This window comes from Carassius auratus, chromosome 23 (assembly GCF_003368295.1).
Source record: "Carassius auratus strain Wakin chromosome 23, ASM336829v1, whole genome shotgun sequence".
In the NCBI taxonomy this organism is placed as follows: Eukaryota; Metazoa; Chordata; class Actinopteri; order Cypriniformes; family Cyprinidae; genus Carassius; species Carassius auratus.
In genome coordinates, this window is record NC_039265.1 from 14,213,148 (window position 1) to 14,274,901 (window position 61,754).

Sequence of the window (61,754 nt, forward strand, 5' to 3'; positions counted from 1 at the left end):
CTTTTCTATAGCTGATTGATTTTTTTTATTACACCCTAAAATTAGGGTATTGTCTTTAATCAATCAAGGAGCGCCACTTCTATAGCCTACGGCGAAATTTATTGTTAGGATTATAAATAACCCACATTCATGCCTTTTTAGTAAACTACCGACCCGTTTATGTAACATCAATATAACCCCGCCCCTTCGAAAGGTTAATATCGTGCGTTCGCTATGATGTCTTCTTTCACAATAGGCTACTGCTTCTGTCAATCAAACATCGCCCCGCCCAACTTCGTTTGTTCTGCTTCCTTAACCCTCCAATCCTGTTTTTCCTCCCGTCCTGGCGAAATGTATCCGCCCTGTTGTCAGTCTTCCCAAACTGGTCGCTTGTTTTCTGTCCCAGCGGAGAAAGGAGCGATCCAGCTTTACATTATTGAAAGGTAACGCGATACACTCATAGTATACACCCTTCTAGGCAAGATCGACGTTATACTTCGTGTTATTTTGTGCCTTCTTGGATGTTTTGACGATATCAAACGGGTGGATGAGTAATATGCGGGTTTATTATTGGTCAATGCTCGCTGCTAGCAGCTAACGCGGGTCAAAACAGCTCAAGCCAAACACTCAGTGCCTTCCGCCCGCAGTAGATCTAGTTTGGAGATGCCGAGCGAGGCAGGTTATTCATAGTATCAGATATGTTTGTGTATCTAACGGGACATAACTTGAATGTCAGCTTGCCCTCATGCACTGATGGCTAGACGTTGCATGTGCTATGATTTGGCAGTGTACCTAGTCAGGAAGGGTGGATGTAGATTGTGTGCTGTGTTTATATGGTGCTGCATGAGATCATGTACTAAGCAGTGCATTCTGTCTTTTAAATGATGTACTGAATCAACTGATTATTTTGGCTGACACTCATTACACCTGTGCTAATGATGAAAGATGCTACTATGATCCATCTGTTAGTTGACAAGTAGTACTAATTCTGGGAAAGCATTTTGACTTGATTTGAGGAAAAACAAAAGTCTTATACAAAGATGTATTAAAATAAAAGATGACAGTAGATACATTTACAGATTTTTTTCCCAAATAAATGCTGTTCTGAACTTTCTGCTCATTCAAATATCCTGAAAAATATATCAGTGTTTCCACAAACATTAATCAGCATATATCAGCATATTAGAAAAGATCATGTGACACTGAAGACTGGAGTGATGGCTGCTGAAAATAACATTTTGCCATCATAGGAATAAATTACATTTTAAAATATAGTAAAAGAGAAACAATTATTTTAGATTTTACATACATTTTAAAATTTTATATTACTGTTTTGACTGTATTTTGATCAAATAAATGCAGCCTTAATTAGCTTAAGAGACTTCTTTCAGAAATCTTTCTGACCCCAAACTATACAAAGCTGCTTTATTGTCTGGTACAGTATTTTCTTCCAGGACAAGGTACCAGGAACTGTACCACTTTTTCTGAGAACCAGACACTTATGTGGTTATCTTAGTCACCGTTGATCTGTAGCACTGTCATTCTCCAGTCAGTTGTACGACTAGTTTTCTTTGTTTATTGTTGTTATAACAGCCCATCACAGCCAAAAGACATGCATCCAACCGTTCCCTTCAGCTGAAAGACTATAGGTTGTATTGTTTACCTGATTATTTGGAAATATTTGAAATATTTCCAAATAATCTAAAAAGTTTTTTTTTTTTTTTTTTTTTTTTTACATATATGATTAAATTATACTGTCACAGTCTGTTTTGGTAATGTATATAGTGTCATGATTTTTTTGTATATTGTGCAATGTTTGTGTTTATGTAAATGTAATTAGATGATATTATATAGAAATATTGTATTATTCACCAACATTTGTTTCATAACAAAGCAGAAACTTAAATAATACACTTTAAAGCTGTTTTTCAAAAACCAACATTTTAAAATGATCTTTGTTTTCTACAAATGGTCTGTCTTATGAACTGTATTCGTACAGTTTGGCTGCCTTGCTCCCTGTCCTTCACATTAAGAATCCAAGGTTTTCTTTGTTCCAGCCCAAAGTGTGCGGTCAGTCCCAGCCACCTCTAGTCTACATTAATTTCAGTTGTGCTTCCTTAGATTTGTGTGGTTGCAAAACGACCAGGGCTACGTGTTGCTGAGCCAGCCAAGACTTCCTCTCTTGGCAGTTTACCACATGGGTGTTTGAATATGTGATAGCTGTCAGCTTGTTAAGTGGCTGCTTTGCCTTTCTGAGTTCCAAATATTTTGCATGGTGCCCACCTCCGTTATATGGCTAATAGTTTTTAAAGCTGCTTTGCATTTGTGCCTGTCTCCGTTATATGGTCAATATTTAGTTAAACTGCTTTGCATTTTTGTTCATCCACTCCTATATAATTGACAGTCTGAACAAGAGTTTTTCCTTTTAGCTCCCTATTTCGGTTTCTGTTTGTGTGTGGATCAAAGACATGATGCTTGTTTATTTCCATTGTATTAATTTATTCAAGAATATATTACAATGCAATTCATACATTGAATACACCTTTGTAATAAGTAGTTTTTATATTATTAAATCAAATGTAAATTATTTTGATGATTTATTTGGGTGCATAAAGTAAAAAATGTCAACTTTCCTGATATGATTAGGAAGAAAAAAAAGCCTCACTAAAATAATTCATTTTTTTATGTGTGTAAAATAGTTTGGCATAATTGTTTACCATTACTGCTTGAAATATACATAAAAAAATGTGTTTTTCATGTGGTGTGATTAAAATCATGTGGAACGATAAAACCACCATGCAGAACAAAGGAAAATATTTGTAAGCAAATTTACAAATGTAAACTTTCTATTCAGCAAAACATCCAGAGAATTCTTTCCACAAAAAAATTAAGCAGCACAACTGTTTGCAACATTGATACTGATAGTAATGTAATGAGCAATTTTTTCATCACCCATTCAACAAATGCGATTTCTGAAAGATGATGTGAAACTATTTCAGCTCATTTAGCTCAAAAGGTCATTTTAAATTGAAATAATTGGCCTTGTAGTAATTTGACACTGCTTACTGACCCCAAACGTTTGAAGAGTAGTGTGTAAGATATATATTTGATTAAATGTATTGAATGTTCTTTTATTGAAAATGGCATTCAAAACCATATAATGACAACTTGAATACAAAAAGGATGTTCATAAAAATTCTAAGAACTCTTAATAAATGTGCTTTCATTTGAGTTTTTATTTTCTATATTATGCACACTCTTATATGTGCTACCAGGACATTTGCATCATAATTCCTGAATGGTATCCTTTCTTTAATTAAGCCAACACTGTGAATCGGTACAGTCAGTTGCAATAATGACAATCAGATGCTGACACGCTCTCTCTCTCTGCTATGAGCTGCCATTGACCATTAAAGAATTAGCTTGGTAGGACATTCTCATCAGATGGTTTTGCCAAGCACAGCTGTTTAAAGACTGCAGTGAGATGATTGGATTGTTGTGTGTGTTCAGTAAGGGAAAGGATATAGAGAGTAGGCCAGCAGTATACTGTCCAGTATGAAGTAGTCTACTTTACGTTAATGATTCATTTTTATTAGTCGGACTAATGACGTCCAGTTTTATGTCTTTTTAATTTTCAAACCTACAATATTGTTCTCTGGTTTGATCTACAGAACAAATTCAAGCTGTGAAACAATGCCTTCTGATTGACAACAGCAGCAGTAACTGTCCATCATGAACAGCGAGGAAGAGTTTTATGATGCTGAGACAGGTATGTGATGAAGTTTAGTACTGTACTTCACATTTTTATCACCTGTCACCCATAGCTATATCTCTCTCTTCTGTCTCAGGTTTAGAATCAGACGACTCGTGTGAAGTCAGCTTTAAAGATGCCTGTGTCTATGAGAGCAAGCAGACGGTGAATGGCAAGGTGCCATCTGAAAATGGAGCATGGGAGAGGCGGTAATGAAATAATATCCAGTGGCAGGAATCAAAATGTGGAGATGTTTATCCGTTGGACTGTGTCATGAATTTATGTGTGTGTCTGTGTGTTCAGGACTACTCTGCCAGCGCCCATGTTCTCCAGAAATGATTTTAGTGTATGGGGCTTTCTGAAGAAATGCATTGGAATGGTGAGCACGGGCCACTTTGACCAAACAACAGCTCAGTCAGAAGTTCTCCATTCAAACACAGCATGATATATGAAACTGTAAAAGACAGGCATGTTATCTAGATTGTGGTGTCATCATCCACATGCCAAGCTATTTCTATCTGGGAATACTTTATCATTGCAGGAGCTGTCCAAGATAACAATGCCTATTGTTTTCAACGAACCGCTGAGCTTCTTGCAGAGGATTACGGAGTACATGGAACATACATACCTCATCCATAAAGCTTGTACACTTTCTGATTCAATAGAGCGGATGCAGGTTAGTGCCTCAAGGCTCGAGAAGCCTTAATTTGCCCTTCCACAAATCAAGGCCTTCAAAAATTGCTCAGTATTTTGTCTTGTTTTCCAATGCAAATACCTAAAAAAAAAAGCCTTAAATTAGGTTAGATTTATGCTCTGTTTTCTGGGAACAAAATAAAGCAAGTTAATGCTTAAAAAAAGAGTGGGATATGAAAACTTGCAGATATTTGTTTTTGTTAACCATTAACTTTGTTTCTCAGTTTCTCAGAAAACAAGCCATCTTATCTTGCATTGGATCGTTTTAACAATCTTTAGACTTTTACACTGGAAAACAAGACATAAACACTGTCTATGAAGGAGCATCGCTTTTTTTTCGTACAATTAAAAAGTTATTTTCCAGTTAAACAATTATTATTATTATTTTTATTTTTTTGTAAAATGAATTAAAATGTTACGGAGATTTAATGGTAGTTGTATTTTCAGACTTTAAAGTGTTTCTCATAATTGTGTGCTCTCTAGATATGTCGATATATTTGGAACATATATATTGAACATTGATATTGTTCTCTTATAATTTATTCCTTACATTTTCTTTATTGGTTTTAAAAAGATCTTGAAAAAGTGCCTTCATAAAACCTGCAGAAACATTGCTGCCTTTATATTTAGTTCTCATACAGTATGTGTGCATGCATGGAATACTCCACAAATTCTTTTTACGCAATTGCATCTCGTTTGTCAGCTTGTTGCCACATTCGCCATTTCTGCTGTTGCGTCACAATGGGACAGAACTGGGAAACCTTTTAACCCTTTATTAGGAGAGACTTTTGAACTTACAAGGTAAATCTGAAGAACATTTGGACATAAACACTATACATCATCTACTTGCAAAGCTGAATATGTAAATCCAAATTAGCCTGCACCAGTAATTTGAATATCTGTGCTCAGGGATGAAGAGGGTTACCGCATGATCTCAGAACAGGTGAGCCACCATCCACCAATCAGCGCCTTCTACTCTGAGTCCCTCAATCAGGACTTCTCGTTTCACGGCTCCATCTACCCTAAACTCAAATTCTGGGGGAAGAGTGTGGAGGCAGAGCCTAAAGGCACTATGACACTTGAGCTTTCCAAGTGAGTTTTATTTATGGGACATCACTAAGTATAATATGAACACCTTTTTATTGGAGCTGGAAAGTCATTGAGATCCTCAAGTACAATTGGACCCTTGAGCAAGGCAGTTACCTTTCTATGCCCTTAGTGTACTGTAACTTGCTTTGAAAAGCATCATCTGCCAGATAAGAAACATGCTGGAATGTCCATTTATTATTTAGCATGTTTCATATGTGTATGTAAGAGATTTTGGGGGGTTTGTTTTGGCTGAGCTATTTTTTAACTCTCTCTCTCCATCTCAGACACAGAGAAGCTTACACATGGACGAACCCTATGTGCTGTGTGCATAACGTTATTCTGGGTAAACTGTGGATTGAGCAGTATGGGACAGTGGAGATTGTCAACCACAGGTACTTCATCGTTTTACTTTCTTACACTAAATATTCTTCTTGCATTTTCAACCTTTTTCAGCATTTAAATATTGTTTTCGTCAAGGCTGCATTGTGATCTTTCCATGTCACAGATGAATTAATGTTCACTTATTCCCTTATTTTTGACTGAGAAGTCTCTCTGTTTGTTTTAGCACTGGGGACAAGTGTGTGCTGAATTTTAAGCCATGCGGCATGTTTGGCAAAGAGCTGCATAGGGTAGAGGGACATATCCAGGACAAGAGGTGAGCAGTCATTCGTATCAAATGTCAGTGGGTATATCTGGCACCCAGCCTGTAGAGTTCACCCTGCACATCCACTTTGTGTCTGAAGCACTAAAGGGATCAGCAATGTATTTTACAACTGCATTGCAGATGTACTTTGGCATTTTTATGTACTTTTTTCTGGATTCGATGCTTGTGTTTGTGACTCATTTTGTCTGGGTCTATTTCAGTAAAAAGAAACGTCGGGTTATCTATGGGAAGTGGACTGAGTGCGTGTATAGCATTGAGCCAAAAGTCTACGAAGCCAACAAGAAAGCAGAGAAGAAAAGTGGAGGAGATTCCAAGAAACACAAGCAGGTAAAAAGTGTTAAGTCATTTATCTCTTACTGCAGAGATCTATTTTCTGTTCTGTTGTCACATGGAATTCCAAAAGTGTTCTCACGCATTCTCAAACAGAGGCTTCACCACTTACCACAATAGAGACTGTTTGCTAACTCTTAAGCCCTGTTCACACCGCTAGCACACAGCGAAAGAGCGACGTAATCCTATTCATTTTCAATGGAGAGCTGGCAACACGAGCGACAGTGATCATTGGTGAAGGAATGTGGGCATAAAAAGTGATGCGAGTCAAGCGACAAAAGTTCAGAATTCTTCAACTTTATGCGAACAGGCAGTGAATTTTGCTAGCGACAATTATTGGGAGTGAAGTCAGTGGAGATCATGTGGTTCTTCTGCTGTAGTGAAATGTGTTATGGGGTAACTAGGCAACCAGTAGTGGGAATGCCCAGTAGTGACCTCAGTTGCCAGGCAGAAGTAACAAGCAGTGAACTTTGTAACTTTTGTTACTATGCAAACAAACTCCATGTTCAGTGTTTTTTAAAAATGTACAGTTGCAAAAGTTCATTTATTTCAATAATTCAACTCAAATTGTGAAACTTGTGAGTTGTCTTTGGTTTTTTGATTTGTGATGATTTTGGCTCACATTTTATTAGAATAAATTATAATAATTCATAAGGCCAGTAAAAAAAACATTAAGTGAATTTGTTTGCCTTCTGGAAAGTATGTTCATTTATGGTACATATACTCAATACTTGGTGGGGATCCTTTTACTTGAATTACTGCTTCAATTCGGCGTGGAATGGAGGTGATCAGTTTGTGGCACTGCTGAAGTGATATGGAAGCCCAGGTTTCTTTGACAGTGGCCTTCAGCTCACCTGCATTTTTTGGTCTCTCGTTTCTCATTTTCCTCTTGACAATACCCCATAGATTCTCTCTGGGGTTCAGGTCTGGTGAGTTTCCTGGCAGTCAAGCACACCAACACCATGGTCATTTAACCAACTTTTAGTGCTTTTGGCAGTGTTGGCAGGTGCCAAATCCTGCTGGAAAATGAAATCAGCATCTTCAAAAAGCTGGTCAGCAGAAGAAAACATGAATCCGAAATTTCTTGGTAAATGACTTTGGTTTTTAAAAACACATTGGACCAACACCAGCAGATGACATTGGACCCCAAATCATCACAGACTGTGGAAAATTAACACTGGACTTCAAGCAATTATGAGCTTCGCACCCTTCCTCCGGACTCTAGGACCTTGGTTTCCAAATGAAATACAAAACTTGCTATCATCTGAAAAGAGGACTTTGAAGCAAAAGTAAGGTTCTTCTCCTTAGCCCAGGTAAGATGCCTCTGACATTGTCTGTGGTTCGGCAAATTCCTTGACACGTCTGTGTGTGGTGGCTCTTGATGTCTTGACCCCAGCCTCAGTCCATTCCTTGTGAAGTTCACTCAAATTCTTGAATCAATTTTGCTTGACAATCCTCATAAGGCGGAGGTTCTCTTGGTTGGTTGTGCATCTTTTTCTTTCACTCTTTTTCCTTCCACTCAATTTTCTGTTACCATACTTGGATACAGCACTCTGTGAACAGCCAGCTTCTTTGGGAATGAATGTTTGTGGCTTACCCCCCATGTGAAGGTTGTCAATGATGTCTTCTGGACAACTGTCAGATCAGCAGTGTTCCCCATGATTGTGTAGCCTAGTGAACCAAACTGAGAGAAACCTTTGCAGGTGTTTTGAGTTGATTAGCTGATTGGCATGTCACCATATTCTAATTTGTTGCGATAGTGAATTGGTGGGTTTTTGTTGAATGTGTGGCAAAATCATCACAATTAAAATAACCAAAGACTGAAACTACTTCAGTCTGTGTGCACTGAATTTATTTAATACACAAGTTTCACAATTTGAGTTGAATTACTGAAATAAATTAACTTTTCCATGAAATTCTAATTTATTAAAATGCACCAGTATTATTTCAGTTGTTTAGGGACTTTTTTTTTCTTTTTTTTTTTTTTTTCTTTTTTTATGATTTTGAATTTGAAAGTTATTTTTGTGGAAACCATGATATGTTGTTTTCAGGATTCTTTGATGAATGGAAAGTTAAAATGAACAGTGACATTATAAATGTCATTACTGTCACTTTTGATTAATTTACTCCACAAAAAAAAAAAAAAAACTTAAAAAAAAAAACTACTGTCCCCAAAATGAACAATAGTGTAATTGAAGTGTGTTTGCTGGAAATAATTTTTTGTTTCCCTTCTTTCTATTAACATGCAGTTTCAGTAAAAAAAGAGGTAAAAAGTGGGTTTTTATCAGTGTAGCTAGTAGCTACAGTAACTGAGCCATCATAAAAGTAGAGTTTGTAGTTCAATTAGTTTTTTCTAGTACATTTGCTTCCTGATCTGGCTTTGTCTGTAACATTTAATGGTTTTCATATGTATGTAAGGTATTATGGGTTATTAATGGAAGTGCTGTTTGCTTGTGATCAGGAGCAGAGTACAGCAGGTGATGATGCAGATGAAATGCCAGATGTTCAGGAGACGGTCACTATGATCCCAGGCAGTTTGCTGCTATGGAGAGTAGCCCCTCGACCGCCAAACTCGACAGAGGTAACCCCAAGCCCCCAATGACTCCAACATCTACCTTGGATGATTGCATGTTATCCTTAATCTCTTTACTTTTCTTTTTATAATGGATTCTGTTTAGATGTATAATTTTACCAACTTTGCCATGACACTAAATGAACTGGAGCCTGGCATGATTGGAGTCATTGCACCGACAGACTGTCGTTTGCGGCCTGACATCAGAGCTATGGAGAATGGGGATATCGGTATCTCTCTCGTATCTCTCTTTTGGCTCATTTTGTTACCATCTGTCCAGTAAGCTGTCTTCTGTATGTTCCTGTACTTATTTAACCCCTAAATGTAAAATCTATTCTTAAATCCTAGATACCGCAAGTCGAGAGAAAGAGAGATTGGAGGAGAAGCAGAGAGCTGCCAGAAGAGAGCGTGCTAAAGACGAGGAAGAATGGTCTACGAGGCGAGTATTTGAATTAAAAGCACAACCATCCACTTTTTTATACTGGCCTTGGTTCCTCATTTTGCATATTCTCTTTCATCTCATATTAACATTCTAAAACAGAAGCAGATACCATCATTTAAAACCCTTTTAGTATGTCCATCTTGAAATGTTAATATATTAGTAAAAAAAAATATTCTGTGAAGTTTTTGAATAGGCTTTTTTTTTTTTTTTATAACCTTCTTGGCCTCCCGTCTTTCAGATGGTTCCAGCAGGGCAAGAATCCGTACACTGGAGCTGCAGACTGGATATACAAGGCTGGTTACTTTGAAAGGAAATATCCTCACCTTCCAGACATCTACTGATTCGGTTTGGAAGACTGAAAGAGTCTTGAGATTCATCCTTTGCTCTCCATCACTCAATCCATATCATCTCATGTCCTTAAGCCCTTTTCATATTTTGTATTGCAATGTGAGATTCATATGAACAGTTTTTGAACAAATCCTCTCCTTGAGTTCTAATCTTCACTAGAATCTGGAAATTCAGTGTGAATGGATTTATTTATTTTAAAAGGTAGAGAATGCCTTAATTATTCACTGTTAAACATTCTGTGCAAACCTCAGTGTGTTTAGAAATCGCTAGTTTATGTACAGTGTGTGCTAATTTAGCTTTCCATGTGTCTTGCTAGTTACACTCAGGTGTTTATTTTATGGGTACAAGTGGTTAGTGATGGCATCGAGGCAGTGCCATCTGTGAAGATTTTTTTGTGTCATTTTTTGAAATGTGAGGCTGCTCAGAACCTATTAGGAGAGCATAATTTTGTGTTTTTTTGTTCAAACTAATGCTATTTTATCATCTCTATTATATGCTTTTTCCTTATCTCAAAAATATGACCTCTGTTTTCGGTATGCATGATGTGCAGGAACTTCACATTTAAAGATTCTGCCTGATTTTGAGTACCTGGAATGAAAACGTATCCCACTTTTCTTTTTTTATTTCTTTTTTTTTCCTCAGAAATTAGGGTTATAGCTCACTGATAGTCTCTTGGGCCATTTCTCAGCATCTCCATGGTACAGGGGAGTTTACTAAACCTAATGTTCTCATTCCTCACACAATTTAGATATATTTTAGATCTGTTTTGTTTTTGTTTGACAGACAAAAATGAAAGCTGCTCATGAAAAATGTTTACTGGTAAAAAAAAAAAAAAAAGAAAGGGATGTTTTTTAATTGTTAAAAAACTTATAACACGAATAACACAAAACCTATTACACCCTAGCATTGATGTTTTGAGTGTGTTTATGGTTGCCAAAGCGACTTTTCTCTTGTAGAAACTAAAGCCATATAACTCATCAGGACTGCATAGTTGAGTGATATAGTACATCCTGGTGAATGAAGTGGAGATGGGTGCTAATATTTTATTTAAATTTTTTTCTTCAGCACTTAATGGCTCACAAATGTCAAGGTGCTTCACCTTAGACCACACACACACAAACACACACACACACACACACACACACACACATATATATATATATATATATATATATATATATATATATATATATTCACATGTACCAAAAATGCTTAGAATGTGCTTCATTGTTCACATGCTTTTTGCCATACAGCAAATTTCATTCTGCAGCAACTCATTTTTTTCCAGAGAAACAAATTGTAGACAATGACCTCAGTGAATCATGAAAGTGATTTTTGAAAGTGAAATTTATTTCGAAACTTTAAAAAATACTGTGATTTTAACACTCACGAATCTCTGAAGCTATGCAAACATTAATGGGAATATCTGTATGTATGAATTGTACAATTTAATGTGTCAATAATCTCCACTGTTTATGTAAAATACTTTGGTTGACCTAGCGCAAAGGTGTCAAGCATGCTAGTACTTTTTCTGACTGTTTTTCAAACTATAATTGGCTGTTTTGCACAGCCTAAAGTTGTTAAGGTGGAGAGACCGGTGTATGTGACTGCAGTGATTAATAACACTGTTATATAGTTATTAGAATCGTTTATCTACGCTTAATGAGAGCTCATTATCTATTGTTCAGCACAAGAGTATTTATCTTTAATATGTTCCATGTAGTGCATACAATTCCAAATGCCAAGCTTCGGGCCATGGCATACTTTAAATGAAGAGTTAACTACAATTTATTTCCCTCTTTATTTTCTACACTATATTGTGGCATGTCTAAACATAAATTATTTAATCTCACTATCGATGCTTACTAGTTGTAAGAAATATGAGTATTTATTCCACCAGCTTCTAACGTCAAGTCTTTTAAAGCCCTTCAAATCATGAGACATTAAAAAACAACTTATCCCCAATTGTCTCATGATTTTGTGCCATGCTTATCAGCTATTCCTGTAGCAATCACATCAAGTTGATATACAAGTAAACCTGGTCACAGTGAATGCAACTATGTAAAGTAAACATACACTGAGATTTTTCAAGTCATTCTGTCGGTGTTCTTAAGTTGTTGATAATGGTCGTGACACTAGGGATTGATCGTTTCTGTTGTGAATTTCACAAATAGAAATCCATATTTATGTCACTATGGTGCTATGATGGCTTTACATAATTGTACATGATGTACTGTGACTTTTTACTACATTTGTATAGATCACATGAAATGCACTTAAACTGTCTTATGAATCTGCTTATTTGTAAACTAGCAATATTATTAATATATGTGAGACCTCACTAATTAAAGAAATTTCATTTTGCTCTTTTGGGTTTGAAGGAAATCGACAAGTATCAGTTCAAAATTTCTGACAAAACATTTGTGAGATGCTTCAGCTTCAGGTATATGATGGTGACAATGTTTGTGAAATATTATCTGTTGTTTTGCATCAATTTGACCTAAAATGTGAACTGATCTACATCAAACTCAATGTCATTAAACGTATAACAGAAAAAAGTAATACAAATTATTTCTTTCCGTCTTTATTCACCAAGCTGGTATTGGTTTAGGAGTATAAGTATTTTGTTCACTTTTTTACACTTTCATTAGATTATTCAACAATTCATTTGACTAAGAATTGCTAATGCTCTAGAGACGAGCCTTTTTCAGGGTTATTTTCTTCCAAGTTCAGACAAATTGTGTTTAAAGGACATTAATTTACACTGTTACATGTACAGGTTAACTAACACAATACAAATGCATATATTTATACAGAATGTGACAGACAATTGCATAACAGCTGATATGGATTTCTTCCGACTTCAGTAGTCTTAACTACAACGAAAATACAAGACTTACTTGAAACCTAATAGAAACATGATTCACCACTCAACATCCCTGATATCAACTCACGTAAACGATTGAGTTGCTCATGCAAGACAGGACAAGCCAGGCAAAAAACGAATTTGCAAAGCAGCAAGTGAGTCGATCTAAAATGTTTTAACTGCTGAAAATGCAATTTAACACCTCTGAAAGCTTACACTTATCGCTCCAGTCTGTCTTTGACGGTCTTTGACAAACTAATAATTGTACAATTCAGCGTTATTGCTTATGTGGGCATATTGACAGGTGCAACGACCAATCAGAGCAAAGGATGCAGAAGCCTCCACCAATGGAACGTACGCCCCGCCCCTTTTGCTAATAGGTTTGGTCGACATCTGAAAAGTTAAATAATTCTTAGAATTTGACTAAAAAGATAGAGAAATCGTAAGTTTTTTGTTTGTTATATACTACAATCACCGCTCATATTCGTCAGTACTGCATTTATAGGTTTTTAATTTAGAAGCCAGTGTTTAAAAACTTGGACTTTTTTTGTTTTGGTTTCCTCGATCCCCGCTGCGTTAGCTTCGGATTTAGCCGCGGATCAGTTGCTGATGTTGCTCATAGATTAGTATCTAACTAATTTTATTCTCACTTTACATTCATGCTAACGTGTTATATGTCCGTATATTATAACTTTCCTGTACATTTACTACACTGAAACAGGCAGCAGACATATGCATCTCGGACAGTGATGCTCTAGATAAGGATGCTAATCTTTTGTGCATGCCAGACTAAAGTTTGTTTAATTGTTATCAATTCCCCCAATATTTGTCAGGATTTGTCTATCAGCCGTTACTATTATGATTTTTCTTAATGATTATTAGATTGAAAGATTGCATAATATATTATTATTAGTAATTTATTACTATTTACACGAGTAACCATAATTGTAACTTTGAAAATCTAGTTAACGTTAACTAATAACTATAGAGGCCTAAATATACCCCAATTGGAAAGTGAAGGATGTTAGTGGATGAATATATATATATATATATATATATATATATATATATATATATATATATATATATATATATATATATATATATATATATATATAACAGAAAATATACCTTACAAGAAATTGTGAGACTACTGTATTACAGTTTACGTTTGTTTCTAGTTCTGTTTATGTTTCTGTTAACAGCCAAATAATGAAAAGTACAGTATTGCAATTTAATATATTTTGAATATATTGTTCTACTTCTGTACATTATTTAGCTGCACAAACATTGCAATTTCCCTCCCTGGGATAAATTAGTCTTTGTTGCTACAGATGTCGTCTGGAGCTCTGTTCCCTAGCTTGGTGTCCGGATCCCGGGGCTCATCAAGCAAATACCTAGTAGAGTTCCGTGCTGGAAAAATGACCCTGAAGGGCAGCACTGTGACCCCGGATAAGCGCAAAGGACTTGTGTACATTCAGCAGACTGACGATTCGCTCATCCACTTCTGCTGGAAGGACAGATCCACAGGGAATGTGGAGGATGTTAGTTACACGCTCATATAAACAATATTTGAATATTCCAAATTACTTCGTAATGCTGATCATTGTTTCTTTTACAAGGATCTGATCATTTTTCCTGATGACTGTGAGTTCAAGAGGGTCAATCAGTGCACCACGGGCCGTGTTTTTGTGCTTAAGTTTAAAGCTGGCTCCAAAAGACTCTTCTTTTGGTTGCAGGTATGCCAGGATGAGAGCCTTTTGGCATCTAATACTGCTCATTTAAAATGTATTGTAAATATTACCTGAAATGCATCTCCTGCTATCACCCCTATTTGACCTTTCAGGAGCCTAAGACAGATAAAGATGAGGAGTACTGCAGGAAAGTGAATGAATACCTCAACAACCCACCAATACCTGGCACTCTGGGGAGTGGAGGCGGCAGCAGCCATGAGCTGTCTGCTCTTGGGGGTATTTCTGAAGTATTTTTGTCCAATGCACTGATACCCTTTCTAAACACTCATCTTAAAGCTGAAGTTTGTATTTTTGTGTAATAATATACTTGGCACATACTAGTGGTTTTGGAATTGATCATAGTGGAAAGCTTGAATGTTGTAAAGAAATTGATTGTGTTGAAAATTATGTCTTGCAACTGATACTTAAACAATATTCTCCAGGTGAAGGTGGCCTTCAGAGTCTTCTTGGTAATATGAGTCACAACCAACTAATGCAACTCATAGGACCAACTGGACTCGGTGGACTAGGTGAGTAATTATGCTGCTTTATTTTAGCTCTCTGTGACAGTATTGTTACTATTAACAAAACCTGTTAAAATTGTGTTTGGTAACTGAAATGAGGCTGAAGTAAAATGAAATAAAAAATATGTAAATATTAGATATTATCAGAAATATTAGATATTAGATGTTTTAAAAAAAGTCTAAAAAAAACTGAAATAAGTGTATTACTGAAATTAAAAAAAGTTAATAAATAAAAGATTACATTTTAAAACAATCAAAAACAAATAATATAACAAACTTTAAAAATTTCAAATTTAAACACAAAAATAAAAATGAAAACTGAAAAGAATAAAATATAAAAGCTAATTCAAAATATGAATACCTTAATAAATTACTATATTGTATAGTAAGATAATATTTCATAATGTAATATTTTCTAATAATATTTTGTAATTTAATTTAATTGTTTGCATTTTTGCCTTTATTGCAAAGGACAAAAGATGCTTAACAGGGCTTTGTGTCAGAGCACAGCCCATCGCTGTTGACTCCAATTATAATACATTTTTATGTCATCAGAATGCACGGACACTTTTGAATGACAGTCAACTATGCAAAAAAAGCATTTTTTTTTTCAACAGAAGCTAACAGAAGGGCCATTCTTACTAGCAAAACTTTGAACCCAGATGTATTTTTAAAAGGTTATCACTTCTCTGATGCCTGTCCTTGTAACATCATGAATTTTTGTTTGGTCTGCAGGGGGTCTGGGGGCTCTGACAGGACCAGGTCTGGCTAGTCTGCTAGGAAGTGGAGTTCCAGCTACTAGCAGCTCATCTTCCAGGTAACAACCAGTAATAGAACATTGGATATGGAAGATTGTACTTAATCCAGTGACAACTGAAATATTCTTCTTTCATCTTTAGCTCTCGTAGTCAGTCCACTGCCCCCACTCCATCATCCACCTCAGCCCCCACCCGCCTCGGCTCCTCCCAGGTTCCAAGCCCACCCATAGCTCCATCAGCAGCAGTCACAGCCTCACCCGCACCCACCCCCAGCACACCTGCAGGCCCTGCTCTCTCTGCTGGAGCCACCAGCCCATCTCAGCCCATCCAGCTGAGTGACCTGCAGAGCATCTTAGCTACAATGAACGTGCCTACAGCAGGTCAAGGAGGTGAGATCATGATGATAGTTCTCTGTAAGGTAAACCTTGGATTACATGCTGACATGGTAACTTTCTTTGTTCAGTGGACCTTGCAAGTGTTTTGACCCCGGAGGTCATGGCCCCAATTCTCACTAATGCAGAAGTGCAGCAGAGGCTCCTGCCGTACCTCCCATCTGGAGAATCCCTTCCCCAAAGTGCAGAAGAACTTCAAAACACTCTCACCTCGCCGCAGTTTCAGCAGGTTTGACTAATGCATAAAGTGATATATAGAATTTGTTATTTTTATTTTATCAAAACACCCAAAGTTTTAATGTAGACAAAAACTGAGCGTGAAAGTAAAGTTAAAAAAAGGGTAAATAAATTTGGTTAAATGGGTAATTGAATTGTTAATGTTGTTCTTTGGTGATAAACCAATTGTAGTAAAAAGTCTTCAGCAACAAATCACATTTTGAAATTTAATCTAAAAACAATTTACATAATGCTACTCTAGCATCATTTTTGGTCAAGTAAAGTGTGTCCTTACTGCTGATATGTTTAATAGACACTGACAGAGTCAAAACCATAGACTGTGTAAAAACCCGTAGAGTCCTGAAGAGTGTTTTTGAGGCTCAAAGTGGGTGGAGCGGGCCATCGCAATCTTGGCAGCGCGTCACCGTGCGTCACTCTTGGATAATTTAAAATGGGCAAAAGGGCAGGAGCTGGTTGCTGAAACCACACCCACCTAGCTTGACAGTGTTGACAGCAGCAGCAATCCACCTGTCACTCAAGTGGCCACGCCCTAATTATGCAAAACTTTAAGTCTTAATATAATTGAAATGGATGAGTTATAAAATAAATTGTGTACAAATTGTGTACACTTAGTAAATTAATTTAAACACAAGTTTATTAGCATAAATGCTCTTGGACCAGATAATTTTTTAGAATATATCTTCTAATATTCCTCTACACTCTTTCTGGGTTTTGTAGGCTATGAGTATGTTCAGTAGTGCCCTGGCATCAGGGCAGCTGGGGCCTTTGATGAATCAGTTTGGATTACCTACAGAAGCCGTAGAGGCGGCCAATAAAGGAGGTCAGTATATTTCAAATGTACACAAACTGATCTGGTTCATTCCATTTCTAAACACTTGTCTATACTTTCACACAATATATAAATATATACATTCCTCTCTCCCAGACATCCTTCTGATAAGTCTATGGTTTATACAGAATGTCCTTAGAAGGGCAAAACTGGATCCACACAATTGTTTTTGGCTAGATTTACATAAATCGTGTAATAAAAAACATGAGATTTTAAGAAAGAAAAGAACATTCCTAAAAATGATGGAATGGCCGTTTTCTTAATTTTTTTGTAGATGTGGAAGCATTTGCCAAGGCCATGGAAGGTGAAGGCAAGTCGAAAGAAGGAGGAGACAAGAAAGATGATGAGGAGGACATGAGTTTGGATTAGGCAATTTTCTACATTCATAAAAGTTCAAAAGTTGTACTTTTTTCCTTCACTGTAGAGCTTCCAGAGCATCATGTTGTCAAGTTAAATTTCTTGTTAAAGGTAATGTTTTCTTTTAAAGGCATAGTTCACACAAAAATAAAAATTCTGTCATTGAAAATGTAGATATTTTTGATGAAACCTGAGAGGTCTCGGTTACTCGATTGAAAATCTAGATAAAGTGATCATATCCCTTCTCAAGACCTGGATTGGATGTTTTATGTTTTGGTTACCTGGACTTGCTTTTCAAGCATTATTCAGAGTTTTATAGATTTGTTATGAAATGAGGGTGAATAAAAATAAGAATTATTTGGTGAAAAATTCCTTTAAACGCTTTTTTTTCTATATTGGGATGTACATTTTAAAAAAATAGCAAAATAGATAGGGTTAATTAGGGTGAAATTTGCCAAGTTTAATGTACTTTCAACATTTCTCTGTTTGAACGGCCTCACATAGCTACTTCTTGCTTTACTATTGGTATTGGGGTGTGACTACCTTTATGTCCGAACTATAGATATTTCACATTTCTATTTTAATCAGGAAGTCTTATACTGTTATTAAAACCCTTTTCCAAATAAAGAAACTTGCATCAACAGGTAAATTGTTTTTTGATGAGTATAAATTGACAAAAAAAAAAACTCCACAGGCAACTGAAACAATTAAAAACATCTTTATAAATGCAAATACAAAAAACCCCAAAGACACGGCATCTACACAGCACAGCATATAGGACTATCTGACCAGTTCAGTCCAAACTAAAGCCTAGCTCACACCGCCCAATAAACACCAACATACAGTGGTTTTTGGTTCAGTGTTAACCCCGTTGGCGTTTAATCAAGCAGTGCAAACTATCCTCACATTATTCAATGACATACTGCTAAAATAGACAATTTGAAAAATAAAGCTTTTGAAAGAATTTCATAGACACCATAAAACACAGTATTCTCATGCAGAAGGTCACAGGATTCCCTCACAGTGCTTGTACCGTTCCACATCCTCAAAGTTTGTATCACAGGAATCAATGTATTCACATACAGTAAGATTTCAATCAACACTTCACATGGTTTTCCAACCGGATCTACAGTCACATTTATAACAGGTCAAGGAGTGTGATTACTCGGTATCAAAAAGATTTAAAGAGACAAGATGTGTGAAAAACAATGTGGCAGCAGAACCATACTGACACGTGTAATAGAAAAGGCACTTCATTCTTCAACGCTCAGTGAAGATTAACACTTTGAAGAAACAGTTACGTATGATTACCCACAATTCTCTCCAATTCAATTACCCTCTCATAGTTTATCATTAGTCTTAGCAATGTGACCAGTCTGAATCCCTGAGGGAAGGAAGCAAATGCACAATACAGAGCCATCATGTTAAAAAAATACAAAATAAACACCACTAGATGGTGGCTATGTGCTTCTGCTTCTTATTCAAAAAAATAAATAAATAAAAACCAAATGGGCTACAGAAATCAAATTTAATCCGGATGTGATACGGTCCAGGTTCTAAAGGAAAGTGGCCACTCCTATGGTGTATAAACATTTCCAAAGAAGAATATCGGAAATGAAAGATAAGATGATATTTTATGAACACTAACCAAGAAGATTCAGAAAGGTTAGGTCATATTCAACACTGCACAACACAATACAGACTCACTCGGTCAAGGAGGAAACGCCACGTTCTCCTGTGACCAAATACACAACAGCTTAATACACAGATGTGGAGTTATTTTGTACAACCTACTGTACCATTTGAAACGTGCTCAATGTTGCACATAAGAAAAACAGGACACAGTAGGATGCTAAAAATTAAACATTTCATCACTGTAATTGTCACAGCTGTACATTGGAACTGAGAAAACCATTACAAAACACTGAAGTCAAGACATTCAAAAACACTTGCATCTATAAGAAAAAACAAGTGGTAAATAGTTCAGTTTCTTTGAACATTTGATTAACTGTTTAAAATGGCACTCACATATTCAAAAGACGTTTTTACATTCACGGTTACCTAAAATGCATTGTGGTGTGTCAAAGAACATCATATCACTGTTAAACCACAGTCTGGTTGGTAAATGTTAAATGACAAAAAAAATGTCATCGTTAAATGTCATCTCTAACATAGAGTGCCTGGCTGGAAACGCATCGGAATGCCACACATACCCCAAAACTCATCGAAAAGGGAAAAAAATATGTAAAAAAACACCTATGTAAAGAATCATAAAAAATATATTTAGTATTCATAAATTATGAACTCTAATAAAATTAAGGTCCATAAATAAAATATTGCATAAATAAAGGGGTGCATTAAGGAAAAAGCTTTGATAAATGGTGGTTAATGAGCATTTGTGGTATAAAAAAAAAAAAACTAAGAAATAATGGATAAAAATGATCAAAGTAAGCCTCTCCCTAAATGTGTTTGATTTATAAAATCAGTCCTATGAAGGACGTAAACAAATGAAGATGGAGTGCAGAGACCACTGGACATAGCTGAGAGAAAATACCACTGATCTATTTAATCAATAAATAACACAAATAACCTTCCAGAACTGCCATAAGACAAGAGCGTCATCTCTCTCTTATTCATGCATCTCTTAAAGGCACAGCTCACCCCAAAATGAGAATTCTGTCATCCTTTTCTCACCCTCATGTTGTTCCAAACCTATACGAATTACTTTGTTCTGTGAAACATACAGCAAAAGATATTAAGTCAAACAGGTTTTGCAACAATGTGAGTCAATGATGACAGAATTCAAAATATTTGGTGTACTATCCCTTTAAGGGCCCTCTCCATTTCAGCCCTGCTGCACCAGTCTGCGATAGTGAGGCATGACCTTGCTGTCTGGGAGGTAGAGAGCCATCTCTAAAGCAACCAGAACCGTGAACTCCAGGGAAATCAACTCCTTGCTATTTATTCGGAAACGCTCCTCCAACCTCTGTTCATGGTCAGGCAGAACGAAAAAGAGAAGAAATAGGTAGGACGGAAGAGAGAGAGTCAGTGCATGAATCATATTAACCAAGAAGCATACACATGAAGCATATAGCTATAACTATAACGAATGGTTAAGTCTCTGAATTAAATGAATCAGTAAGACACTTACATCAATCAGTTGCTTGACCTCCTGTTTCTTGAGGTCGCTGCTGATCTTGGCAGCTAATAAAACGCAAGCAGCAGACACCAGCTTTCGGTTGTGCTTGTTCAGCCTCCCTTGCAGAACCAGCTTTTCAAAGTAAACATAAGCCATAGCTATGGTAACCGGCTGTAGGCCACACTCCTCGCTCACTGAGCGCATTTCCCTTTTCAAACTGTGGTGGACATTAAAAAGAGGAGAAAAAGAAGTTTGCAAACTTAGAAACAAATGAACTCCAGGGAATTCAATTTACAACATGCCCCTTGTTGTGTTAATTCATTCAACCAAATCAAAAATTTGACTGCAATAGTGCTATGTGCTAAAGACCCTATAAAAATAGATATATAGCATATATAGCAATAGCCAAAAATACATTGTATGGGTCAAAATGATTTTTCTTTTATGCCCAAACAATTTTAAAGGTGATTTTCTTTAATATTTAGATTTTTTTGCACCCTCAAATTTTGTACAAAAGTTGTATCTCTACCAAATATTTTCCAATCCTAACAAACTATTTCTCAATGGAAAGCTTATTTATTCAATGTTCAGATGATGTATACATTTGGATTTCGAAAAGTTGACCTTTCTGACTGGTTTTGTGGTCCACGGTCACATATATTTACACACGTAATAAATATAACAGTACACACACATTATGTAAACAAAAACTTATTTTGGATGCGATTAATCATTTGACAGCACTAGAAGCAACACAACCGAGGTATTTAACCATTTTATTTTATATAAAAATGACTTTACCTTCTGATTTTGCTGAGTGTCAGCTTTATGTGAGGAAACTTTTCCTTGAATGTCTCGTTCATGTCTTTCTTCAGGTCAGATGGTTTCACGTACTCAATAACTGTTGCCTGGAGGGGACAAGGACAGTCTTCTTATAGTCGTCGTAAAAATAATGTATGGGGTTTTATGGCTACTAAAACACAACTGTGGCTGCCAGTATTTAGCTTTTATAGCTAAAGCCTAGTCAGCTGTGATACATAAGATAGCATACTTCATGCCTGTAGCTGTTAGACCATACTGAGCCCTTAGGGTTATCATATGACATGCTGGTGTGATCTGATATAGTTCATAAGCTTGGTTCAAGAATTATGAATCACTATCATGCTGTAGTGCAACTCAAATGTCCTTGCAAAGCATTTTCATTGGCATTATGCTAGAAGAGATTATTGAAACTGTGTTGGTTAAAATTTAACTTAAAACTTACCACATAAGATGCGAAAATTAAGACTCGCTTATGTTTCCCACAAGGCCACTGCGGGTCACTGAGTAAGTTGGGGTCATAGTCTGATAGCTCGTCCACACCTAGCAAGAGTTACAGCATTAAACATGTTTGTTTTTTTAAAGAAATTAATACTTATGCTCAGCAAGGATGCATTCATTATATTTATCAAAGGTGACGGTTAAGTCATTCAGAAATAATGTTACAAAAGATGCCCGTTTCAATTAAATGCTGTCCTACTGAACTTTCCATTCATCAAAGAATTCTGAAACAAAATGCAAAGTTTCCACTGTTTTTGACACTGATAACAATAATAATAATACGTTTCTTGAACAGCAAATCAACGTATTAGAATGATTTCTGAAGGTTTGTGGGAGACTAAAGACTGGAGTAATTGCCATCAAAGGAATACATTTCAATTAAAAAAATTGTAATTGTAATTTAATTATATTGTAATATTTCACAATATTATTGTTTTTACTGTACATAATGTACGTAACTGACCATGAAACACACCAGTATCCTGTCCAACTGTGCTGTTGATTCGTGAAGGAGTAAAGTTCTTCTGCCCATTAATACGGTTGCGAGACATTGGCATCTGAGCTGTACTGATGTCAGGTGGGCCGACGCTCTTCTGCCTGACCAAGGCATTCGTTGGAAGCAGGAAACGGGCATATGATACTGTCTGCAACACAAAACATTTCAATGCTATCAGCGAAAATACCGACATATACATTGTGCAAAACACACACCCATTGACCCGGTACTGCACCTTGCATAATAATGCTTTTAAACAGAAGGTTTCTAAGGCACATAATCATGCCTTTGCTCAATCTTCTTAGAGAAATACCTTTCCAAAGTCCACCTCCACTCCCTCCAGGCCAGGGACCATATCAACTGCACCACCAGAAGAGTGTCTCTGTCTCTGGGCTTCTAGTTTAGAGTCACTGCAAGGGGTTGATCAGATATTAACAGTCAGAGTTGAATAAGTTTTATTCAGATATTGAGATAAAGATCCTCTGTCTTATTGCTGTTTGTTTGGTGCAAAGACACTGTTAATATAGCAGCATCAGGCCTCAGTGGACTGCTTATAATCTGGTCCGTTTGTAAATACTGTACACCATTATTTTAAAGCTTAAAATGATACAGCAGCACATCTTTAAGAAGTGATAAAGCACATTCACTAAATTATATTAAAAAAATAAATAAAAATAAAGGTGTGATTGGATATATGACAGGTGGACAAATCACTGTGATCTCTGGACTACCAAAACCAAAATTTTAATCAATAACTTGGAGTCCTACACAAAGCTGAATGACACATTATGCATGTAATTTATGTACATCTAAATCTTACATTAACGGAGCCATATCATATTTTTTTTTCGTTTTATGTTTTCATGACAATTTTACAGCACATTTTGATCGCACGTGAGATGACACCATTAAAGAGAGTGAGGTAAACTGAAGATCATAAAATATTATGAATTTAAAAGTTTGGGGTCGGTAAGATTTCAATGCATTTATATGATCAAAAATACAGTAAAAGCTGTTGAAAAATATTAATACAATTTAAAATAACTGTTAATATATTTAGCAATTTATTCCTGTGATGCCAAGCTGAATTTTCAGCAGTCATTACTTCAGTCCTTGGTAGCATATGTTTCTTCAAACATCATTCTAATATATTAATTTAGATTATTATGTTGTGAACTCATGTAAATATTTTTGTGGAAACCTGGATTAGTGTTGTTGTTTTTTCCAAAAGAACAACATTTATATAAAACCGAATATAGAAATCTTTTATAAGCATCATTACGTCATTTTCAATCAATTTCATGCATTGTTGCTGAATAAAAGTATTGATTTCTTTAAAGAATATCTTACTGACCCCACATTTTTCAACAGCCGTGTACAGGACAATTATGTACTTAAAAACATCAGAGCAATTTCCACACTGACCATATGGCTCTGTGAAAAATTGCTCAAGATATTTTCTTCCATTACAAATTAACCATATATTTTGGAACATTATATTTCATCATCCAGCCTTAAAAAAAAGAAAAAGAAGAAAAGAACAGCTGATTTGTCCATCTCTCATGTATGGGTTTGCATGATATGTAATGAGTTGTTTGACTGACTGTGGTGGTACTATGGTGCTATGTACCTGATGTGATAACTCTCTCCATAGGGCAATACAGAGAAAGCAGCACACAGGGATCTCTTGGCACAAATCAGCACAATCCTGCAGGACACAGATGGCAAGTGCACACAGAACAGACAACATCAGTCACCTAAACATTAAACCATCACATACACCAGCCATGTTTACACCACAACAAGTGCATATGGGTCACAACAGCATGCAGCGCAATGCAGATGAGAGATCTTCTAGCCCTGGAATGACATTGGTGACAAAATTAGTCAAAAAAAAAAAAAAAAAAGTCAAACCATTCTTCAAGCACAAATCCAAATGTTAAAGCAGCATGTAGCTTTCTGTCGCAGTAGATTGGGTCAGCAGGAACAAATCTAATTACAGCAAACCCTGTCACATTTCCCAGGGGTCTGAACAGCATTGCAATTAACAGGACTGCAGTTTGTGACACAGGATGTGCTCAATGAGGTCCAGGGGACCATATGAGGCTGGAGTTGAATATGCATATGAGTGAAGGTGTGATTACATGGTTGATGATGTAATGCATGTTGAGTAAAAAAAAAAAAAAAAAAAAAAAAAGGAGTTAAGTTCAGCATAATATTCAAGATCATATCAGAAAATAACACCTGCACTATGTGTTTGTCTTTATTTCCTTAACCTGTGTAAATCAATCACCTATATATATATATATATATATATATATATATATAGATAGATAGATAGATAGATAGATAGATAGATAGATAGATAGATAGATAGATAGATAGATAGATAGATAGATAGATAGATAGATAGATAGATAGATAGATAGATAGATAGATAGATAGATAGATAGATAGATAGATAGATAGATAGATAGATAGATAGATAGATAGATAGATAGATAGATAGATAGATAGATAGTGTCATAGGTTGTATATAGGTCATAATCTTTTATAAAGCAATTTTAAATTTTTGTCCAAAGAGCCAGTTGGGTTTATGGCACTTTTTACCAGAAGAGCTAAGTTAATTAGAAAGAGAAAGAAAAGGAATCATGGAGGAATACACTTTTGGACGCTTTTGTCTTACGTAACTGAGTTTCATTACATTTGAATGGTTCTTGCCAAGGTGCAGTTCTACTTTCAGAAGATGCCATTGCTATATAAGGTATCCATTCCAGATGAATTAAATTCAGCCCAGTTGTTCCTCATGTAGGCAGACACATCTATCCCTCATTTCGTCTGTGTAAGAACCTAAGTGAGTTATCCCAGTGAGTTCTTATGCCAGCTATTAAGTTAGCTAAGGAATCACAGAGTCTGTCTCACTTAGCATAAGAGCACACTGCAGTTATATAACATAGAACTTTACTGCCTGAGGAAACAGTCCAGCATCCACTTCACCAGCAGCTTTTTTTTTATACATTCACCCTAAAAATACGCATTGAAAACGCATTCAACAAATAGAGATAGAAAGTGCTAATAAAGGATCAGCCTAAATCAGGGGCAGAGGAACAATTGTTTGAAATAAATAAAATAAAATAAAAAAGCATTCAAGTTAACTAAAATGAATAATTTAATTAATAAAATAATAAGTAAAGAAGCTACAAATCAAAGGTTTCATTGTCCCTTCAAAAAATTAATAAAAATGAATATGTATAATTTGACTTAATGATTACATAATAGTTCAATGCAAGAATCATAAAGTATGTAAAATTGTAATTACATTACTATGTTGCTACAGTATATGCATGTTATTATTGGTCAGGCTCAAAAAGCCAATCTGTTTTATTTGTGCTCTAAGTCTCCTTAGCTTGAAAAAGCTTGAAGACCCCTGGTCTAAACTGATCTTGCATATACAGACTATTTATCCAAAAAGAAAACTAATACAGCTCCTACTCACAGGGAAAATATTTCCCATCACACCCGCCAACTCACCTGCTCCCTCGAGTGTCATACTGTCTCATATTCTTGATGAAATGCACCTTCTTGGAAACCTTTGGCCCTGGAGACCCAGAGAGGTTACGTGTCCTGCAACAAGAATTAAATAAAATTTAGAGATAAATGCATGTGGCTTGCTTCAGTTTGTATATACTTAGAGAAAAACTTGGATGGATTAAAAGCAAAAGCTTAATCTTTTAGCTCTTGACTATAAATTAAGGTCACCTTACATAAAAAGGCAACAGAACAGGAGAGAGATGAAAGGCAAGCAACAAAAAGACAAACAGGAAATGATGTGCATGTGTACTGCAGTGATATCATGAGGCTCGCCGGGTCCCTACAGGGTTTGGAAAAGTGTGGAATTTGATTTAAGTAATTTCCAGCTCTGGAAAAAAGAAAGCAGAGTATGGAAAAATATTTGCATTTCCAGACTTTTACCCATATTTATTTATTATTATTTATTTTGTTATAATAGAAATTAAAAAATTTAATTGAAAATAAAGTTATCATACAAGTGGCGGCAGCTATTTAGTGATTCTTTACTGATTGTCAAACATGACTGCAGCACTTGGTGCAAGGTACACTTATTCATTTTGCATTATGGACTTCTTCTCACAATATTCTTAACAGCATATTAAATAGCCTAATGGACCTTTGCAAAAAGAAAAAAAATATACAGACATACTTTTATGTACGCAAGAGAAACCATTACACTTAGCACACAATGCATACTGAGCCACATATTGTGCCATCAGCCCATTTCGCGGTGTGGTTTTTTGGCCACCACAGAAAATGTATTAAAGAGACCTAGGGCCTTGAAAAATGACATACTGCCCTAAGCCACATTTTGAACACTTTTTTTATGAACCCTTGAACTTGGTAAATAGGGCAATGCACACAGCTATATTATGCCCATTATGCCCAGCTATATCAGCCCATTTCGTGTCATGGTTTTTCCACCACCGCAGAGGCTAAACTGGACATAAGGCCTTGACATCAGTGGTACTACTATAAGTAAAGCCAAATTCTGAGCAAGCAGATCTCTATTAATTCATGTGCAATGCATCCATGCTCTTGCTTTATTTATAGCAAGATGACAGTGATACACAAAGGAAATGGGTTATATAAAACTAGAAACTGTGTAAGCATGCAAAACAATTCCCATGCACATTTTCTCATTTCTCAAGGGCACAAAAAAAGTTTCTTGTGTGCATGCAAAAGTCTTTTTTATTTATTTATTAATATCAAGGTCGCTGTATATTCACTTCTATGTTTCTATCACTTCAAGAATATCAATGAAAAAAAAAATGAAAAAAAAAAATCTAATTTATGTTAAATATGGGCAAAAAATAAATCTGGAAATTTGAGTCTGGAAAAGTATGGAATTTTGAAATGGAAAATGATGTTGCATTGAAATGTTCACATGAGTAAAAGACAGGCCAGATAATGCTTGTTGTGATTGCTTGATGGCCTTAAGACTGACTCAGCAGCCCCTTTATCATCTAATCTGACAGCAGTGATATCCTATCATCATCATATACAAACCTTCCATCTGTCCTATGGGTTTTCCTAAACACTGTCTCTGTTCTCATAGTTACAAATGACTTTTATAGTCGGAGAGCTCACTCATTACACAGCATATAGGCTAACTGTCAAGCACTCCACTCATCCTTCATGTATAATTAATAATTTTATCCATCAGACAGTAGTACACACTTTATCACCGAGACATTTAATTTCGTCCAGAGGAGTCAGATTAATTTATGAATGACTCTTATAATTCGAATCAAGACACATGGCTCGGCCTGAGTAGTCCGAATCCCGACAGAATGACTCTTATGAGCAGGTTCTTTCAGTGAATCAAAAAACATACAGCGCGACCCCAGCACTCCGATTTCTGAATAAATGAGTCCTATCCGATTGCTAATTAAAAATATACCCGACTTACAGTAAATATCTACGATTTTGATTCCATTAAATGTCTGACTCACAAATGAATGAGTATTATGAGTGCAAACAACTGCCTCACTTTAGTGAATCAAAAACACTAACAGTTAATCAGTCAAATAAATTGCTGAATTATCTGACACACTTAATGAACTGCAAATTATTATTTTCCTTAAGTCAAAAATATACCTAGAAAAGATGGATTACTTGTCTCGTGAGATGCAAACCAATGCAAGTTAGCTGATATATAAAATAGTTATAGATACACATTATGGTTTTGGCTGTGTATTTTTCCCAAACATGTTTCATTTAAACCACTACACAAGAACTGCATCTATTAAGGATTCAAAACCAGAGATTCCCACCAAGAACTATTCGTCCTAACAGGTTATCAAATATTTACAAACAGTAGCCAAATATTTCGCAGAAATATTTCCTGTCAAATTCATGCCTTAAAAACAAGACCTCGCTTCAAAGATGAAAATGAAAGTTGTAGACAATAACGCGGAAGTCAGCAATTCCCCTTATAGATCTGTTTGTTTTGTTCTGTTTCTCGTGTTGTAACGTAGGCTACTGTTTGTAACACTGCTTCAAAACTCATAATCGAATGTAAACACTGGTAACAACAGGCCAGATGAATGTTCTAGCCACAAAATCAGAACCTTGATACGGTTTTGGAATAAACATATAGCTCTCATAAACCTAATATTTAGAATTGTTCATAACCTTTACAAAAGAAGGTTGCATCACACATTTAGGCTACTCAATATTTGTTATGAACGGTGTCATTTATGCATACAATACCAGCCAATGAATAAACGTCAAAACTCGTTTCACTGTTTGCTAACCTGCATGACAAAAACAAAACTCACCTTTGTCGGGGATCAGGCACAGGATTAGATCCAGGGAATTGGCCGGGCGATTTACTATATGCTAAAACCGGATTCACCGGTCCAGAGGTCGGTGAAAGCGGGGGTGCCTGGACTGACAAAGGATCTGTTCGTCCATCCTCCGTGAAAACGTCGCAGCTCCCTTGATTGAATGCTGGAGGAGCACTCAGAGGAGCAGGGTAAGTGTTAGTGCTCGGTAGAGGGGTCGCTGCTCCCCCGCTGATGGAGGATGACACTTGGGTGAATGTTCCGTAGCTGCTGGTAGTCGCCGGAGGGAGACCCGTCAGCGCCGTCGCGCCGACATCTACACACCGGCTCTCGGCTTCTCTGGGGCCAGCGATTCCATTGCTTAAGTTGTGAACCGGTCTTCCGTCCAAAGATATATTTGTGAGAAACAATAGTGCTGCTTGTCTGCGACGGGAATCCCGGATTTTTCGTAGGTGTTCTTTGTGTGGTCTGGCTGAATTAGTCTTCGGACAGCCGCGAGAACCGCAAGCTGCGGCCGCCATTCTACTGTGAGTAAGCTAAAAGCAGACAGACCTATTAGACCGACGGAGGAACTGGCCACTCCCCTTGGCACGCTATTGGTCCAAATCACGCAAACTTGCATATAAATTAGCCTTTGCCTCAGCGGATTGGACGAGAGTTCTTGGTTCACAAATTTGTACAATAATTTTGCTTCAAATGTACAGGAGGACATAAGAAATAAGACGGACATATTTTGCTGCTGTCTTTGATTAATAATAATAATAATAATAATAATAATAAATAAATAAAAAATATATATATACATATATATTTTTTCTTTTTTTTCTAACGAGAATGATACTTGAAATGAACAATTTAACATATTCGTATATTATTATTGTTTTAGTTTTTATTTATTTACTCGTATATTACTATTTTATTATTTGTAATTTTTGATAATTATATAATATAAAAGTATATATTAATTTCTATAGATTAATTATATTTAAAAAAAATCTTCATTAATTTCACCCTTAACTATCAGAAAACGCCCCACTGATCCTATCTAATTTCTTAGGGGAATATGTTTGCCTAAACAAATGTACAATAGCAACAAATCTTCACAGCAGCAACAAAAACAAAATAGTGTCTTTGTACTTCTGCAATCTCTTTATATATCAGCTTCACATGATGCTGTAAATTCAGTGCTGGCTAGTATAAGCCTTTGCTAAACTGTAAGTTTCAGAACAGCTCATTACAAGAGTTAAAGTATACGATTCATTCTGTTATGTAAATATGCAGTGTGATGTCTGCAACAGCTCGTGGGATAATATTTCCCGATTGTTCAGATAAACTGTTAGCAGCAGGAGCATTACTCGAAATTCTAAATAGAATAAAAGTCCTCAGACTTACTTCTATTACCATATATGTTGTTTAAAATCCAAATCCATAAAATGCATTTGTTTAAGACTGCCGAGGGAATAAATGGTTGAGACTATTATAAATGCTATGTTGCAATAAAGCTAATATTTCATTTATTTAGGCTATTTTGTTTTATTTTTTAACAGCTAAAAGCTCCAGACAAACGCATACCGTCTGAATTTAAAGGGTTAGTTCACCCAAAAATTTAATTACTCACCCTTGTGTTATTCCTGTAAAACCTTCTTTCATCACACAAATTAAGATATTTTTGATGAAATCTGAACTTTCTGTGTTCATCAAGGTTTTAAAACCCTTTATTTGTAAAGTTGTAGTTAAAACGTCTTCTAACTGACTTTAAAATCTAAATGGATTTAAAATGAACGTTTTTACCTTCCTCGTTGCTATTCAGCTGGTTTCCACTTGAGTGCAGTATACATCAAATAAAAATTATTGGGTGGGCCTTTTAGTGGCTGTAACTTTTTGGAATGAGCTTAAGATGATGAAAAAAACCCACTTCGCTACTATATCACAGTGTTCATTTCATTTAAGATAACAAGCAAAACAAAATACACTCTTTCAGTTGATGCTTTGGTCAGGTCAGTAAACACACAATTTTGCTTTTTTATTGTCTAAATAAAACACATGGCTGAAGATCGACATCCTTTTTAAAGTCGACAGCAACAGTCTTGCAGGTGCAGTGTAAGGCTTATAACATCTTGTAGTGTGTCTACAGTAAAAATCCAGCATTAACCAGAGTGAAAGAGTATGATCCACATTAATGAAGTTACAGCATGGATGGCTGTGTTGAGGTGTCCCAGCTAGCACCAACAAAATAACACAAATGGACATATGTCATGGTTATGCCAAAATGTGAAATATTTACAATGGGTTAATGGACTTAGCAATAACATGATATCTGTAAACACTGCACAAACCCAAGGATTATTCATCTTCTCTCTATTCAACAGCCCAGTAGCTAATCAATTCAACATACTATGTTCTTAGTCATTTGTACACAACAGGGTCACTGCTCTGTTTTAGAAAGAAAGAAAGAAAGAAAGAAAGACAAGATGGCTGCTGTTTTGATCAGTGAAAATATACATTCTCAATTGGTAGATGCTGTTAGATGATGTGACCATATGTATCATTACCTCAATTTAAATGTTAAATAAAAGAGACAGAAGATACTGTATGGATTTGTTCATATCCATCAAAATGTTCACTATCCAAACATTTATGAGTATTATTGCACCAAATTATGTCAATTACATGAAATGGCATAATTATAATGCTGTTAACTTTTCATGAATCCTAAAAAGATACCTATTTTTAAATGTCCCTTCAGCTGTAACACAAATACTTTAAAATGTGAACTTGTTATCTTTGATAGCTTAGACATATTTTAAATATTGTTTGTGGTATAACCATACGTTACAGGCATATAATAAACCAGTTTGAACAGGGTTCTTTGTCCTTGTGATTAACATTCATTCAATTCTTTTTATAGGTGCACTCAGCCATTTTTCAACATCAGACCCATTATTTCCTTCATGCTACAAATGTCCTTTGAGAACAACAACAAAAAAAAAAAATTCCCAAATTTTTCAGTGATAAGCATTTTTTCACTTGAAAGGTATGCAGAAATGTCTTGAAAAGAGACACTGATAACTGTGAACAGTTTCCTTTTTGAAACATAAAGAGTGTTCCTTGCAAAGTCTGATCCCTGTTCTTGAAGGCAACATATTCTGTGCTTAATAAAATGCCTAGATGTTATAGAAGCTCAACCCTTCAATTGTCTATCACACAAACTGTTTTCATATATTTGCTAATGTTTAAACAGGGTGAAATACACCTTTCAGATGCTAAATAGCCAAACACAAAAAAGTCTTAAGGCCTTTAACGAGACAACTTACACATTTTACTTGGACCTACTTACGACCAAGTGGATTCAGTATTTGTTGTTTACGGCAGCTGCCACGAGAGATTTAAAAACACCTGGGATGGTCTGAAATGGTGTTTTTAGATGTGTTTAAGCACAATTGCTGTTATTGTACCACACTGATATGTTGTTTTGCTCATTACAGATTTACCGTGGCATCAATGCTTTCTTTCATTCATTTGGCCAGACCTCTGCTTAACCTCCTAACCCAATAACCTGTAGTAATGTCTAGTGTCACCACAGGGTGGCGCTTTTCTAGACACTTGTACATCATGTGTTTTTCCTTTTCACCAAATAAAGCTGGACACAAACTGACTTTTCCGCACACTAACACATCTTTTATTTGGAGAAGGTAAAACTGTTGGAAAAACTGTTTCAGACTGTTGTCTCATATTCCATCACTTCCTTCGGTGTGCCTAGACAGCGGTACTGGATCCTTGGTGTGACTGGAGAAGCGGCTTCCAGCACCAGAATGGTCTTTCGTAGCCTGCGATCAATGAAGTGGGCGTCCCAGGCTGGGTACTGCTTCCTGGGAAGGTCGATGCGAATTACCGGCCCCTCTGTCCTTGGGGTGAGGCGAGGCACAGCGGTGCGCATGGCCTTCAGGGTCCGCATCTTAAACACTTCACCAACGTCTCCTCCTTGTACTAACTCTCCTCCTTTAGTCCTCTGCAGAGTCCGTGGCGGGCTGCTCACCGCATCCAGAGGAGGAGGAGCGGAGGTGGGTGATGAGACACACTGATCTGAAACAGCACCCATCTGGACGTCGCAACATCCAATATAGGCCCCAGACACAGAGCCGTCAGGGTGCAACAGGCAGTAGTAGACAAACATAAAAAATGTGCCTAGGGCGTAGCTACAGGCCACCACGCACACCACCACCACGGCGTAAAAGTCTGAAGAGCGCTGGCTCCGGTATATGTACCACACGGCAGTGAGGGCCACATTTTCACCCAGGATTATGAGGCTGTAAAGAAGCAGACGGCACCGTGTAGGGCCCTCACGGACGCTGAACCAGCAGAATATGTACACGATTCCCACCATCATGTTGTAGATGATCTCCTCCCACTTGGACATGCAAAAGTCTGTCTCACCTTGGATGATCCAGAAGGTCATGGCACACCAGTGGGCAACGATGAAAATGCCGAAGTAGAGCTGGAAAATGGAAACGAAGAGGGCGAAGGCCATGGCGCGGGCTCCCACTGTGAAGAGGTGCCACAGCATGTTCACCACCACTGCTTTGTACAACATTGGGAGCTTGTCGTCGCGAGAGTCCCGTAATGCCTTTTGATAAGAGGCCATCATCCAGCCCAGAGACACTAGAGAGGCAGACGCAGACAGACCTGGATCAAATGAATCACAATGAGAAAGAGTGACAGAGAGAAAATAGGTTGAGTTAGGACATCTAAGAAGCAAACTATAAATAATGAATTATATTAAAATAAGTTCTTAGACTTTTACTTTAAATATATAAATATAACAGATTTTGCTTTATTTCCAACTGTTAAAATGTAGGCTGCCAAAACGAATAAATAATTGTGATTCATTTTATAGCTATAGGCCCACAATTAGGCCATGCCAAAAAATTTAGAATTTCTTTCTTTTTTTAATTTCTTAAGGAATTTTGCAAGACACATTAGAGATAAAATGAATACTTTATCAATAAAATAAGCAAGGTTTATACTTAAGCAAAAAATATTTCCAAGTTTATTTCAAGTCAAAACCTATACCTATGTGAAACCATTCAGATGAGTCTGTACAGTATATGAAGAATGACAGTACACCTCACCATCCCTCTCAGGAAAAAAATGAAATTCTGTTTGAGTGCCGGTACGCTCTCGAGAAGCTTTCATGAATATTTAATCAGGTTCCTGTCTGGCCATTCATCAGCTCACCCATTTAGTCAAGAGCAGTCAAAACGGAAAATCTCTCCTAATCAGCAAAAACATAATCATTAGCTAGATCTCCAGCCATCTCACGTTGCACTGAATATGATTATGAGCGATTATGACAGACCCAGCAAAGCACCTTAATCATAATATCAGTCAGACTGGAAAAGTGCAGGTCAGGACAGACCAAGAGGAAACACTCTTGCACTGATGCCAGAATTCTCCACACTGCTGACTGTGCCCTGCTCATCTCCTGAGAACTGGATATGCTTTGTTGTGGAATCACATTTTGGCTCTCCTCAGGTTCATTTTTATCTTTCTGGAAAAAGAGGGCCTCAGCAGTCTGAATAACTGTAATATGAGTAGGGCTGCCATAGAGTAAATACTGCAGCGCTCTAAACTCTAGTCCGACTGGCATAGAAAAGAAAAAAGGATGTCACATAAAATTAATTTATTTAACACAAAAATCACATCCTTTAGTTAAAGGTCCCATGTGTAAAAATTGAGGTAAAAATATTAAAAAAATGACCTACATGCATCAAAAGAATGAGAAGAAATAAGAGCGATGATGTCATTAAAAAAAATGTCAAGTTATAGTGCTGCAGAGATATCAACCTTAATTAGCATTAGCATTACTAGCCCCGGCCCGACAGGTGTCGTAATACCAGTTTCGGCCATGGGAGGCGGTATGCGGGCAACATAACCACCAGCCAACCTGCAATACACGAATAACTCGCACGGCTTGTGGGTGTACTTGAACGTGATGTCAGTCAGGTGGAAAGTACAGCCCACTACTTCATTTCAGTTCAGGGAAGAGAGCGGAAGGATGGCTGAAGCCCTTGGCAAGAGACCAACACCTGCTACAGGGAAACAACCACGCTCGGAATCACAAATCAAATCCGATAAGAAAAGGAGCCGAACCAGAGTAAACACTGCTTTCTATCACTGGAGACAACTATAACATAGAAATGTATCGAAGGCTGTTCGATAAACGTGCCAATGTTAGCGATGGCTAACTGTAGCTGCGTTTGATAATTAGCTAGCTATAACTTACCCATTGTTTTATTTCATAACTAACCTGCTCTGTCTGGTCTGTTGGTCTCCGTGTCCTCTTTGCTTCTTTCTTTTGGTTTTTCTGTGCGTGAGAAAATTGATGCGTGTCGTGAAAGCGTGTGAAAAGAGTCAATTGCGTGTGTCTCACGGTGAATGCTTGAGAGTTGGCAGCTCTGGTTACGTTGGTTGGCGCTAGCTTAACAATGATGTTGACAGAATGCTGTCTATCAAATTAATTTAATTCAAATAATGTGTATATACAACTCAAAATGTTATATGAACAAAACGAATATGAACATATTCACTGGTAAAGGTGAAGGGGAGTAGCTTGAAGATGTCATCACCCAACGTTCCTCTGGAGGCAAAACGTCCTCTTAGGCTTCGGCTATGGCTCTAGGGTTGTTGTGAAGGTAGGGGCGGACCATAGAGACTGCCGTTTCTCGTTTGTTACTCTAGAGTAGACCATTTCACTTTATAGAGGCATACCGCCCCCATCTGGTATGGAATGCGGAGTATGACTTGATTTTTTTTGCCAGACATGACAGATGGCACCTTTAAGTCACAGTTTGACAATTGTTCCCATGGAGCTGAACTAATGCACCAGTGATTTCTTGCAGCTCTGTAATCAAAGGCTCCTGTTAGGTGGCTTTGTAACTACCATATACAGTATGCTGTTTTCTTATTACAGAGCCAAACATAGACTGAAGAAATTAAACTATACTATTAAAGATGATTTTAACATGCCACAGTAATGAAGACACCGATATGAACATCTTATTATGTAATATTCTAAATTATCCTTTGATCACTGTAATTTTCATATTCAATTATATATCTTTTATGATCAAATTTGGAGTGCACTCATCCAAGAAACAATGAGAAAAAAGCATCTTAACTGCTGTTGGATAGTTTAATCATTAATGAAAGTACTTAAATTTTCATGCACAATGACCTGAAATATGTACGCATGCAACCCGTGTCTTTCATATTCAGTCACACTTATCCCATCCTCAGTAATTAACCAGCTAATTTGCTTTTGTATTGAAAATGGGATGCTATGAAATTGCACTCTGATCCTCAATGATGGCCAAATTAATTTCTAAAACAACTCCCTTTGTGTCACATTTAAATTAAATGCAATACAGAAATCCCACTGCAAGAAAGACATTGAATCAAACTCTGTACTCTGTGACCTGGTGGATAGCAATATGACTGATGCAGTAGTTTCTCAGTCTCAGACAGTACGCCCACAGTCCACCCACAGAACGTTTTCTGACCGTCTGATGTACAGTGCACTCAAAAATAGGTTGAAATCATCAGTTCTAATCTTTTGGCTGGCATTGTGCAAATTCTGGTACAAAGGCACCGGCTGTCTCATCAATATTTTTGAAAAAGTGCTGCTAACAAGACTTTTGAAGAACTATCTAATCTCTGCATTTATAAAAGTCTGCAAAGTTAGTGGCATCAGAACTTTGAAACATGTTTAATATTTCCAAAGAAATAAATTATTATTTGTTGTTTTCTGAGGTTACAAAAGTGACAGCAAAACTTTTCGTTCTGAAAAAAAGGCATCATGGTTTCAACAAAAATATTAAGCAGCACAATTATTTTCAACAATAATGTTTCTTGAGCAGCAAATCAGCATATTAGAATGATTAGTGAAGGATCATGTGACACCTAAGACTGGAATAATGATACTGAAAATTCTGCTTTGACATCATAGGAATAAATTCAATTTGAACACATTAAAATATATGTTATTTAAAATTGTTATAAAAATTCATTGTTTAATGTTTCACCTGTATTCACATTTATTATCACATTGGTGATTGGTGATTATTGTCACATCTGGATTAAAACTATTGATGAAATATGAATATAATGTATATGATCCAGACAAATAGCCCAGGCCCAACTTCTTCTAGCATACTTGGTGAGATGGTTTTAATCATAGGTGTCATCAGCTTACCCTGCAAAGGGAGGACCTGGCCGGTCTGGACCATAATGCTGAGTTGCAGAACGAGCTGAGGTGCGCTCTTCAGGAAGGTCTCAAGCAATCTCAGCATGCAGATGTCAGCGTTCTCAAACATCGTACGCCAGTAGTAGTGTTTGTGCTCGTGGTCCCCATGCCAGCGGCTTTGCACGCCCAGATATAAGGCATGGACATACCTAGGTTAAAATGCATAGGATAAGACCTCCAGGTAATTTTTCAACACATCACCAAAACTTGCAACAGAAGATGCTTAATTACACTAGTGGCCAAGGCTGCATTTATTTGATGAAAAATACAATAAAAAAAGTAATATTGTAAAATCTTTTTACAATTAAAAATCACTGTTAACTATTAGAATATGTTAAAAAAATTAATCTATTCCTTTGCTGGCAAAGCTGAATTTTCAGCATCATTACTCTTCAGTGTCACATGATCCTTCAGAAATCATTCTAATATGCTAATTTAGTGCTTAAGAAAGTGTATTTTGAAATTGATGTTTTGCTGATTAATATTTTTGTGTAAACCATGGTACACTAGCATCACTTCACTACAGTGCACTGCCAGCTTTGTGTAAGACTGCGTGAGAGAAAAAGAAAGAGAGATATTAATACAAGGGCATATTAAATTGATCAAAATACATTTATAGTGTTACAAAAGATTTCAAATTTTTTAAATAAAAGATGTTCTTTTGAAGTGATTTCTGAAGGATCATGTGACACTGAAGACTGGGTAAGGGCTGCTGAAAATTCAGCTTTGCATCACAGGAATAATTTTAAAACATATAGAAACAAAAAGAAAGCAGTTCATTTTAACTGTAGTAATATTTCACAACATTCCAGTTTTTACCGTATTCTTGTTCAAATAAATGCTGCCTTGGTGAGCATAAGAGACTTCTTCTTCGGAATTCTATAACCTTGATGCCAGTCTGTAGGCTTGGAAAAGACAAAGAGTTTGCTTATAATCTCACTGTGACCAGCTGAAAAAGGCAGTACACTTGTCTGGGCAGACCGCCAGCGCACCATCGAGTGCTCCAGCATGTGATGTTCTACCCTCAGCACCACAGTCATGCTGTTGCAGATGTCTTGTGAGAAAAACCAAAGTCGCACTTGAGATTACACAGATGTCAGAGAGCATGTTTTCTCAGGAGGGATCACTGTCTCTTACTTTAGTTATTTCAAATTTCCTGATTCGCGACCCCAGGACTACACTGTTTATCCTGTGAGACAGATTTAATTGCCAGAAGAAAGTAGAGAGTGCGTGGCTTTTGGAAGATATGAAGTAAAATTTGCAGCTGTGCATTCAACAGATATTTATGTGAGGCCCTTGAAATATCTGACTTTCACTGGACTTTTTTCTTTGTTTCTTTTGACAGGAAGTGCCATGATTTTTCAGTCTGTCTCAAGGGTAGCGAAAGAAATAGAAGTGCTCGTCGGATGTCAGGAGATTGGCAGAATGAATCATCCTGCCTCGATGAGGTCTATAAAATTGCTCCACATCCTTCTCACAACTTGCTGTGTGAGAGGAAAAAAAAAACAGCCTCTGAAAGAAAAATCAAGTAATAGATAGCCTGCGAGAATGGCTGTCAGCAAGCGTGCCTCAAATTTGACAAGGGACACAAGAGTCTTTCTTTCTCTAAATAAAGAGTGTGTTTTCAATGAGAGATAAAAGCTCTCTTTCAGCCCTTTGGGCACATTGATGATATCAGACAAAATCAAACCTTGAACCTTGACCATGCAACTCTTTTTTTTTCTTCTTCAAGAAAATAGGAAAATGTGAACAAATAGGCAGCGCTACAGCTGAGAAACCATCTCTCAAACAGCCACGATTGGCAGGCAATGCATCAGTCTCCATGGTGATGACTGGCAAACATTGCAAATGACAAGCTTGGCCCATTACTGAGTTTAATATAACCCAATTGGAGACAATCATCTGCCAGGCCTGTGTTTTGCAAAGACTCAGGGCTCCTCTGAAAAGGACTTTTTTTTATTATAAAGACAGGTCAGAACAGGTTCACCCCACTGATTATGTTGCTGTTCACCTACCATTAAACTCTGTTAGAATTCAGCAATATTCAGAACGGCCAATTGACCCATTTGGTTATTCAGATGGCACAGCAGGCCAAACAGCACTCGGCTATTAACTGGCAGGGTTCCTGTCAGCTAAATACAATTCCCCCTCTCTGCTAAATTACAACACTGATCACACCCTTGAGAATGACAGCAGAAAGAAAGAAAGAAAGAAAGAAAGAAAGGCTGGACTCAGGCTGTCATTTATTTTATTGAACAGTTAAGTCCTGCTGAGGTGGTTATGAGACACTGGATCATGTCATCATGTAACAGAATTAGGAAAATGGAAGTTCCTTATATTTCCTGTAGCCATATACAGTACATTTCTTTTGTTTTTTGCTGTCCTTCTCAAGAGTGTGATCAGAGAATTTTGTTGTAATCGTTCTATCTTTGACTCTCTATAGGTTCTTTAACAAAATTTAAAAAGCTATTTCACAATATTGAGAATAAATCAATGTAGTACCATATACCAGCTAGGTAGAAAGCATGCAACAATTTTCCTGCATCAGTACAATCAATTTAGGATGGAATAATCTGTATCTATCTTTATACTGCTTTTATATTTTCATTTAATGCATTCACTGAAAACATAATATTTATAATATGCACAACATGTGACAGACTTGTGCTGACCAATGGATGAGGGTTCCTTCATTTCCAGATTATTGTCTATTTCAGAAAAAAAAAAAAAGTTGAGTACGAGACATAGGAATAAATGTGATGAATTAATTAGAGCTTGATATTTTGCCTCTTATGCTCAATTGACAGAATTTAGGAATGTTTTTTTTCTCTTGAATTAGCATCAAGCACATAAAAAATACTTTATACAAAAACATATTTCGATTTCTGTCTTTTAAATGTATTTAATTCATCCCATCAGTGCTCAACCAGACATGCCTTCAAACAAGCACAAAACTAAATCAAACTAAAACAAACACTGCCTACAGCTTCCCTCGGTTTATCATACACACAGTAACCACAGCTTAGGTTTTATTAGGTTCCTTTTCTTGTCACAGTTAATCCCAGTGCACCGTCTCTCAGGAATATGTCTCAAACAGGAATTAAGCTGTTTGGCCAGCAGCAACAGACATCCCCTATCTCTCATCTAGAATATGTCCTCACTTCCCCTCAGTGGGGTTTAACGTTGGTATCCAGAGGGGAGAATTAATCACATAGTGGTTGCAAATTATCTCATTGTCATAGATGAGGTGTTTTTCGCTTTCACTCCTGCTCACTCACACTTTAGGTCTGAATCTTCTGCATTTATAAATCTTTTGAAAAAAAAACAACAAAAAAAAACAATAACAACAACATGGATTTAAACAAACTTTTGGCATGCTCAAAAGGGCACCACACCTGAAACAAACAAATGACTTATGATCCGATCATTTTAAGTGAATCAAAAACAAATAGCGAAACCAGTGTAGTTCACAAAAAAATTATTTATTGTTTTATGATTCATTCAGAAATAATTCACTTTAATGAACATACTGAATCCATTATGTCAAGATTATCATTGCTTTCAGTGATGGAGTATTGTTAAAACATTTTTTACGTTATGTGTACTAAAATGAATATGGAAACCAATGAAAACTGTTGCCTTCATTTTTTTTACATCCTACAAACACTTTTTGCAGTGCATGTAGTGATTTCTTTCTGTGTGAAGGTGTCTTTTCACCTTCAAGGGTGGTGACTGATCCTGATTGATCCTGCTCATCTGATGCTGCAGTGAACATGGAATCAAAAACTGTCTTTGACCGTGTGCAGTGAACCAGGTGAGAGTACCCAGAGGGGACTCTTGAATAGTGCACACTCAAAATGCTCAGTTAAGTCTTTGGTTAAACAAACATGTAAGAAAGATAATATTTTATTTGGCATCAGTTAGTTGTATCATTATTTTATGTTTGATGTAAAGCCATGAGGGGAAATTGCTTTATGATGGTTAATTTTCATATCAAACCACCCAGTTTTTTCATTTTCTCCCTCTCAATTATTCTCTCAAGCATGCATCTCAAACTTCAAAATGGGCATTTATTTTCACATCTACTCTCTACCAATCATTCCTCACCTGTCCTTCTTTGCAGCAGCTCAGCGTTCTCTCAATCTCTGGCTGTCTGCTGCAGGTAAAGGACATATAAACACTACAGTTATAATTCCTGTAATGCAGAGATGTGACAAGCTCAGTGCCGGTGGCAGCTTTAATGGTATTACTGCTAATTCCAATCAAACAAAGACAGAGAGCCTGGGAAGCCTTCCTTGGAAGCTTTTAAGCAAAGACGCAGTCAGAGAGTAGGCTACTAGTGAGAGGTGAAGAACAGAAAGAAATCCATTGCAGGTCAAACAGAGGTAACATGAAAATGGCAAAATGTGCTTCCTAAAAGGGGCTATTCTTAGCTATACTAATAGAAAGAGCAAAAGAGAGAGCAGAGGATATTTCATTAAACACTGGCCTGCAGTGTGAAATTATGTTTTCGTTAGTGGCCCTGGAAATATTTTGAGTTAATTATATATTTATGGGAACTTAGCTCAGAAGGGCTTAGGCTAAAAGTCTCAAGGCTAATTTGTGAATAAAATGGGATAATGGTTTGATTTATTCAAATGAGATGAAAACGATTTCCCAATTGTGCTTTATTTGCAGGATGGCTGGTTTGTTTTGAATTGCAGATATCCTCATTCTCTTTCTGAAAAGAGTCTGTCGTCTTCACTGAAAAAAAATATCATCATATCATATACACAGAAAATCAAAGGTCATCATGACAACATGTCAAAAAACCCCAAACTTTTGGTTTACCTTGAAGAATTATAACAAAATATATTACTAGTGCACTATAGAATGTACTTCTTAAAACAATACCACTACTACTAATACAATTTATTTAAACACACAGAAATGCAAAGGTCTTCATTATAGCTTTGTAGCCCATCAATAAAAGTTTGGTCTAACTTGAAGAAATTATGACAGGAATATATTACTGTTGCACAGTAAAATATACTTCTTAACAATACTAATAAGAAGAATATTACAACATTGTTGGCCATATTTTAATTTAAACCATAAATATGCCAAATGAAATAAAATTAAAAAGGAATGTAAATTTTTTTCAATTGCTTATAATAATTGCATACATTTTTGTAAATATTAATTAAATTTTTAGTAAATATAATGTTTTAATAATGTTAAATATTCTGTGTGTGCTAGCAAAATAGCCCTATATAATGGTCCAGTTAAAGACAAAAAATAGAGTGACAACGATTTTAAGCCATACCACCAAGCACCAATTGTTATAAATTTGCTAAAAAAAAAATAAGGGAGGGATCTTCTAATACAAAGATCAGGAGCAGAGGTCTGATGAAAAGCAGAGTAACAGATAAAGAATGATGACACAGATGGCATGAGAAGCACAGCACATGTGTTGTGACAGCAGCATAAATGAAGATTAATCAAAATAACCAGCAGCTTTGTGATATCAATGGCAGAAAACATCACTGACCCTGTGTTACCCTGCAGGTCAGCCAGCAGCAGGGTCCAGTCATACAGAAGCTTGACCTGTCACTGCTGATCAAAGCAGGAAGTGAAAGACAAGCACATCACCGCCTCTGTGTTTACAACCACAATTACACGGCACTCACTCCCTTCACATGTCTCTAATATGTGTGGGTGTGTTCCTATTGATTTATATGTGAGTGGATTAAACTTTTGGCTGTGATTGTGGGCTGCAAATTTTTTTCTCAGCATTATTATGGAAATTGCATTGTGAGTTGCATCGTGCTGTCTGTCAGCAATCAAGATGCTTAGCACTTGATAGACACTTGCACATTCTGCTCATGGCAACCACACTGAGTGAAAAGAATGTGAGAAAGCAAAATCTAATCTCACTGTTTCTTCGACTCAGTTCAGAAAGGAGTCTTATCTTGTAAAAAAAAATAACCATCTTTATGACTTTATGTCAATGGAAGCAAAGGTTTGAAGTTAAAAACTCTTGATGATGGATTTGTTTCTTACACACATGCAGATTTTCACTTCATTAATTGAATTAATTACATAAATTTAAGGATGGACTCATGTGATTTATTTGTAGAATACTGTAATGATTTTATCAGCTGTTTGAACTCTCATTCTGACTGCACCAATTCACTGCAGAGGATCCATTGGTGAGCAAGTGATGTGATGCTAAATTTCTCCAAATCTGTTCCAATGAAGAAACAAATTGATTTACATCTTGGATGAACGTGTCAGTTTTCCACATATTTCCATTCATGGGTAAACTATTCCTTGACACAGAAAAATAAATGACAGAAATAAATGGAACACAATTCCAATTCATCACAGCTACGTTTGAAATTAAACCAATGGCATCAGTAAGTAATATTACAAAAATCTTTTGCACTGCTCTAAAGACAAAGGGATTTTCAGAGTGTGCATAAGGCGATTTCTGGTGGACAGATTGAATGAGTGAATGAGTGGAGGAGTCTCCCCAGGAGATTACTGACCCAGAAGCTCATGAGAGGTGGAGGAGGAAGAGGAGGAGGAGCCTAGAACCAAATGGATTGTAGATAATGATGAACTGGCATGGGACGACAGGAAATACAAGGAGGATCCCGTTTCCTCACTATGACTGCAGGACAGTCGATGCAAACTAACAGTGGTGAAGTTGAGTACTATGATATCTTGCATAATTTCTGTTGTAATTTTACCATCATAGACACCACTACTTACTGAATGTATGTTCCAGTGACCGTTTCTTAAATTACCATCCTGTATATGGCCTGCTGAAATACGTGCTTTCAATTATGAAAGCCTATTAAATATAATCAATCTGTGCCAAACTACATAAATATTGACTACAATAAAAGTTGTGCCTATAGTATTTTCTTAACATAAACCTCGCTAATTTAGTAGTTTACGTGGATGTGGATTAGTTGCACGTCAAGGGAAGGCATATGATGACAGAACAACATGAATGAACTACTGAGGTGACACCTCAAAGGAATGCACTATAGATTTGTATCTCATTATACTGAGTTGTATGTGCTCACATACCTCCAGACCTGTGCCAGCTGAAGAACGTGCACGACGCTTTGGAAGAGCCACACGCAGGCTCTACAGCAGCTCTCAGCGCTGCTCCTCGTTCCGGTGACCGCAGCGGAGCGGCCAGCGCCCCGCTGATCGCTGTCCTTGGTGCTGAAGGGGCTCTCCGCATTGGACGCCGCTACCATAGCAGCCGCAGCCGTGCCACTCCCGTTGGCGTCGGAGTAATCGCACGCGAACCATCGGAAGCTGAGCACCTGCACCACCACAGACGGAATGATGATAAAAACGAGTGTAAGAGCGAACCACCAGTAGTCCCGCCTGAGATAGTAGTCGGCAGCCAGCCACAGGTCTGAAGCCCCGTCCGAGAAAAAGACCAGGAGCGCGCAGAGGGTCCAGCAGCAGTCCAGGAGCGAATACTCCTTCCCGACGGGACGCCACTGGGGAGAGCGCTTCTCCTGCCCAGGGAGGCACGTCGGCGGAATGTCATTCTGCAAAGAAACGGCTGTACCGTCTGATTTCGCGGCCATGTTTGTTGTAAAAAAGAGAGTAGATGGAAAAGAGAGACGGGAGGGTGGGAGAGAGGGGGTCGATTGTCTGTGTGGGAGGGAGAAAGAGGGCTGGGACAAAAAACGCTTCTCCTTATCTCTGCTTGAACATCTAGCGCCTGCATTTTCCACCTGAAAGCAATTTATCACGGCAGTCGCCGATAGTGAGCGTGCAAGCATCCGTGTAGTTTTTATTCAAAAGCCTATAAAGTGATATAGAATGAGCTTAATAATACAGCCTGAGAGGAAAGGTAACACTCCAGTCCTGATTCAGATTAAATTTAGCGCCTGTATCCTCATTGTCTCAAGCTAGATCATTTTATGTAAATATTTTAAAATTATAATAATCTGTTCAGACACAAATAATGTCACAGACACAAAAATATGACCATGATTTATTCCTACTCTTATTGAAAAAAATGACATCAGTAACATCAGTTAATGTTAGTTATTTAAGTTTAAATTCAAATCTAATAGTTCATTAATAGTATTGTGTGTGTGTGTGTGTGTGTGTGAATAGGATATAATATATAGTATTAAGGTTTTTTGTTTTGGTTTTTTCATTATGCATTTTGCATTATGCTAAATAAACACGTGAATGTATATAAGATAAAAAGCTAAAGCGTTTAAAAGTGTTTCTCATTGCCTTGTAAACAGCGGCGCCTCTTGGGTATAGTAGCTAAGTGAAACCCTAATCTCTCCTTGAAGTGCAAATGCACTCATTTAAAACAACTCTACCACCGTCAGTACACATTAATATACAATGTGGTGTAGATAAGAATGGGAATAAAGACCAAAAAATGCAATGTCAAGTCTTTCTATATATTTGATATTTTTAGATATGTATAACATTAGTCAAATGCTGTGTTTTAGTAATAAAAGAAAATAACACCACTGATCTATATAAGACTCAATATTATAGATCAGTGAATAACACTAATCAGATTTCAAACGTTTTTAGCTTAAATTCACACTGTGATTTTGTGTTTCTCTTTTGTGGTTATATTAACTTTTCACTACACCTAAATCAAGTTTGGTAATAGGAAATAATACATTTTACAGCACCTCTCTCTTACCTCGTGAGGTCGAAGACTTTTTCTGAGTGAGCCTAGACAGCCACCGGGCGCTTCAGTGACAGATTTTGTGTGTGTGTGTGTGTGTGAAATGGGTAAAATACACATGTACAATAAGGAAATACAAGATCGTAGGAAGATCCTTAAAAACAGAGCGCTTCAATGACGGATTGACACGTTACCGTTCTAAAAGCGTTTCTGGGTTAGTGCTGCCACCTACTGCTAATAATGCGCACACGAGATGAAGCAGCGCTCTGATAGTAGTTTGGCAGGCTTAAAAAAATAAATTACAGTAATGGTCACTTCACTGCAAACAAAGACAAATGCTTCAAACCAGTAAATCACTGGTTCGGCCAGGTTTTAAAAATGAGATGGTCTGGTATCCTTAGCCAGACAGCTCTGACCACCAATACTACGAGAAGGTTGAGACGTTGGCATATAAAAACTAGTTGAAACATAATACATCCAAATCAAAATCATTTTTACAAAATCATCCCGCTGTAAAGCGGGTTGCTTATGAATGGATCAAGATAAAACTTACATGATGATTTATAGTAGGGTGTTCATGTATTTTTTTATTTTGTATTTTTTTGTCAATAATATTCTGCACATATTAAATATTTCTAAACTAAGCAAATCTACATCAACAAAACCAAGTCCTTAACCAACCACAGAGGGGCAGTAAGGCAGTTTCATAAAGCCTTTGATCAAGATCAAAATATTACAGAAAACCTTTTTAAAATGTACACTATGAGTAACCTAATCTTTAACAGTGAAAATAAACTATTTATATCTAAGCCAAATACAGGTGCATCACACTAAAACTGACCTTTATCACTGAACAGTGGATTTGTAGATATCTATGACCATTTAAAAAAATACTGTAGTTATGTTGTCAGAAAATTCCAAGGGCCAGATGGTTACAAATATGCGGTTTATTATTGTTCATAAATATGTTATCCATATTTTGACAAACAACCTCTTAGAAAGCACAGGTCGCTTTCAATTATTTACAGACTTTAATGTTTAAAATTCCCCCAAATCAATAGTTTCCCGATTATGGGCATTATTTTTTAATGCTGGTTGAACAACATAAGGTTTATGAACATAATTTAAGAATCTAAGACCCTTCTGACAACTACAGTAACAAAGCTGAATGCTTAGGTACTGAAAACACAGTCTGTATAGTAACATGACTTTGATTGTTAAATCTTAACAGGCTGAGACATAGTAAATTATGGACAGAACACATTTTTTTTTAATTCAGGGTCTTCTGATGGCATTGTTTACAAAAAAAAAATAAAAAAATGTCCTCAACTAGCTATTCAAAATGATCAATAACAATGGTTAATTGAGGATTAGAAAAAAATACAAAAATTATTTGTAGGCTACAATTGAAAAAAAAAATTATAACAAAAATTTTAAGAATATTTTAATCAGTAATATTTAATGCCTAATAAATAGACCACTTCATTATTTATTACACATTTTCATTTATGCATTTGGCAGACACTTTTATCCAAAACAGACTCACGATGCATTCAAAGTACACATTTTGAATCTATTCATGCAGTCCAAGGGAATCAAACCCACGGCACAAACATAATGAGACAATACATTGTTCTGTATTCCTTTTTAAAATGTTACATGCATTATTCCACCTAAGTGTATGTATTTTCCCACCTAACCAATATGTATAGAAGAACAAGAAGTTAATTTATGCATTTTGTATATTATTTGCATCCCTTCAGTTTAATTAACATATAGTTGAAAAGCTGAAGCGGGACTAGATGAAGCATGGCATAAGGAGAATATATCAAGCATTAGAACACCATCTGGCAAGAACTTCACACCACACAGACAAAAACAGATGTTTCTGAGATCCTTCACTCCAGCGTGTTCTTTGTAAACTGGCCAAGATCAAGGAAACATGCTCTCAATCCCATCACAAAACCTAACTGACGAAACTCACAATTATACAGTTACTTCAAATCCCCTCCTCTTCCCAACTTCAAAAATGCAAAAATTCAGTAAACCACTAATATTGTGAAATACTGTTGCAAATTAAAACAAATCTTTTCTATCTTAATTAGTGCTGTCAAACAATTGATCACATCCAAAATAAAACTTTTTGATTGCATATACATGTGTAATATTAATTTATACATTTATAATCCTATAATTTATATATATTTAATATACAAAAGTATTTTTCTTCTGAAATATATAAATGCATGTGTGTGTATTTTTATAAACATAATAAATATACGCAGTACATATAGTACTACATATATTATGTAAACAAAAACTTTTATTTTGGATGCGATTAACCACGATTAATCATTATATATATATTTCTGACTCCAAACTTTTGACACATGAATGTTTTTTTTACAGCAGTTAAAAATAAATTAAGAAATATTTTGTACATGCAATTCCAATATACTTATTTTATAACAAAAGTAGAACTTTTACAAAAAGAAGGTGAATTAATATAATTATTTAGAATAATTTATTAAATTTATAAATAATATAATGTATAAATATACTAATATTAATAGTCATGTAATTATATGAGGACTACAATAAATAATTTGAAGATTGTATACTATACACTATTAGATTTTAAAAGGAAAAAAAGCCCTTTTGTCCCATGTGAAAGAATGGTCTTGTATATCCATACTTCTAATTCTGAATCATCACAAATTATCTGTCAGCTAAAGATAAATATAAAAAAACTTTAAAGCAGACAAAAGCAGCAATGTTTACATAACTTTACTTAATTGTTTGGTAAGTTTCATGACTACAGCCACTTAGAAAAGCTCTACTCTGCACACACTGGAATGGCACCTTCATCAATAACCACCTCTTTTTCTTCCTCCTCAGCACATTCTCTCTCCTGCCTCAGTGACCTCTTGCGCTGCTCTTCTAGGAACAAGCTGGAGTTGGCCGGGATACAGAATTCACGGAAACACCGCTTGAAGTTTTCATCCAAGAAGGCATAGAGGACAGGGTTTAAGCAACTGTTAGCGTAGCCCAAAGCAATGCAGAAATGCATGGCTGCCATCGAGGCCTGGCTGGTCCCAAGATCCACATGCCCCAAGGCCTGAATCAAAGCCAAGACCTGCACTGGCATCCAGCACAACACAAAAGCAGCGACCACAGACAGTACCATATAGGTGATTCTCCTCAGATTCCGGTCCTTCTCTCTAGAACCGGACAGGAGACGTACACTGCGCAGGCGTCGTACCATCAACCCGTAGCAGACACTTATGATCACCACAGGAATCAAGAAAGAGAAGAGGAACACACAAATCACAAACACAGGCCACCAGTGTTCTCTTGGTTTAGGCAAGTTCAGTATGCACTCGGCACCTGCACAGAAATAAAGTCAGGGAATTAATTGATAAAGCTGATTTAAAGTAGTGCCATGATTTACATTGAATCATGAGCAGCAAGCTAAATCTTTCACAAGAGAGAAGAGTGCACAAATCATTAAATAAATAAATAAATAAAAAGTATTTTTTTTTTCTTAAAAAGTTCTCCTGAACAGGATGTTTTACAAATACACTACCATTCAAAAGTTTGGAGTCTATACAATGATTTTGAAATAGGTATCTTATGCTCACCAAGGCTGCATTTATTTGATCAAAGATACAGTAAAAACAGTTAGTTGTTTTATATACTGTTAGTTGTGTTGCTAAATATTTTTTGGAAACTGATTTTCTTTTCTCTGAATCAACAGAAAGTTTTATTTGAAATAGTAATCTTTAGTAATTGAATGCATCCTTACTGAATAAAACATTAAATTATGCGTGTTTGTGTTTTTTTTACTGTCCCAGACTTTTGAACTGTAGTGTATGTTTTAAAGGCAAAAAGCTATTTTATTCTACAATGTTGGTATTTCTTGTTGCTGTAATCTTTGTTTATGCACACAAAGTCATATATATATATATATATTAGCTTAAATAGTGTGATTTTATTTTATATAAAAATAATCATGAAGAAAAATTAACTTAACTTATATTTAATTAACTGCACACTCTCTTATAAGCATAATTTATTATATATTGTGCAGTTATAATTTTTCTTCATTAAGCTTCCTCCTTTAACTTAAACCTCAAAAAGGTGTGTTTTTTTATTTTTTTATTTTATTTTATTTTTATATAAAAATTATCCGACATATATCAACCAAAAATTGGTATCCCTCTTGCAGGCTGGTCAATGCAACAAAAACTTAATTAGTGCACCTTTAATACACAGTAAATCCACAAATATAATCATTTGGGGTACAACTGTCTAAGTAAACTATGGAACATCAACATGATAATATCAAAATGACAAAGACAGATTCACATTTTCATGACATTATGAACAAACATGCCTCGGAGTGACAGGTTGACACAGGATAATGAGAAAAGAGACTACCGTAAACATCCTTCTCCACCTCCACCTGACCCATGATCATAACAGGCAGTCCTATGGCTGACGCCAGCACCCACACAGCCACGTTGGTCAGCTTGGCCCGGAGCGGGGTGCGAACTGTCAGAGAGCGCACAGGGTGGCAGACGGCTATGTAGCGATCCACACTCATTATGGTCAGGGTGAAAACACTTGTGAACATGTTGTAATAGTCAATGGCCATCACAGCTTTGCACAGAGCCAGACCGAAGGGCCAGAAACCAAGGATGACATCCGTGCCTTGGAAAGGAAGAGTCGCCAGCACTAGCGCATCAGCCAAGGCCAGGTTAAAGATGTAAATGTTGGTGGCCGTTTTCATCTTTGTGTACCTGAAGCAGGTACAAATTTGTTCAAATAACTTTCAATAACACGTTTTATTTCATTAAATGTAATATAGATATTAATGTACATTAATTAATATGAATCAATATTGAATAATACATGTGTATAAAGTCTTTTAACAAAAAATAAATAAAAGTACACACTCCAGTTTAAATTACTAATTACAAACGCAGTGTTTATAGGTCTCAAAGCAAATCCAACATTGTTTTTATAATTATTAATATTACTTCTCTTACGAGCTTGGCATTGTTAGTGTCATGCTCAACTATTTGTGCTATAAGAATGCTATTCATGCATTTTATAAATGAAGAGTTTGGTTCCAAAAAATCAATTTCTATTAATTTGAGTAAAAATGTGTTTCCTTTTACCAAGAATGTGGCCAGATGAAAACCACTATTTTCTGTTTCAGACTTTCACATAGCATCTTTAGGTTATAATAAACATAAAAAAAAAAAATTTTTTCTCAAAATGCAATGAATCAATTTAATCAATATGGAAGTTATTTTTCATATTGAAACTAATGAAAATATATACAACATTGTAAGTTGATCCACATGACAGCCTCTGAACTTGGTCAATATTAATCTTATGCACTGGACTAAAAATACATTCATCAATCGCTCCCAAAATGAATTCAATGGGTCATATTATTAATACTATAAATTAATTACAGTAATAAAATATAATTTCCACATGAAAAAGAGCATGAACAACCTCACATACACATAAATTCCAAAAAGATATTTCAACAATGACAACTTCATTTAGTTGACTAGTACTATGTGCTGTATTAACAAAAACATAAATGCCATTAAAAAAAAAAAAAACTAAAGCTGACAAGCTACGCAATATCGTGTTCATAATCGAATGCGATTAATCTAATGAACGCGATACAGCTTAGCTTGTCAGTGATCTAGGCTCTGTGTATTAAATGCATCTGAATACTTTTCATCTGAATGCATGTAATGGAGATGAACCGGTACTATTAATCACAGAACAGGCTTTACTGATGAGATGCGCGTGAGAATCACATGCGATTCATCGAGCAGCACTTCTTTGTTGATCACAAAGTTCAAAGTATATGAGGAACACTAGGATGCCCAGTCTATTCAAAGTGCCGCGATTACTGTCTAGAGTGTGTGGAATGGTGCGCTGTGATTGGTTGTTACTGTTTCCAGTGAATGGAATGGTGCGCTGTGATTGGTTGAGAGGATATATTGCATTCTGCCAAAAAGGGAGACTGGTGTTTGTCGCGGTTTGTAAAAAACGGGAGAAAACATGACCTAATAACTCTGTGAATATTGCATTTTGCGTAACATTTAAAATTGACCATCAATAAAATAAATACTGATATTGGTGGAAACTTGGCACTTGGCAAACTTGGAAAATTGGCGTTTATCCTGTTTGGGAACCAAGCTCTTTAAATAAAGAGGTTGATATTTAAAGTACATTTTAGAATATTTAAGACATTGTGAATTTAAAAAATCATCTGAAATCAGAAAAGCATTCAGTGGAAACCAAATTTCACATAATATTCAATAGGAAATATTTTTAATTTTGTGTGTTTCTTTCTATATAGTCTTAGTAATCCTTGGAGGAGATGAATGCATGCAAACCACACAGTATTTTCATATATGACAGTATTATGATGCCCTGCTATTTGACATGACCTATTGACAAAGACAAGGACAAGCAAGAGCATCTTTTAAAAAGCAAATGACAATAACTACGGATGGATTTTCAGGTTATTAGGATTAGGGTTAAATCCATTTGCATAAAAATATGCCATCCATGATACAGATGAACAAGATTTGGAGAAATTTAGAGCACTTTACATCACTTGTTTACCAATGGACCCCCAATGGACTAAATCATTGCTTCTAACTACAATAGAAGTACTCTAATCTTATTTATTTATTTATTTTTCTGGGGAAAATTCATCTTGTCTGGATCAGGAGAGAAGTATGTGCAGATCAAGCACCTTTTACAAGCGAAAACAGTCTAGAACAGTTCTAAGGAAATATGTTGGTAAATTTTGATATAAGAGGACAACAAGGGACAGATTCCTCAAATCTGTTCTGATGAAGAAACAAACTCATCTACACCTTAAATTTAATTTGCAAGTACATTTTTAACAAATTTAAATTTGGATGAACAACGTATTAATTAAATCTGAATTATAAAGCAGCCATGCCTATCTTCAAATATTATAATATGTAGACATAGACTGTTTCTTTCTGGATATAAAAGAAAGACTAATTCCAGTGATGTTGTGAAAACCTTGTTAAAAATCCTCAAGAGGTAGACTGACACTTTTCATTCCAAATTCAGTGAAGCTCAGAGACAGGCTGGGATCTTCGAAGGTAAAAGAAATTGCAGGTGGTGCTTGGTAACCAGCCTAGCAACAGGTTTTAAAATAGGCCCATAGGACTATATATCAGAACGTCTGAGTAATGACCGTATAAGTGTATGCATGAACACACACATTATAACACTAAAGGCAAAGACTAAATTGCCTTTCCCTGTATACACAAACCACAATGTAGAACTACCTTTAAGGATGTTTTCCCTTAAAAAACATAAGGTGACAGAGCAAATCTATTTTCTGCCTCCTAATTATGAGGCAGTATTCCTTGCACATTATATCAGCAAGGAATTCCTTCATAATTATACCTTCAACTAAATACAAGCATGAGAGGGCGAGATAAAATTACTACATGGCCATGTTTGTCATGTTAAAGCGAACAACCAGGCGAAGAATTCAGAGGGACACTTTGCATGGTTTATAAAAGTCATTGTGTATTCTGCTAATATGAACTCTTGCTGTGTTGATCGAAAAGCTGTGTCTCGGCCCCCGTCTACAGCTGCTCCACAACATGGAGGTTTGGACAAGAACCAAATGTTTATTTAGCAATGTAATGAACAAGCAGACTTGTGACACGGCGCTGGCAGAACAAGTGCTACGATGGATTAGCTAGTGCCAGAAAAGAGAAAATGGTGTTGTTTCAAGCTAATATTTCACTGTGTTAATGTACAGTTTCATCTACACTGAAAAGCTGGTGGTTAACAACACAAAAATGAATTGCAGGGCTGTTCTGGTGATAACATAGCCATGTGGTCATGCATAGTTCAACCATCAAAAGAAACAGGAATCAAAAGAAAACTATTTAAGAGAAAGCACTTCTCATATCTTGTCGTGTCCAATTAAACTGTTTTGCATTTTTCAGATTTTAAATAAGGCAAATGTCAGCATGGACAAGTTGCAGGACACAAATTGAAATATTTATACATTGCTTGAATTAAGTGAATTTTTGTTTTGTTTTGTTTGGTTTAGAAACAAAACCAGCTGCGAACTATGCAACATACAATAAAACCAATGAACACTGTCAGGACTGAATTGGTTCTCCTGAAAATAACCAAATGGGAACTATACATTAACATTAGGGAAATGTTCTGCTCTTGTTGAAAATATAAATCACAAGAAGCATGTCAAATAACGACCACAATTAATAAAAACATGATGATGATGAAGCAATGTTGCAGCAAGATGAACATACTGTATAACGATGCTCTTTTTTAACCCTATACAAAGCCTGTCATATTTGATAAATGAATTTCTAAGGCCTCTGAATCTCTAATGATGAACATGATCGCACCTTTACTGAAAAACCTATTGATAGTGCATTCTTTTTACTAAGTACAACAAGGTTTATTCTAATGTCTATTCCCAGTTTCACGGTACACACTTTTCTTTTTTTTTGGCTGTGAAATCTTGAATGATTTTTGTAAACCTGAAAAACATTATCAAGATGAATTTTCTGGACTGAAGCAACTTGGGTTTACTAGATTATCACTAGAAAATCATGTCGAAATGTAAAATGCCTCTCACAATTAAAACTACAGAGCTTTGTTTATAAACTAAGCATTTAAATGTCATCTTGCTAAGACATTATTGGAAGATAAAAATAACAACTGACATTTTTATGCATTTATGTAGGTAGTGTGCTTAATAAAAATCTGATTGATTTCCATTACAAGCGATACGAATTTCATCTATGTAGGTGTTTTTCTCCTCCTTGAGTGTGAGCTCCTTATTTTTGCTATATGGGCCATAGAAGCCATATGTATCAATATATGACACATATTTTCCATTATTTTATATGTCAGGTTACAGTACAGGGTTAACTGTGTAACCATACACATCTCACATGCATTGAACTGGTTGTTCTCCTCTATACATCTCTATACTGAGCTTTTCCTCTAGCATACACACTTATGATGATCCCGAACACTTATTCTCACCTGATAATTACATACATGACCAGGCAGTTCCCTACGAGCCCCACCACGCACACTATCAAGTAGACCACAAGGACAGTGATCTTTGCGCCCTTAGGTAGAGGCTCGTCTACATCATCAAGCTCACTCAAATTCCCCCGAAAACCCGAGTCGTTGAACATCTGTTGGACGTCGGACAACTCGAGCAACTCCATCGTGGAGAAAGCTGAGGAGAAGATAAGAAATTAACAAAAACTTGTGTATGTCTCACAACAAGCAAGTAAACAGAAGAAGTGTATAGGGTTTAAAGGACGCCTACACCCTTTAATATCTTGATATCCTCTCTGAGAGAGTATTGTGAAGTACTTACATCCTTAAAGAGCTAATCAAGCTTGAAGTATGTGACGCTCTCCGGTAAAACTGAAGAGAGATGGATCCATCTTAAAACAGGAATAAACGCGTGAGATTTAATGCTCATGAGACGAGTCTTCTCACCGTGGAGTCCGACATTCACTTCGCGCACATCGTTACAGTAATCAAACTTTGCGCCTGCGCGTAAACGTGTGTGTGGGTTCGCGCTCTGTGTGTGTGTGTACAAGTTTAGCTCCAGGGTTGGTTGCTACACTTTTCATTCCTTTATGAATATCTCCGGTGGAACAAACGTTAACAAAACATAGCCAGGTACAAAAGAAATCTTGGTCCTTGGGTGAAAAACAAGCTAATTTATTTAAAAATAACAATAATAAAATAAATGTATACAAAATATTTAAATTACCACTAGAAAGACTTTAGATGTTTTTGCTCCTCAAATACGATTCAGGAGCAAATAAGAAAGTAATTTTAAATTTAATAGGCCTATAGCAATGTCAATATTGGACAGTTATGTGTACAGTTTTTTAAATAAGCTTCAGCCTATCTATGGAAACACTGAGGCATCCAGCCAAAAGTGTATTACTATAACTGAGTCTTGAAGCTATGAAAGGATGACCTAACTTTTCAGTGTCTGGAATAGGTAGAAAATGAGTCTTTAATGCCCTTGATGTAATCCGCCATCTTGGAAAACCATCAAATTTCATCTGGTCTAGAAGAAATATAGAGCTGTATATCTTCTGCATAACAATGAAAGCTAAAGGCTAATAATCTTGGCTAAGGGAACATTTACAAACAGTGTTCACTGCTTTATACAGAGGGAAACTGCCCTCTGCTGAAGTGATGCACAAGATTTGAAGCTGCAACCTTTTTTTTTTTTTTTTTTTTTTTTTTTGCTGTGTTATTCACCATGCATGCTGCCCTCCAGATCACAATTGAAATATATCGTAGGACTGTTTCAGAACAATGAATTCTGAACAAAAACTATAGGAGGATAATATTGTTGAAATAGAGAGATTGGATGCAGCACTAAGACAGAGATATTCTAATGAAAATCATGTGGACCATAATGCAGTTAAAGGCCATTAGGCGACCCATGTGTCTTCTGATGAGACTAGTTACATAAATAATTAAAATGCACAGAAATATAAAATAAGGATTCGAAAATCATAATGCTTTTGAAATCACAATGCATGATATGGTAGCTTTACACTTTAAAATGCTTTCCTTACCCTACATGCTGCTCAGTAGCCTACATAACGCACAGAGCTAGATAAAATACTCAAATTTAACCTTGAGAGGAGATTTACAATGCCTTTGCCAGTGCCATCTTATTTACATTGAAAGCCTTTACTCATGGCTGTTGGTGATGCAGTATGACAGAGAGAGAGAGAGCGAGAGAGAAGTGAAGCTGGAGAAAATTTATAGTGATGTTTTGCTGCACACACGGCTAGCACTACTGCAGTTCTTGGTGGAGATAAATGTGGGGATATTTTGTATCCCGGTGGAGAACACTCACTGAATTTTGAGGCAATCAATTTTCGACCTGCACTCACAAAACAGCAGCTCTGAAAAGCACGGGTTGAAAAACTCAGAGCGGTGCCAGGGAGAAAATGAGCCAATGAGCTGAAGAGGAAACAGAGATGACAGCGGTGACAGGCAAGAGACAATGTGGTGACAGGTGGGGGAGAAACAAAAGGTATAAAAAAAGTTATGTGAGAGGGACAGTGTGGATTGTTCATTTGAACTGCTCTTCCTTCACCGAGCCAGTTTATATATATATGTATATATATATATATATGTGTGTGTGTGTGTGTGTGTGCCTCAAAGCATGTATGTTTAAACAGAAAAAAGCATGCAGGATAAATTTATTTCTCTCTCAAAAGAGATTTTGTATATACGATTAGACAAACACAAAATTACCCCTGTGTATAAGAATCACCATTACATCACCATTAAATGCCCTCTAGTGCAATACAATGAGGAGTAATGGTTAATAGAAATGCTTAGAAAGTCTGAGATAATGAAATTCACAATGCCAGTGACCTGAATGCTCAATAAAACCATGTTCTTAAGAGTTCCGCATGGAATGTAGCAATCATTATAGATTTAAGAAGAGGAGAAGAGAGGGAAATTGTATCACGCTCAATAACTCAAATGAGAAGTAATGATTAAACTTAATCAGCATATCATGGCCATTAAGGCACCCTATCTGTCAGAGAAAGAATGGCTATTTCACACAAGTGGGTCACTGAAATTAGTTTTTAATCTTTTTTCATGCTACTTCTCTGAAGTTACTGATTGAGATCAATGAGGTCCTAGCTAGTTAGTTGTTAATTCTGTCATCGGCAATGTTTATAATAACTAGAATATATATATATATATATATATATATATATATATATATATATATATATATATATATATATATATATATATATATACACACACACACACACACACACACACACACACACACAATATATATATATATATATATATATATATATATATTATGGCTACTAGACCATTTTAACAGAAGCTAACAGTCTTTAGCTTTATACTTTATATATATATTGTTTGTTTTTTGTCAATGTACACTGACACCAGTATAATGGCCTTGGTATAGTACCATAAAATAATTTAATATATTTGTATATGTAGTAACTTTCTGATTTAAGAGAATATGTTAACGTCATGAAAATGTTTAAATTACAACATGATATCATCCTGCCCTCTTCTGATGGTGTTAGGTATTACGGAAAGCCGTTTAATAATGATCTGTTCCGTCACTGGTCCGCTTGTTAGTTTATGGGGAAGTGCATAAATACCTCATTCTTTTCTTACATTAACTTTGCCTTAAGCAATGAAGCATTTTCATTTGAACGTCGCGCGAAGAACATAGGCTACTTAGTGAAAAAATAAACGTAACCTGCTGAACAGTGCAATCTTCATGCACATTTATTAATTATCAACATTGAACACAACACGAGCAGCAGCATTTTATGCCACAGGAGGCGACAGAGTTTCACTTTCAAGCTTTAAAGCTTATATACAAAACATACCCAAACCACATAGCATAAGAGAGAAATATATATATACACACACCCATTAGTATTTATGTATTATACATAAATAATTATTTACACTTTAAAACAAGATTTGGTTTCACTTTATTTTAAGGTGTCCTTGTTACAGTGTAATTATGCATTTAAGTATAGTGATGTGTAATTGTAATAACTATGTTTGGATTAGGGTTTGGTTTATACTTGCATGTAATTATGCATAATGTATTGTTATTATAATAGTAAATATATGTAACGTGTATCAAGGTTAATTAAAATTAAGTGTTACCAAATACTTATAAAAAAATTAATGAATGAGTGTTAATGAAAGTTTAATTGTGCTAAAATTACAGTGGTACTAAAGTCACACCCAACAGTGGAACATTCATAACTCTTCTGCACCACTTCAAATTTAAACACTGATCAGGAAAATTATGTTGAAACTAGACAATGATGAAAACATTTTACATTGCAGACAATTAGCTACTTGAGTCAAGGTGATTGTTTTAAAATGACTTTAAGACTACGTTTTGATGTTGCTAAGTGGGAACTCGAACCTTATTGGCCTGATTTGTTAGGGTACAAAAACGGTTCAGCATTCCAACATTTTTTTAAATGCCTTCCTGAAACTATCGTCTAAGAACGCGTAAAGGAACGGATTGAGACACGAGTTGGCATAACTCAGTCCCGTGATGAAATAAGAAATACCTATAACCAGAGGAGTGGTGGGCAAGTCTGAGGTGAGGGCGACCACTGTACTCAGGTGGAAGGGTGTCCAACAAAACAAGCAAACGGCAAGCACAACGAAGACCATCATTGTGACTCGTTTCTTGGCTTTGTCCAGAGCCTTCCCATTTGAGTTGAGACGCGTGCGTCTCAGCTTGTACAGCATCACACTATAGAGGATGCATATGGTTGAAACTGGAATGACAAAACCGAGGACCAGCGTGTAGATCCGACTCGCTTTGAACCAGAAACTCTCAGGACTTGGGAAACTCAAAACGCAGCTCTTCCTGCTCTCCGCGTCGTCGGGACTTACATAGACACCGGCGAAAACGGTAAAGGGCATCACGATGAGAATGACCAGAGCCCAAACGCTCATGCTGACTGTTTTGGCTGACCTGTAGGTCCGGTGGGGCATCCGTTTGGAGCGCAATGTGGACACCACGACCAGATAGCGGTCCACACTCATCACAGTCAAGAAGAAGATGCTGGAGAAGATGTTGTAGTGGTCTATGGACAGAATCACTTTGCATAAAATCTCTCCAAACGGCCAGTAGTTTAACAGGTGCTCGGCTATGTTGATGGGCAACACCAACGTGAAAAGGTCGTCTGCGATGGCCAAATTCAAGATGAATAGATTGGTGACCGTTTTCATTTTAGGCGCCTTCCAAATCACGTAAATAACAGCGGTGTTGCCCGTGAGTCCCACAGCGCAGATGATTGAGTAAATAACCGGTAGCCAGATGTAGAAGTCAGGGTAGAGCATCCACGCTGGAGACGTGCTGTTGATTTGGTTGTAATCCGGATTGGTCACGTTGCATGAAGATTGTATTGTTTTATTATCCATTGTGGCATTGAATTCTGTTAAAAAGCAGAACATTTTTAAAGTAGAGAAAGGAAAAGTTTACTACAGAAGAAAAACTAAATGCAATTCTTGCAAGTCAAATATTGTTATTGTTTGAGTGATTGTTTTACTAAATACATTTTAACTAAAATATGTTTTGCATATATTCGTTCAGTTATTCTTGTTTACCTTTTTAGTAAATAAAAAATGTTAGTTATGGAGTGAAATATTTAAAAACATAAGAGTTTTTAAATGTAATAGTGTGTTTCATTTCACGAAGTTGAAAATTCATTGGAGTCAACACACAAGTAAAAACGTTGAGATAAGTCATCTTACCTGACAGATCCAGGCATACAGGATCTTCTGCTGATCTGCTCTATTGGTATTCAGTGGACACTTTGCGGTAAATGGCAGAGCGCAGCGCTTTTACGCGCACGATTTCACACACGTATGATGTAAGACAGACCCTGGACCAGTCTCTTATATCATTTTCATCTTGTAATGTCCAACATGAAACACAATAAGTCTCATAAAGAACTATTTATCCACTTAGTCTTATTAAATAAATGACTGTATTGTAGCAGGACATTGTTCTTCTTATAGTCAAAAAATAAAACACCAGTCAGACTCATAACCTAAAAATATGTACATAAATATAATAAAATTGATACTAGAAATATAATTGAGATAACATAATACGCCAAAATAGCCAAACTTAACAAATCAATACTTACAAGTGGTCAACGTGGATTTAATCTATTTTGTTCATGCAAAAGTAAAAAAAAAAAAAAAAAAAAAAAAAAAAAAAAAGGACATTTGCTATTTTGATATATGTGAGTGCATATATAAGTTAAGAGAAGTATAGTAATGTAAAAGGCTACTTGTAAAGCCAGGATGACTGCAGCCTTTTTCCTGTTGGGGCTGAAATGTTAGCATGTTCAAGCCTTATTTTAAGGCTATTTTTAACATAGTTGTTGCCATAGTGATTTACAATCTTCTTCTTTTTTTCAGATGACTACACACTTAAGGATTTCATTTAAATGTATTGTTATCTACACTGTAAAAAATAAGTGTAATTTTAACTGTAAAATTTTGTAAAAACGCTACGGAAAAAAACTGATAATAAGTTAACAGTAAGTTCCCGTACTATATACAGGGAAAAACTGTAAAAGATCTAACAAAGCATTTAATGTAAATTTACAGTAAAATTCTGTTAATTATACAGCTTTTAGAAGTAAAAAAAGAACAAATCAATGTATAATTTACAGTCTAAAACTGTAAACTGATATTCCCAGAATTCCCTGCGTGACACTCCACGTTTGAAAGTATTTTGTTTAAATAATCAAGTTTTTAAATAGTTCTTGTTATCAGTTATGTACATTTGAGCTTTATGTTACATCTTCTGTTGCTTAATGAAAGTTTTTTGCATTATTTAAGTATCACGTGTGTTACCATGATGGTGTTTTGTGTTTCCATAAATGTGCACCTTCTATATGTTAATATATACTTCTGCTTGTGGTGAAGCTACTTGTGATGAGCTTTGATACTTCATGCGGCTTTCTCTTATTCAGTACCATCTTTATTATTATGGTGGTTGTCAGTATTTTCAAGGTACAAAACAGATTTATTTTGTGTGTTGTTGAATTTACTGGTTTATATTCACATTTTCTTGTTTGTAAATTACAGCTTTATATTGTAAAATTAACAGTTTTTGACGTAAATGTGTTTACAGTTTTCTGTATTTTTACAAAATTATTCTGGCAACCACAGCTGCCAAAAAGTTTTTGTAAAAACAACAAGAAA

General features: G+C 36.1%; 6 protein-coding genes across 8 annotated transcripts; 2 read left to right on the top strand and 4 right to left on the bottom strand.

The window, feature by feature from the left end:
• The first annotated feature begins 285 nt into the window (after positions 1-285).
• Positions 286-10,741, top strand: LOC113041422 (oxysterol-binding protein-related protein 2-like). Its single transcript, XM_026199926.1, has 14 exons — positions 286-422; positions 3,651-3,748; positions 3,828-3,939; positions 4,034-4,109; positions 4,272-4,406; positions 5,127-5,224; positions 5,333-5,515; positions 5,797-5,904; positions 6,078-6,167; positions 6,377-6,503; positions 8,968-9,087; positions 9,185-9,308; positions 9,427-9,517; positions 9,759-10,741. Exons 2-14 carry the CDS (start codon positions 3,712-3,714, stop codon positions 9,859-9,861), a joined length of 1,404 nt encoding a protein of 467 aa, XP_026055711.1. The 5' UTR covers positions 286-422; positions 3,651-3,711; the 3' UTR covers positions 9,862-10,741.
• Positions 10,742-13,068: 2,327 nt separating this feature from the next.
• LOC113041425 (proteasomal ubiquitin receptor ADRM1-like) lies at positions 13,069-18,207 on the top strand. The gene is made up of 10 exons (XM_026199931.1): positions 13,069-13,176; positions 14,069-14,278; positions 14,357-14,473; positions 14,581-14,704; positions 14,911-14,997; positions 15,727-15,808; positions 15,891-16,138; positions 16,213-16,370; positions 17,096-17,198; positions 17,482-18,207. The coding sequence occupies exons 2-10, from the start codon at positions 14,069-14,071 to the stop codon at positions 17,574-17,576; spliced, it is 1,224 nt and encodes a 407-aa protein (XP_026055716.1). The 5' UTR covers positions 13,069-13,176; the 3' UTR covers positions 17,577-18,207.
• A 56-nt stretch (positions 18,208-18,263) lies between these two features.
• cables2a (Cdk5 and Abl enzyme substrate 2a) lies at positions 18,264-29,430 on the bottom strand. Of its 3 annotated transcripts, none has more exons than XM_026199969.1 (9): positions 28,873-29,430; positions 26,051-26,143; positions 24,150-24,227; positions 22,833-22,929; positions 22,499-22,667; positions 21,968-22,065; positions 21,505-21,611; positions 20,716-20,920; positions 18,264-20,550 (listed from the first exon to the last, which is right to left on the bottom strand). In XM_026199969.1, the coding sequence occupies exons 1-9, from the start codon at positions 29,397-29,399 to the stop codon at positions 20,410-20,412; spliced, it is 1,515 nt and encodes a 504-aa protein (XP_026055754.1). In that variant the 5' UTR covers positions 29,400-29,430; the 3' UTR covers positions 18,264-20,409. The 3 variants fall into 3 exon arrangements, with proteins under 3 accessions (XP_026055754.1, XP_026055753.1, XP_026055755.1); XM_026199968.1 differs by having other exon boundaries at positions 22,487-22,667; XM_026199970.1 differs by lacking the exon at positions 24,150-24,227 and having other exon boundaries at positions 22,487-22,667.
• A 1,444-nt stretch (positions 29,431-30,874) lies between these two features.
• Positions 30,875-44,994, bottom strand: LOC113041449 (XK-related protein 7-like). Its single transcript, XM_026199971.1, has 3 exons — positions 44,261-44,994; positions 37,130-37,329; positions 30,875-33,561 (listed from the first exon to the last, which is right to left on the bottom strand). Exons 1-3 carry the CDS (start codon positions 44,974-44,976, stop codon positions 32,594-32,596), a joined length of 1,884 nt encoding a protein of 627 aa, XP_026055756.1. The 5' UTR covers positions 44,977-44,994; the 3' UTR covers positions 30,875-32,593.
• Positions 44,995-48,518: 3,524 nt separating this feature from the next.
• LOC113041758 (nociceptin receptor) lies at positions 48,519-55,457 on the bottom strand. The gene is made up of 4 exons (XM_026200394.1): positions 55,321-55,457; positions 54,975-55,176; positions 50,298-50,659; positions 48,519-49,244 (listed from the first exon to the last, which is right to left on the bottom strand). Exons 2-4 carry the CDS (start codon positions 55,163-55,165, stop codon positions 48,694-48,696), a joined length of 1,104 nt encoding a protein of 367 aa, XP_026056179.1. The 5' UTR covers positions 55,166-55,176; positions 55,321-55,457; the 3' UTR covers positions 48,519-48,693.
• Positions 55,458-58,714: 3,257 nt separating this feature from the next.
• LOC113041759 (neuropeptides B/W receptor type 2) lies at positions 58,715-60,375 on the bottom strand. The gene is made up of 2 exons (XM_026200395.1): positions 60,288-60,375; positions 58,715-59,968 (listed from the first exon to the last, which is right to left on the bottom strand). The coding sequence occupies exon 2, from the start codon at positions 59,952-59,954 to the stop codon at positions 58,977-58,979; it is 978 nt and encodes a 325-aa protein (XP_026056180.1). The 5' UTR covers positions 59,955-59,968; positions 60,288-60,375; the 3' UTR covers positions 58,715-58,976.
• Between the last annotated feature and the right edge of the window lie 1,379 nt (positions 60,376-61,754).

Coding starts and splice junctions, on each gene's coding strand:
- LOC113041422 (XM_026199926.1), top strand. CDS start 3,712: ATGAACAGCGAGGAAGAGTTTTATGATGCTGAGACAG. Junction 3,940..4,033: donor AATGGAGCATGGGAGAGGCG/GTAATGAAATAA, acceptor CTGTGTGTTCAG/GACTACTCTGCCAGCGCCCA. Junction 6,168..6,376: donor GGACATATCCAGGACAAGAG/GTGAGCAGTCAT, acceptor GGTCTATTTCAG/TAAAAAGAAACGTCGGGTTA.
- LOC113041425 (XM_026199931.1), top strand. CDS start 14,069: ATGTCGTCTGGAGCTCTGTTCCCTAGCTTGGTGTCCGGATCCCGGGGC. Junction 14,474..14,580: donor GACTCTTCTTTTGGTTGCAG/GTATGCCAGGAT, acceptor TTGACCTTTCAG/GAGCCTAAGACAGATAAAGA. Junction 15,809..15,890: donor ACTAGCAGCTCATCTTCCAG/GTAACAACCAGT, acceptor TTTCATCTTTAG/CTCTCGTAGTCAGTCCACTG.
- cables2a (XM_026199968.1), bottom strand. CDS start 29,399: ATGGCGGCCGCAGCTTGCGGTTCTCGCGGCTGTCCGAAGACTAATTCA. Junction 22,668..22,832: donor TGGAGGTGGACTTTGGAAAG/GTATTTCTCTAA, acceptor TTTGTGTTGCAG/ACAGTATCATATGCCCGTTT. Junction 20,921..21,504: donor ACACTCAGCAAAATCAGAAG/GTAAAGTCATTT, acceptor TGTCCACCACAG/TTTGAAAAGGGAAATGCGCT.
- LOC113041449 (XM_026199971.1), bottom strand. CDS start 44,976: ATGCTTGCACGCTCACTATCGGCGACTGCCGTGATAAATTGCTTTCAG. Junction 37,330..44,260: donor CAGCTGGCACAGGTCTGGAG/GTATGTGAGCAC, acceptor ATTTTAACCTAG/GTATGTCCATGCCTTATATC. Junction 33,562..37,129: donor CCAGGTCCTCCCTTTGCAGG/GTAAGCTGATGA, acceptor CATTTGATCCAG/GTCTGTCTGCGTCTGCCTCT.
- LOC113041758 (XM_026200394.1), bottom strand. CDS start 55,165: ATGGAGTTGCTCGAGTTGTCCGACGTCCAACAGATGTTCAACGACTCG. Junction 50,660..54,974: donor GTCATGTATGTAATTATCAG/GTGAGAATAAGT, acceptor TACCTGCTTCAG/GTACACAAAGATGAAAACGG. Junction 49,245..50,297: donor GGTGGAGAAGGATGTTTACG/GTAGTCTCTTTT, acceptor ATTTCTGTGCAG/GTGCCGAGTGCATACTGAAC.
- LOC113041759 (XM_026200395.1), bottom strand. CDS start 59,954: ATGGATAATAAAACAATACAATCTTCATGCAACGTGACCAATCCGGAT.